The 70,514-nt window shown below is 31.9% G+C and overlaps 9 protein-coding genes across 13 annotated transcripts; 8 read left to right on the forward strand and 1 right to left on the reverse strand.

Annotated features, from left to right (window-relative positions):
- Nucleotides 1-574: 574 nt before the first annotated feature.
- Nucleotides 575-2,402, forward strand: LOC108479905 (IRK-interacting protein-like). Its single transcript, XM_017782755.2, has 2 exons — nt 575-838; nt 944-2,402. The coding sequence occupies exons 1-2, from the start codon at nt 746-748 to the stop codon at nt 2,291-2,293; spliced, it is 1,443 nt and encodes a 480-aa protein (XP_017638244.1). The 5' UTR covers nt 575-745; the 3' UTR covers nt 2,294-2,402.
- A 24,241-nt stretch (nt 2,403-26,643) lies between these two features.
- LOC108479410 (SNARE-interacting protein KEULE-like) lies at nt 26,644-34,889 on the forward strand. The gene is made up of 21 exons (XM_017781986.2): nt 26,644-26,927; nt 28,290-28,348; nt 28,473-28,554; nt 28,700-28,778; nt 29,244-29,294; nt 29,402-29,498; nt 29,647-29,679; nt 30,200-30,325; nt 30,398-30,586; nt 30,677-30,760; nt 30,848-30,946; nt 31,249-31,325; nt 31,733-31,829; nt 32,406-32,531; nt 32,611-32,706; nt 33,166-33,285; nt 33,398-33,475; nt 33,808-33,998; nt 34,153-34,243; nt 34,348-34,437; nt 34,526-34,889. Exons 1-21 carry the CDS (start codon nt 26,855-26,857, stop codon nt 34,577-34,579), a joined length of 1,992 nt encoding a protein of 663 aa, XP_017637475.1. The 5' UTR covers nt 26,644-26,854; the 3' UTR covers nt 34,580-34,889.
- A 499-nt stretch (nt 34,890-35,388) lies between these two features.
- On the reverse strand, nt 35,389-38,488 carry LOC108479411 (methylsterol monooxygenase 1-1-like). Its single transcript, XM_017781987.2, has 5 exons — nt 37,900-38,488; nt 37,424-37,746; nt 36,389-36,536; nt 36,257-36,289; nt 35,389-35,803 (listed from the first exon to the last, which is right to left on the reverse strand). The coding sequence occupies exons 1-5, from the start codon at nt 38,227-38,229 to the stop codon at nt 35,723-35,725; spliced, it is 915 nt and encodes a 304-aa protein (XP_017637476.1). The 5' UTR covers nt 38,230-38,488; the 3' UTR covers nt 35,389-35,722.
- A 2,489-nt stretch (nt 38,489-40,977) lies between these two features.
- Nucleotides 40,978-42,702, forward strand: LOC108477344 (UPF0161 protein At3g09310). Of its 3 annotated transcripts, none has more exons than XR_001870248.2 (6): nt 40,978-41,213; nt 41,313-41,372; nt 41,455-41,595; nt 41,688-41,900; nt 42,231-42,294; nt 42,415-42,702. XR_001870248.2 is itself a non-coding variant. In XM_017779856.2 (4 exons), exons 1-4 carry the CDS (start codon nt 41,027-41,029, stop codon nt 41,744-41,746), a joined length of 447 nt encoding a protein of 148 aa, XP_017635345.1. In that variant the 5' UTR covers nt 40,978-41,026; the 3' UTR covers nt 41,747-42,702. The 3 variants fall into 3 exon arrangements, 1 of the variants encoding a protein (XP_017635345.1); XR_001870249.2 differs by having other exon boundaries at nt 41,688-41,871; XM_017779856.2 differs by having other exon boundaries at nt 41,688-42,702.
- A 5,581-nt stretch (nt 42,703-48,283) lies between these two features.
- LOC108478415 (uncharacterized protein At4g22758) lies at nt 48,284-49,878 on the forward strand. The gene is made up of 3 exons (XM_017780870.2): nt 48,284-48,870; nt 49,067-49,280; nt 49,373-49,878. Exons 1-3 carry the CDS (start codon nt 48,541-48,543, stop codon nt 49,594-49,596), a joined length of 768 nt encoding a protein of 255 aa, XP_017636359.1. The 5' UTR covers nt 48,284-48,540; the 3' UTR covers nt 49,597-49,878.
- Nucleotides 49,879-51,275: 1,397 nt separating this feature from the next.
- On the forward strand, nt 51,276-52,601 carry LOC108478716 (uncharacterized protein At4g22758-like). The gene is made up of 2 exons (XM_017781190.2): nt 51,276-51,921; nt 52,303-52,601. Exons 1-2 carry the CDS (start codon nt 51,525-51,527, stop codon nt 52,461-52,463), a joined length of 558 nt encoding a protein of 185 aa, XP_017636679.1. The 5' UTR covers nt 51,276-51,524; the 3' UTR covers nt 52,464-52,601.
- An 815-nt stretch (nt 52,602-53,416) lies between these two features.
- Nucleotides 53,417-58,280, forward strand: LOC108478249 (protein cornichon homolog 4-like). Its single transcript, XM_017780689.2, has 4 exons — nt 53,417-53,797; nt 54,325-54,506; nt 57,835-57,957; nt 58,052-58,280. Exons 1-4 carry the CDS (start codon nt 53,726-53,728, stop codon nt 58,086-58,088), a joined length of 414 nt encoding a protein of 137 aa, XP_017636178.1. The 5' UTR covers nt 53,417-53,725; the 3' UTR covers nt 58,089-58,280.
- A 3,960-nt stretch (nt 58,281-62,240) lies between these two features.
- Nucleotides 62,241-64,205, forward strand: LOC108477341 (general transcription and DNA repair factor IIH subunit TFB5). 3 transcript variants are annotated; one of them, XM_017779853.2, is made up of 3 exons: nt 62,241-62,389; nt 63,191-63,252; nt 63,811-64,205. In XM_017779853.2, exons 2-3 carry the CDS (start codon nt 63,218-63,220, stop codon nt 63,986-63,988), a joined length of 213 nt encoding a protein of 70 aa, XP_017635342.1. In that variant the 5' UTR covers nt 62,241-62,389; nt 63,191-63,217; the 3' UTR covers nt 63,989-64,205. The 3 variants fall into 3 exon arrangements, with proteins under 3 accessions (XP_017635342.1, XP_017635340.1, XP_017635341.1); XM_017779851.2 differs by having other exon boundaries at nt 62,244-62,389; nt 63,188-63,252; XM_017779852.2 differs by having other exon boundaries at nt 62,267-62,389; nt 63,196-63,252.
- A 2,434-nt stretch (nt 64,206-66,639) lies between these two features.
- On the forward strand, nt 66,640-69,483 carry LOC108477248 (ATP-dependent Clp protease proteolytic subunit-related protein 2, chloroplastic). The gene is made up of 9 exons (XM_017779741.2): nt 66,640-66,782; nt 66,881-66,924; nt 67,023-67,095; nt 67,566-67,686; nt 67,977-68,114; nt 68,221-68,337; nt 68,703-68,771; nt 68,855-68,950; nt 69,202-69,483. Exons 1-9 carry the CDS (start codon nt 66,739-66,741, stop codon nt 69,337-69,339), a joined length of 840 nt encoding a protein of 279 aa, XP_017635230.1. The 5' UTR covers nt 66,640-66,738; the 3' UTR covers nt 69,340-69,483.
- Nucleotides 69,484-70,514: the final 1,031 nt, after the last annotated feature.

Raw genomic sequence — 70,514 nt, forward strand, 5'->3', positions numbered from 1 at the left:
TTATACAAGTTATGTAGTACATGGTAATTTTAGGATGTTTCTTCCTTTAGTTTCTGTAGCAGACGTAATAAAATTTAAAATGAGTTGATGAAGTTAGTACAAAAACTGTCCATTCAACCCAAAGTGACATAACTTTAAATATAAAATTTACCTTTAATTAATTTTTATTGAAAGTTAATTAAAAAATAAATAAGTTAATGTAAACTTGGATGCTTGACGTACAGATAACGTGAGGATCAACTAATTAATTCGTTGGCTCTGACACTGACACAAGTACCTCTACATAAATGCTAAAGCTAAAGCACTACTACCAAATATTTACTCTACAATAATACTCTATTTTCTCTCAATAAAAATGGTCATAGTTTATATGCTTTAGGTCAAATTTAAATATTTTAATTAATTAAAATCAAAATAAGACAAAAATAGAAAATAATAGAAGGGAATAAATACGATATTGATCTTGGAGTTTGGCTATAGGTATAGGGTGTTTGGATCCGTTGTAGTTGGCTGCATGGGACCACGCCTCCTGACTTGCTTTTATTACGAGAATTCTATCGTTCCTGGCAATCAAGCTTTTAAGGTAATTGATAAATGGTTAAATGTAGTTTTAGGTTATAAACTAAGGTCATCCTTACGGATTTTATCTGTACTTATTTGGATTGTAGCTTTCATGGATATTATAATCAGTAACAACCAAATAAAAGAGACTGAAACATGAGATGACAAACCCAAAAGAAAAACCATGGCTCCTTCTTCTTCTTCTCCTTCATCTTCTTGTTCTGCTTCTTCCTCTAAATCTCCTCCTCCACCTCATCAGTCCCCTTTTTTCACTCCAGTAAGTTCCTTTTTTCATTTTCTTATCATTATTTGGGTATTTTCTTAAAGGTTCCTCGTTTTGGCTGATGAAATAGTTTGATTTTCTTTTTGGTTTGTGGAACAGATTCAAGAATGTGAAAGGGAGGGACAAGAAGATGGCACTACCCCAAACGTAAGCAGGGACAAAGCGGTGGCCCCAAAGCACTTCGCAACACCCCTTCATGCTAAAACCACTGCAAAATCCAACGCCAGGAAACGTCACGAGTCTGCTGAAAATGGTGGTGATGGTGAAGATGGCTCTGTTTCTTGCAACAAGTGCAGGCCTCACTCCAGGGAGAAGATCTCCGTGGTTCCTTTAGACAACAACAATGGAGTTAACAAGCATTCCTTTTCCATGGCAAGTCCTAATGGGATATTCAAGTCCATTTTCCATTCTTTAACAAGGAGGAGTCCCAAATCAACTGATGTGTTTACATCCAGAGAAGAGCAGTGGAGAATTGCTGTCGCTGAACTCACACACAAACTTATTCAAGCTACAAGAAAGAGAGATGAAGCACTGCTAGAAGCTTCGAGGTTGAAGCACTCCATGGCTGAGCTTGAGAAGAAGCTTGACAAGCTTGAAGTTGACTGTCATAATTTGAAGTCAGGTCTGGGTGAATGTAACAGCAACTCTCCTTATAGAATGGGTAAAGCTCATCATCCTCGTCAAGATAGGGTCATTAGAGCTAATGAAAAAGTGATTCAACAATTCTTGATCTCTGTCTCTGAAGCTAGGTCTTCCATCAGACTTTTAAGTAGATCACTCAGCATGCAATTAAGGCACACGGGTAGCAAAGTTTGTGAGAGGATATCTCTGCTATTGCAACCTTATGATATAAAGGTTTCCCACTCAAAGAACCCCAAAAGCCTTCTTTATCTCGAAGCTTTGTTGAGCAATGCTTTCTTCGAAGATTTCGAATCCGTTGGGTTTCGGAAGAATGCTGTGAACCACATATTGAACCCCATCGATCGTTGTGAAGCCAAATACGGGTCTTTCAATAACTTACAAGGTTTAACATGGGAGGAGGTCCTGAATAAAGGGACGAGATATTTCAGCGAGGAGTTCAGCAAGTTTTGTGACAGGAAAATGAGTGAAATCGTGGCTATGTTGGGATGGATGAGAGCTTGGCCGGAGCCATTGTTGCAAGCCTTTTTTGTTGCGTCAAAGAGTGTGTGGTTGGTGCACCTTTTGGCCAACTCGGTGCACCCTGGCTTACCAATCTTCAGGGTGGATAAAGGGGTAAGGTTTGATTCACTATACATGGAGGACATGGGTGGTGAAAGAGCCATGAAACTGGTTCCGAGCATGGTTCGGATCATGATCACACCAGGGTTCTATGTCTATGGCAACGTAATCAAATGCAAGGTTATTTGCAGGTACCACAACAACCTGGATACTAGTTTAATCAATAAGGGCTTAACCCCATCCCCTTAGTGTTGTGAATTTACTTTTGCACTTTGTAATATTTTGGTGCTAATTATGTTAATGTGATAGCATAAATTATCTCATGATATGAAAAAGAAAGAGCAAAGTTGAAAACCAATGGCACATGTGGATTGGATGAGGCTTTTGGATCTTCCACTGTTTGTTTGTTTGTTTAATAGTATCAGTTAATGGTCAGTTTATTGTCCAATTCCAAATTCCCTTCTCTCCATGGAAATCGGGATATGGGTACTGCCAAATTTCCAGCCAGAACTGTGTCTGGTTATTTCAAGATATATTGTTTTAAGAAAATTTCCATTCCCAAAATTATTAACTATTTAAGGTGGAGGTAAGGTTAGGACAAAGAGTTGAGGACCACTCAACACAATGTTCGAAAGGCATTGTCTCTAGTGATGCAGAGAGCAAGAGGTGAAAGAGTTGATTATTCCCTATTTGAAACATCCTTTGTTTATTTTCTATCTGGCTGTGATTTGGGTTCTGTTGTTTGTCTATATTCCATGGTCAAAAGCAATTTAGAATTATATCTTAATAGGGTGAACAGTGAGCTTAAGTTATATAATCCATTTACCTCTTCTCTTGTCCTTTGATTTTGTTTTTCTTTTAAGTTTTTTTCTTTGAAAAAAAAAACAACTCTACTTATAATTAAGCTCCTCCATATCTAAGAATACAATTTAAATTACATTGACAATCGATATTAAAGTCTATCTACAATATTTATTATGATAATTCTAGTTTTATTGGAGTGTTTTATCATGCTACTAAAGCTTCAATTAGATGAGTTTTTTCACATGTTCTACAAATCAGATCAATTCAAGGCAATCAAATGAATCCCTTTTAATCACTTGACCTCTATCATACGTTCTATGTGAATTTATCACGAGTTTTGATCTGCAGCTTGTGACATTAGGCATAAAACCAATATTAGAGTTGAAACCTCATAAATCATTTACCATTAGACCAATAACATTGTGGTAATTTAGGACAATTCTACATAAAAGGATATAAGCTAAAGTACAAAAAAAGCCTTTCAAAAATAATTTGAAAATCAATTGGGTCCCTAATTAAAAATTGTAATCAATTGGATCCTTCGAATTGTTATTTCTGTTAAAGCCCTTGATGGACCGTAAAGTGCTAACGTGGCGGTTAACATAGCAGCTACCATGGGAAAATGTTGATGTGGAGAGCTTAATTGATTTTTAAGGATTATATGAAGTTTCTCAATAAATTATATATTTTAAAATATTAAAATATTTTAGAAATTATAGAAAATTATATAAAAATAACTAAAATGAAAAACGAAAATATAAATTTTTTACTTAAAAGCTATAAAAATATTATAAAATTTGGAAAATTATAGAAAATCTATCAAAATTATTAAAAATCATAAATTTTAAAAATATAAAAATATTAAATTTTATAAAACATTATTTATATGTTATGAAATAATGATAAAAAATTAGAAATGATAGAAAATTATATAAAATAATTAAAATGATAAAAAATCTATAAAATTTATAAAAGTTATAAAAACTTTTGAAAGTATAAAAGTTGTAAAAATTTTAAAAATATATAAGGAAATTATATATATTTTTTATTTTGAAGGTTTTCAATTAGATTTTAATGGAAGAGCTTGAAGTGTGATGGTAATTAGACTTGGATGGGGTGTTGAGCAAAGGACTTGAAAAATAATGGATTGAGTGTTTGGTGGTTTAAGATGAGTGATGAGTAATGATTTTAATTGATAAGGATGATTTATGGTATGATGTAGGGCATCAAAAAATTTAAAATTTATTAGAAAGTACTAAAATATTATAATTTTTTATAAAATTATAATAAAATACAAGTTATAAAAATTATTAAATGTTATAAAAAATTAAAATTATTGCTCTTTTTATAAATTTTATTATTTTTGAATTCTTTTATATAATCCCTAAAAATCAATTAAGCACTTCTAAAATAATTTAAAAAATAAATTAAGCCCTCGTACCAATTAAACCTTTTACATCATCCATTTTCCACATTAGGTGTCATATCAACACTTAACAATTCATCAAGGTCTTAATAGAAATGACAATTTGGAGGGCTCAATTGATTGTTATTTTTAGATTAAGGGTCCAATTAATTTCCTTTTTCAACTAAAAGCTTAATTGATTTTTGAATTATTTTCCGAAAGACTTTTTTAGAGAGACTTTTTTAGTACTTGAGCTGAAGAAATAATAACATTAAAAATGCATTGTTGGGGCCTCCTTGACCTTGAGAGGCTTATACGATAGAGCTTCTATAACATAAGCACTCTATTAGCTAGTATGAAAACGAATGCGGCGCATTCATGTTCCGTGGGATTACCAGTGAAAAATATGGGCCTGTTTAGGGTATCGAAAGCACTACATTCTTCTTCTTCTTCGATTTTCAAAGGGGCATGCCACTCGTCGACATTAAAATTTAGCATTTTCATTATTGCTATAAAATAAAATGGAGTTTGTATCATATAGTTGTAAGTTTAAGGTTCTTATCAATAATTAAAAAAATAGATTAAGCCCATCAATTGCATTACTTGAATCGAAAACTGAACATAATATATTAATTTGAGAAGCTTGAGTCAAATTGTGTGTGATTATGTATGAATTATTTACAAATTATGAAGAGAGGATTAAAATAGCAAAACTATTACGAAGTACATAGCCTCATAGTAGAAACTACTAATGCATCATCAAGTAACACAGTCGTCATACTGCATGGAGGATGTTACAGCAAGTATAAACCCTAATATTGGATATTAGCCACCAATGGTGGAATTCCCATGGTCATGTCTACATATCAGCCACCAATGATGGAACTCCCATGCTCATGTCCACATTATTAATCATGTGAACCTCAACCTTACCATCTCTTGCTTAAGTCCATACTGCCATGCTAATCGTAACCCATCTATGAAGTATAGAACAGATTCCAACGCCTCTCTAGCATCCTATGATCCATGCGCCATTCCTCATACGGATAATTCCAGTAGCAAATGCTAACCGAGCCATCACAAGTCAATTTTACACAGCCCTCTGATTGGGGAGTCCAACTGATGCGCTGCCGCAGCTTGCAACACCCAGGAGCATGCTCCGTCTCAGCCGATTGTTTTATAGATTGCGCTCACCCCTTCAATAGTGAACAATGATATCCATCCCTGAAGCACACTCCCTTGTTGGAAACACCACTACATTATTTTGTATTAAAGATCATATAATCAACTCAAATACTATGTTTTCGTTAATTATTAACTAATATTTTAATATTTAACTAGAATACACCTCGTCTTTCTTCAAAAATAAATTAAAATTTTGAATATAATATTATATTAATCATAGTCAATCGAGTTTTAGTTTAATTAGCATTATTATTGTAATTTGAAATATGTGAGTTTGAAGTTTGAATATGCTTAACTGCGTATTATCTCCACTTTAAGGATTGAGAGATATCAAATATATATATATATATATATATGATAAGTGTTATGATGTAAATTTTAAGTTAGTGAATTTAAAATTAAAATTAAAGTTAAAAGTTAAATTGTTATGAAAGATTATAAGAAATATGACATAATTTAAGACATAATAAAATAATGTAAAATGGTCAAAACACATGTTCGTGGTGTCATACATGATAAAAATATCATGTGTTAAAATCTATATAAAACAAATATAAAAATTTGTTTAAATTTATAGTACTTTGAAAACAAAAGAGTAATGAAAATATAATACAGATATATTTTTCTTTTTTTCAAATTGAATCCATATAATAAATTATATAAAATATTATATAAATTAATACATAACATGAAAAAATAATATCTCTAAATTAAATAATTATGACAAACCATATAAAAGATATTACAAAATGAAAGTAATATAAACATGACGCATGCTAAAATATACGTACAATTAAATTTTAATATGTGAAAATGATATATATTAAAAAACACAAACACCACATTGTTGTGCTAAATATGGATGAATTGGGACATAGTATATACAATTGAAAATAATTAAAACAAATAATATGAACACGGTACCAAATTTATGAATGCATTAAAAATACATAAAATTAATTAATAACATAGAAAACTTCAAAAGTAAAAATAAAATAAAATGAATGCGTAGATACAATTAATAAGGTTTAAAAGTTAGATAAGTAATTGTATTATTATCATTCATAACTACTTCTAACCTTTAAATTAGAGGATAATGTGCTTCAGTACACTCAAATCCACGTCCTCTTGTACTGACAATACTGTTGTCAGTCGAATTAAAATTTAGTCGGCACGAGATTACAACCTTTTAAATTGTCTTTTGTTACTCTCTTCGTATATCAAGTAAAGTAGACATAGGCACACCAAGCAAGCTTAATGATAAGTGTAAGAAGAAGTACCTCTTTCTAAATCATATTAGAAAAAGTGCATTCAAGAAACAAATGACTTTTACTTTCTGTTTCCCTCTCACACAGCTTGCATCTTCAACATCAGTTCCTCTTTTTAAGTAACCTGTCTTTCGTTGGCAATCTATCCAGTGCTTTGGTATATGCAAAGGAAATCAGACCAATTTGTGCCAGACCGCCCTATCCTTTTGAACACGTATTTTAGAAACTGAAATTAATAAATTCTGAATTGGAGCAGTTCACTTTGAAGTTTCAGGATTTTCCTCCAAACCCAACTCATATTGGGTCTAGGAACCATCTACCAAAAATGAACATCCTTCAGAGCATAACTCCTCAACCAAGCAATCTAGATTGAACCCTCACCAGTAAACACCTGACGAATTAACTTCAATCTACATGCTTTATTCCAGCTCTCCAAGTCTTTCATACCCAAACCATCTTATGCTTTTCAGAAGAAAATACGACTTCAACTAATTTGAACCCCCTTAGAAGCCACATCCTGTCACACACACACACACACACACAAAAAAAAAATATTAGAATTAAGTGACCCGAATCCTTATTTAAATAAAATACAGTGGTAAAATAAAATAAAAGAAGAATTCATATAGAATTACACTTATTTTATTTTATTTTAGAATAAGGTTTTTTAAACCTTATTAAATTCTATCTATTTGATATTGATTAGAATAAGGTGTTTCAGTCTTACTAGAATATTGCTTCACAAGCCTATAAATAGACATAGTCTATTCCTCTTGTAATAATTCGAATTCAACATAGTGAATCTTCTCCTCCTCTGCCTGTGGTTTTTTCCCGAAAGGGTTTCCACGTAAAAATTTGTGTGTTTTTTATTTTATTTTATTTTATTTTCACAAACTGATATCCGAGCTTTTGAGTTGTTCATCTTGATCACGGTAATGGCGTTTTTGAAGTATGAAATTCTTCTGTTGGATCGTAACACCAGATTTGCATTGTGGCAGATTAAGATGCAAGCAGTTCTTGCGCAGATGAATCTGGAGGACGCCCTGCTAGGAATAGATAAGATGCCTTCAACATTAACAGATGAAGAGAAGAAGCGTAAGGCTCGAAAGGCATTAACACAATTACATCTACATTTTTCCAATGAAAATTTGCAGGATGTGATGAAAGAGAAGACCACCACTGCATTATGGAAGAGGCTAGAACAAATATGTATGTCGAAAACTATAACAAACAAGTTGCATATGAAGCAGCGTCTTTATGCTCATCGTTTGGAGGAAGGTGCGACTGTACACGAACACTTAACAGTGTTTAAAGAAATTCTCTCAAACTTGGAGGCCATGGAGGTTCAATATGATAAGGAAGATCTAGGGTTGATTCTACTTTGTTCGTTGCCCCCGTCTTATTCAACCTTTAGAGACACGATTTTATATAGTCGCGAGTCTCTCACAGTTGATGAGGTTTATGATTCTTTGACCTCGTATGATAAGATGAAGCATCTTGTGGTTAAACCCGACTCTTAGGGAAAGTGTTTCATTGTTTGTGAGAGACAAGATCGGAATATTGATGATGATCGTGGAAGGACACAGGAACGGAATCCTCGCGGTAAATCTAAAGGTAGATCAAAGTCTTCAAACAGAGGTAAAACTTGTAACTTTTGTAAGAAGAAAGGGCACATTAAATCTGAGTGCTATAAGCTACAGAACAAGATTAAAAGGGAGGCTGCGAATCAAATGGGAAAACAACCAGAAAATTTTGGTGAAGCTGATGTTGTAGAAGACTACAGCGATGGTGAACTTCTAGTCGCTTCAGTCAACAATTCTAAAATGAGCGAGGAGTGGATACTTGATTCAGGCTGCAGCTTCCACATGAGTCCCAATCGAGATTGGTTTACAGCTTACAAAACAGCATCTGAATGTGTTGTTTTGATGGGAAATAATGCTTCGTGTAAAATCACAGGTGTTGGAACAATTAAAGTTAAGATGTTTGATAGAGTTGTCAGAACACTTAGTGACGTACGACATGTTCCAGAATTGAAAAGAAATTTAATTTCGTTGAGTAATTTTAATTCAAAAGGGTACAGATACACAGCTGAAAGTGGGGTTTTAAAGATTTCCAAAGGTTCCCTTGTTGTGATGAAAGGGCAGAGAAAGACTGCCAAGTTAGATGTTTTGCAGGGTCTACTGTTACTGGTGATACAGTTGTCGCTTCCTCTTCCTTGTCAGATGATGATATTACTAAACTTTGGCATATGCGCCTAGGGCATATGAGCGAGAATGGCATGGCAGAATTGAGTAAAAGAGGACTTCTTGATGGGCAAGAAATTTGCAAACTGAATTTCTGTGAGCATTGTGTTTTTGGGAAGCAAAAGAGAGTTCGATTTACCAGAGGAATCCATAACACAAAAGGAACATTAGAGTATATTCATTCTGATCTATGGGGGCCATCCAAAGTGCCTTCGAGAGGTGGAGCTAATTATATGCTAATATTTATTAATGATTTTTCTAGAAAAGTTTGGGCGTTCTTTTTGAAGAAGATGTAACGCCCCTAACCCGAATCCGTCACCGGAATAGAGTTACGGAGCATTACCAGAGTTACCGATTCATTTATCAGATATTTCATTAATCCGATATCTTTTCTTTTCCACGTTCAAGTCTCGTATTCAAGTCATCCGGATCTTTATAAAGAAATTTGATCATCGTTTTCATTTATTTCATGTTATAATACATTCAACTAATGCTCTAAACAAAATTATCATTTTACCCCTATACTTTTAATTAATGACGATTTCATCCTTAGGTTAAAATAAAATAAAATTATTGCAATTTAATCCTTATTTCCAGCCGTTATTCTCACACAAATTGATAACAACCTATGAATTCTATAAAATGCAAGAATTTTCCATAATTTCAACACTTTTCAATTTAATCCTTAAAACATGTTTTTCCCTGATCTTGAGCTAAATTAATAATTTCATTCAATTTTGTAATTTAAATAATAAAATAATCCATTTCATGCAAATTGGTCATTTCTAACATTTTTTTACAAAATTGCCCATAAAATTTTACTTTTATTCAATTTAGTCCATGAGCCTAAAACATACAAATTAGCCATGCTAGCTGAATATTCATACATATTTTCCTCCTCCTCCTCTCCATTCCACATCCTTAATTTATATAACATGCAACAAGTAACATTATCAATAATTTCACTATTTACTTATGTATATTCAAAACTGTCCATTTGCGTCATAGTCACTAAATTATTTATATCTTAAGCTACAGAACTCGAAATTAAGATCCGCTAATTTTCCCTAAAACTATACTTACTTATCTTATTACCATAAAATTTTCAGAATTTTTTGTTTAGCCAATAAGTATAGTTTATTCTTTAAAGTTGCCCCTATTCTGCTGCTTGACAGTTCCGACCCTTCTTCACTAAGAATTAATTATCTCATCGTACGAGATTCGGATGATGTTCTTGCTTATTTCTATTGAAAATAGACTCTTTAAGGATTTTAAACATATAAATTTAATCCCTTAATTATTTTTCTCCAATTTTTGATGATTTTCCAAAGTCAGAACAGGGGAACCCGAAATCATTCTAACATTATCTCACAAAACTTATTATATCTCATGATTTACAATTCCATTACTTACACCGTTTCTTCTATAAGAAACTAGACTCAATAAGCTTTAATTTCATATTTTATTCATCCTCTAATTAGATTTCTACAATTTTGGGATATTTTTCAAAGTTAGACTATTGCTGCTGTCCAAAACTGTTTTAGTGCAAAATGTTGATTTTCATTTTGCCCCAAATTTCTGATTCATACAATTCAGGTCCTTACTTAATTAACTCCTCAATTAAACTAATTTTCTCAATTAATACTTTTCCTAGACATTATAAGTTATTTCATAACTATTGAAATTCAGAATTTCCACATAAAACTCTAACTTCAAACTCTTTTACAATTTAGGTCCCAAACATTCACTTTCTATTCAATTCTTTCAATAAAATCAGCATATAAACAATTTAAAGCTCTAATTATATGTCAAATCATCATATACTTCCAGCACATATTCATAGAAACTTTCAATTTCTTTCATAGAATCAAGAACTAATGAATTCAACAAATGGACCTAGTTGTAAAAGTCACAAAAACACAAAAATTTCAAGAAATAATCAAGAACACAAAAATTTCAAGAAATAATCAAGAATTGAACTTACTTGCAGTAAAAATATGAAAAACCAGCTTAAGGGAACTCTTCCATGGTGTTTTTGCTGATGAGAATGCAGAAAAATAAAGAGAAATCTAGATAATTCCACTTTAGTCCTAGCTTTATTAAGTAAATTTTGTAATTTTCCAATTTTACCCTTATTTTCTTGGTGATTTCATGCTCTTTCTGTCCAGCCCAAATAGACCTTGGGTCTATTTACCTTTTAAACCCTCTTTTTTTTATCATTTAAGCTATTTAATCATTTTTCACAATTTTGCATTTGATACAATTTAGTCCTTTTTGTTCAATTAGCTATCAGTACTTTAAAATTTCTTGACGAAACTTTAATACTAAATTATTAACACTCCATAAATATTTATAAAAATATTTATGGCTCGATTTAAAATTCTCGAGGTCTCGATACCTCGTTTTCAATTCTAATTATTTTAATATATATATTTTGTACATTTCACTATTTCAAATTTTTTCCTAACTTCACATTTAACTTATACTCACTAAATTAATAATATTTCCTACTCATTTTTCGGATTTAGTGATCTCGAATCACTGTTTCAACACCACTGAAAATTAGGCTGTTACAGCAGAAAAGCGATGTGTTTTTCGCATTTAAGTCTTGGAAAATTATGATTGAAAAACAGACAGGAAAACAAATAAAATACCTCCACATAGACAATGGTTTAGAGTTCTGTTCTGATGAGTTTAATAGATTGTGCAAGTTAGAAGCGATTGTGAGACACTTGACAGTTCACCATACTCCACAGTAAAATGGCATTGCAGAACAAATGGACAGAACAATCATGGAGAAGGTTCGATGTATGTTGTCAAATGCCAACTTACCAAAGTGGTTTTGGGCCGAAGCAGCCTCTACTACATGTTTTTTAATCAACTGATCCCCATCCGTTGACATTGAGAAAAAGACTCCACAAAAGGTATGGTATGGTAATCCTGCTAATTATTCTGATTTAAAGATCTTTGGGTGTCCACGTATGCTTATGTTGATAATTAAAAATTGGAACCGAGATTAATTAAATGTGTTTTTCTTGGTTATAAAACTGGTGTAAAAGGGTATAAGTTATGGTATCCTGAAAATAGAAAAGTTGTGATTAGCAGAGATGTTGTTTTTGATGAAATTGCTATGCTACCTAACTTATCTCTTAAAGACTCTTCCAATAAAGAAAATCAAAAGCAGGTGGAGCATCAGATTAATACAGATTTGACTTCTTAAGCCAGTACAAAAATTAAGAATAGAGTTGCTTCTTCACCATAATACTCTATCAGCAAAAACAGAACTAGAAGAGAAATTAAACTTCCAAAGAAGTATGCCGAGGCTGATCTAGTTACTTATGCTTTAAATGTAGCTGAAGATATCGATGTGAATCAAGAGCTATCTAATTATTTTGAGGCGGTTAACTGTAAAGATTTAGAAAAATGGATGTTTGCTATGCAAGAGGAGATGGAATCACTCCACAAAAACAGAACATGAGATTTTGTGAAACTTCCTAAAGGTAAAAAGGTTGTTCGTTGTAAATGGGCGTTTAAAAATAAAGAAGGGACTGTAGGAGTTGAAGAACCCAGATATAAAGCAAGGCTTGTTGTAAAGGGTTACAGTCAAATTCCAGGAGTGGATTTCACAGATGTGTTCTCCCTAGTTGTTAAGCATAGTTCGATTTGAGCTTTGCTTGGTATTGTGGCCGTGCATGATTTGGAGCTTGAGCAGTTAGATGTAAAAACTGTATTTTTGCATGGACAACTTGATGAGGATATTTACATGCAACAACCAGAGGGTTTTACAGTATTAGAAAAAGAGGACTATGTTTGCTTGCTGAAAAAGTCCTTTTACGGTTTGAAACAGTCACCAAGACAGTGGTACAAGAGGTTTGATTCCTTTATGACTTCTCATGATTTCAAAAGAAGTAATTTTGACAGTTGTGTTTACTTTAAAAAAAGCAGTGATGGTTCTTTTGTGTATCTACTTCTTTATGTTGATAACATGTTGATAGCAGCAAAAGATAAATGAGAGATAAGAAAGGTCAAAGCCTAACTAAGTGAAGAATTTGAGATGAAAGATTTAGGACCAACAAAGAAGATACTCGGTATGGAGATTCTCAGAGATAGAAAAGCAAGTAAATTGTACCTAAGTTAGAAGGAGTAAATTGAGAAAGTTCTTTACAAGTTCAATATGCAAAGTGCTAAACCTGTTAGTACTCCTTTAGCAGCCCATTTTAGACTTTCATCGGCTTTGTCTCCACAATCAGATGATAAGATTGAGTACATGTCACATGTTTCATACTCTAGTACAGTGGGATCTCTCATGTATGCTATGGTTTGTTCACGTCCAGATTTATCATATGCAGTCAGTGCAGTTAGCAGATACATGGCGAATCTCAGCAAAGAACACTGAAAAACAGTTCAGTGGATTTTAAGATACTTACGAGGTATTACTCATGTTTGCTTACAGTTTGGAAGAACTAGAGATAGAGTCATTGGGTATGTTGATGCTGATTTTCCTGGAGACCTTGATAGAAGAAGATCTTTCACAGGTTATGTCTTTACAATATGAGGTTGTGCAATCAGTTGGAAAGCCACTTTACAAACTACAGTCGCTTTATCTGTAACGACCCGAATTTTACCGTTACCGAAAAAGTGTATTTTCGGGTCTCCGTTTCTAAAAAATAGATTCGTAAATATTTAAAAGTAAAATGAGTGGTTAATTAGAGTTTAATTAAGTGAATTTAATTTAATTAAGAGTAATTAAGAAAAAGGACTAAATTGAATAAGGGGTAAAAGTTGAATTATAGATTAAAAGAAAATAAAAAGGACTAAAAGGAAATTATACAAAAGTATAAATTGAGGCGTTTACCATAAAGAAAATCTAAGATTTTTTTATGTTTAGTATATTATTATATTATTATATTATTATATTATTATATTATTATATAATAAAGATACTTTATGTTTTAATTATATTATATTATATTATATTATATTATATATATAAACTAAAAAGCAAATGAAAGGAAATAGAAGCAGAATGAAACGAAAGCAGAGAGCGGGGAGAAAAGAAAGAAAGAAGGGAGAAAAGGGAAAATTGAAGGTTTGAAGCTTTAAGCTCTAATAGAAATCTCGGCTAAGAAAGGACAAGACAAAGTCAACGGGAGTTAGCTCGAAAATTACGGTTTGTATTTCTATAATCCGAACGTAGTTATTATTTGTTATATTTATATACATATGGCAATTGTTAGTGTTAGAATTATGATGTTTTACAATTGGAATGGATTGATTTTGGTATGCGATGAATTTATTGAATTTATATTGATTGAATTATATAATATATATGATTTATGTAGAAATTTGAATATTGAATGAATATTATATTGAAAAATATATTGATTGGAAATATGAGGAAATTGATATGAATATATGAGATTGTGATAATTGAATATTTGATATTGAAAAGTGAATTGAATTGTATTGAATTATGAATTAATGTGAATAATTGAAATATATTGTTGAATTGAATGAAATTGTATGAATTGTGAAAATGGGTGAATATATGTGATTATCGAATGGTATATTGATGAAAGAATTATTAAATTGAGAAAGTGAATGAAATACCCTATTAACTAGTCGGGTGAGTCGGATATAATTGGCATGCCATAGGATCCGGAAGTGTACGGATTTGCCGGCTTTATCGATCGTGCACTTTATGTGTCGTATTTCGTGCACCTCGTGTGTCGTATTAGGCACCTCGTGTGTCGTTTTAGGCACTTTATGTGTCGATATCTTGATCGGTACTATGTACCGTTTTAGGCACAATGTGCCGTCTTGGTGTGTTTAGGTTGAATCGTGTATCCGTCAAAGTCCGGGTTTGTTAATAGGGGTAAATAAGTGAAAGATAAATCGAATAAATTTGATTGATCAAGCTATTGAAATGAAACGAGAAATTGAATTGAGAATTGAAAATTTAGATATGAATTGAAAATATGAACCAAAGGTTCATGAAATGATTGAGTTCGAATTGATGATATACGATGCCACTTGATGAATTGAAATGTGATTTGAGATATATGAATCGTATGTATATACTTGAAAGCTACGAGGATAGTAAGTTGATATGATATAAATGAAATTGATGATTATTGAAATGAATTAAAATGGAATATGATTGATAAGTGTATAGTTGAATATAGTTTAATGATATTGAATTGTGAGTAAATTAAGGAAAGCTATATCGAGTAGTAAGTGAAAGAATGGAGTAAATAATAATGGATTTAGTTAAGAATTGAACAATTATGTTATTGTATTTATTATATGATTTGTATAAAATTTATATGGTAAGTAGTTGAAATTTATCTATGAATAAATAATTGCATAATTGTAATTGTTATTATGATCTTAAGTATTTGTTATATTATTAAATGTTCGGATTTTAGAAATACCACCGAGTATACCATACTCGTGTATGCTTTGTTTCCGCATGAGTTAAGTAAAGATAGTACGTTGAATCAAGCATCCCGTGACGATCCCGAATTCATTAAGGTAAAGTATGTTGAGTATTGATAGTGGCATGTACCCAGGATGTTTAAGGAGAGTCATTTAGGTTGTAGAAGTATTGATGAAATGAGTAAATTATGGTTGGCAACCGGTATGTAGTATGAATTTTGAAATTTATTGTTCATATTGGACCGCGAGGGCCCATTAAAGGATGACATCTTAAAACTAGGATGTGTGTGAATATTTATTTTAATTAATGATCGAAATTGGACTGTACTGACTGGTAATGTCTCGTAACCCTGTTCCGGTGACGGTATAGGGTTAGGGGACGTTACATTATCTACCACTAAAGCTGAGTGCATGGCGATTACTAATGCTTGTAAAGAAGCTATTTGGTTGAAGGGACTCTTTAGTGAACTCAATAAAGACCTTCAAATCAGCACAGTATTTTGTGACAGTCAGAGTGCCATCTTTCTTACAAAAGATCAAATGTTTCATGAGAGAACAAAACACATTGATGTTCGGTATCATTTTGTTCGTGATATTATTGCTCGTGCTGATATTATTGTGAGCAAAATTAGTACTCATGAAAATCCTGCAGATATGATAACTAAGTCACTTCCTATAACCAAGTTTGAGCATTGCTTAGACTTAGTTGGTGTTTGTTGTTGACATTAAACCCCTTAAGGGGTTTTATGGAAGAAGTGGAGAACTTGTTCGTTGAGAGTTCGTGATGAAGAACTTGTTCATTGAGAATTCGTGTAAAGGTGGAGATTGTTAGAATTAAGTGACCCGAATCCTTATTTAAATAAAATACAGTGGTAAAATAAAATAAAAGAAGAATCTATATAGAATTACACTTCTTTCATTTTATTTTAGAATAAGGTTTTTGAAACCTTATTAAATTCTATCTGTTTGATATTGATTAGAATAATGTGTTTCAGTCTTACTAGAATATGGCTTCACAAGCCTATAAATAGACATAGTCTATTCCTCTTGTAATAATTTGAATTCAACATAGTGAATTTTCTTCTCCTCTGCCCGTGGTTTTTTCCCAAAAGGATTTTCACGTAAAATTTTTTGTTTATTTTATTTTATTTTATTTTCAAAAAAAAAAACTCATCCCAAGCTGATTATGTTGGAACGCCGGTACCTCCATGGCACAGTGGGAAAAAAATATTCCGATGATCCAAATCATAGATCCATGTGCGAGGAACAAATAGGAGTGAAAAAGGTTTCGAAATTACTGAAACTTCAATCTGAGTAGACAGTGAGGCCTTGGCAATGAGAATACTGTTTTGCTTTCGAATCCAAGCTGCAATCTTTATGATCCCGACCTCTACGTAATCCACCTAGTTGACAATGAACGGAAGAAATCCCCAAAACTATTTTCAGAGATATTTTTCTTGACGGCTGCTAGACCTAGTAGTAAAGCTTCGAGTTTGTATATATATTTACTTTTTAGGGTTTTTCTCCCTTTCTATATATAACTCCCCTTTTAATTGGTATGTATATAACTTATTCTTAATTTATTAAATTTCAATCCGAGCATAATAATCATAATTAAAATAAATAAATATAATAATGTTTTAACCGAAAATTATAATTATATTAATTATAAAGATTTTGGTAAACTATATTTATTTAAATTTATATCTGAACCAAATTCATATATTAATAGAATTATGTTCTCTTTATGTGTACAACATCCTTGTACATATAATATGTTCGATATTTGATTGCCCAATTAAATTTATGTGACAACCAAACACAATACCAACTATGTTTTATTCCGTTTATTTCAACCATAGGGTGTGACCCTGTAGGTTCTTGTAATGTTAGTAGTAATACTAGAACGATTTTAATGTTACAAACAATGAGTGCCATCTAGCAATGCATCATTGCTACCTAAGTTACAAGAAGTCATGATTCGACATAACCTTTTGTGATTAACCTTTCATGCATTAATTCTTAGTCCTTTATCTCTAGAATGGACACAAGTCATGGAATAGTCACACTTGCACAGTCCATCCCATGTTTCTTGATACCTTGAGTAGACTATGATACACAAATAAGTATGACATCTCATATAAACTTATTTAAGCATGGCCATGCATTTCTAGTCTCACTCAATCAAGTGGCCTAAGATATTACTCCTATTATGTGGGAGAGACTTATCCTATATTGATCAATCATATCCCTCTACGTAGATTGTGGTATATCCAGCATCAGCCTTTATAAAATAACCAATTACGGTGTACGTTTAACTATATCAAAATATACAACTCACGATGTTGGGATAATGATAATCTCAAGTCTGAGGATCATATACATATTAATCACTATGAGTAATGTTGTGACAATTACATAATAATCCAAGAAACATACTCTGTAACACCCCTCTCCCATATCCGACGCTAGGACAGGGTTCGTGGTGCTACCTGACTTGAACTCAACCAACTGTATAAAACTGGGCCGTGAAATCTCAGACAATTTAAAAACTTCTCTTTAAACAATTAATCAGTCTCATTTACGGGCTCACGAGGCCCAAAACATACATCTGGGGCGGTTCAGAACCCAATCGAGAACTAATAAAGAACTTAGAAAATTTTATGCATCAAGGCTCTACACGTCCGTGTGGGTATAGAACACACAACCGTGTGTGAGGGACACGCCCATGTCCCGATCCCGTGTCTGAAAACCTGGGCATTCTACCAAAACCACAAAGCCCAAGCACACACCCTTACCCTATAACCGTGTTCTTCACACGGCCAAGACACACGGCCGTGTCTTTTACCCGTGTACCACTAGCATGCATACTGACTTTATGACACGGCATTGGCACACACCCTTGTGGCTTGCCCGTGTACTAAAATGACTTTAAAGTTTTAAGTATAGGGGACACACAACCATAACACACACTCATGGGCATGAGCCGTGTGTGAGACACATGCCTATGTGTATTACCCGTGTGGACAAACTAGGCTATTTCTCAAGCCATTTTGTCACCCATTTTGCACAACCTAAGTAAGACCATGTCAATATACAATTTTCATCATAATAGACACCCATTTCATTCATAGACAGAACATTATATGCATTTATCAAAATGAATAATAGCCATTATTCCAGACTTGGTACAAAGTGAATGGCCTTTGACTTAAGCCAAAAATACATGAATAATTCTCTTAATAATACAACTTCCTAGTCTAGCTCTATATATGCCATAATAAAAAAATATAAATCCAACTATACCGAGTATTATGGCTGATAGTGTGATCAATATCTCTGACTTCAAGGGATCCTCGAGCAAAATGGCAATACTGGAAGAAAATGGAAAGGAAAGAGAGTAAGCATAAAGCTTAGTAAGTTGCATATAAATATATATATACAACAACAACTTAACCATTTATCAATTATGCTCATAGCTCAAAGGTAAGTATAAACTGGACTTACTCATTACCATCAACTCAAATCATATTTTCTAATTAAGCTCATTGCTCATGCATACCAAATAGGTACCTATAACACTTACAACATCATCATACTTTATTTATTAAACCTCTTTCTTAACTCTTAAAGTTGAACCTTTTTGGAATACTACCGGATATTCTATAAGCCTCAAACATGGGTGAAGTTTCTGTTGCCATATCCCAAACATGGTCTTACGCTGGCTATCTCCATCGAGGCCGATGCCATGTCCCAGACATGGTCTTACACTAGCTTTCGTGTATACGTGTCGATGCATGTCCCAGACATGTCTTACACTAGCATGAAACTTAGCCGATGTATGTCCCAGATACGTCTTACACTGGCTATCATCATCGAGGCCGATGCATGTCCTAGACATGTCTTACACTGGCACTCATCTCTACGCCGATGCCATGTCCCAGACATGGTCTTACACTGGCTATCTTAATGTGGCTGATGCATGCCCCGAACATGTCTTACACTAGCCCTTGTCTTAATGCCGATGCCATGTCCCAAACATGGTCTTATATTGGCTCTCACATAACCCAATGTCATGGCATGAATATCCGGTTTGTTTCTTGGGGTTCTTACTGGATCTTTCGACTTTCTCAATCATAAATACATGTACTGAGTTCCAATTCTAGAAATTTATGCCATATCAAATCAATAACAATCGAATACATGCATTAATAATATAGTTATATTATTTACATACAACTTACCTCGGTTTACAAAAAAGTTCTTAACTAGACGGCTTATTTGGATTGCTTGATTTTGCCCCGGTCTAGGCTCGATTTTAGCAAATCTTGATCTATAATAATATGCATCCTTAGGCCTTGGCAAAATGACCATTTTATCCCTATGCCCGAAAATTAATTTTTATCGAATTTATTTATATTTCAAGCCTAGATAAACTCTTTTTTACTACTAGAGCAATCCCAAATTCTCACTATTTCACACACTAACCACCTATTTTGCAACTTATGCAAAATAATCCCTTTAAGTGTTTTCATGCTATCACCTTTCACAAAAGTTGTTTATAACACAACTAGGACTCATATTCTTCGATAAAAACTCAGCATATATCACAAATAAATCCATGGAAAAATCCTAAACTCTTGACTATTTTGTAAGATATCACTCTCATTTGAAAGCTCATGCTTCAAGGGTCTCAAAAATGTGAAAATCTTGAAAAAAAAACTCATTAAATCACTTATGAGTGCTTCAAGTTGCTGCAGATTTTTGAGCTTTCAAACCTCTCCTATGGCTGGTAAAAATCAGTAGAGAAGAAGAAAATAAAAAAGAAATGGCCTTTTTTTTGTTTAATATAAAACTAGTCAAAATTGATGACCTAATCCTCACCTAACTTTGACCTTCTTCTCCAATTTGTCTCCCCATAGCCGGCCAAGCCATTGTACAAAGGTCTAATTGCCCTTTTAGGACCTCCAATTTAAGTTCTCTATCTATCTAACACATTTGGGTACTAAAATGCAACTTTTGCCTTTATGCGATTTAGTCCTTTTTCGCAATCGAGCTTGAAAACTGTAGCGACGTAAAAAAATTACTTTTGGTCGCTAATTGAGGCGATTTATTGAAAATTTAAAAATCGACTTTCGATTTTATTAAAAAGGGAGTCGCCACCGATTTTTTTTCCTAGGTGTGATCGGACACCTAATAAATCCTTTTTTTTTAAAGGAAAATTTATTTTTTAAACACAAAGAAGACCGAGCTTAGGTCTACGTCAAAAGCCAGAGAAAAAATAAGGTTCGGGAGTCGGTTACGCACGGGAAAGGTATTAGCACCCCCGCGATGCCCAAAATTGGTATCTCATTAAACATGCGTTGTCTTGAATTTCAAAATTGCGAGTTCAATATAACATTTAATCGTGATCCGATTAAAATACGAGAAATTTCAAGTTTTTTTGGTTTCTTTTGAGAAGGATATTCACCCAACATAGCGATGAAATCGACGACTTAATGTTAAATCGGTGCGTTGCCTTACTTGTTGAAATTAATTTAAAAACATGAATGAAAATATTTCTAGATAAAAAAAATAAAAGTAAAAGAAAACTAATATTGATGTTGAAATATGATATGAACTAATATGCTAAATTCAAACAGACAAATAATAATAAAAATTTAAGAATATCTGAAGCAAATAATATATATAACATCAACATGTATATGCGATAATAATAGTATAAAACAATAATGCATATGGTATTAAACATGATAATAATAGTAATAATGCAAATATGAAATAGTAGGGAACATACATATATAAAACATATAATACTATATTAAAATATATACAATATATATTGAAAACAGTAATAATATAAAAAATCACTAATAATAATGATATATAAATATATATATATATACGTATTAAAATATATACGTGATAATAGGAATAAAATGTGTATACATAGTATTAAAAATATGTACATAATATATGTTAAAAATACATATATAATATAATTATTAAAATATATATATAAGATAATATGTAAAAAATATAATATAGTATTCAAATATATACATGATATATATAAAATATAATATTAAAAATATATATATACGTAATATATATATAAAAAATGTATTCATAATATATACATATTAGAAATAATAATGTTAAAAACACCTATTAATAATATTACATAAATATATATTAAAGATATATACATATATAATAAAACATATACCAATAATAATAACAAGGATAACATAAAATATATATATGAAATAGTATAAAAATATATAACTAATAATATTAAAAAATATACATGATATATATAAAAGCATATAAAATACACATATATATTAGAAATGATAATAATGTTAAAAATAATTATTAATAATATTACATAAATATATACATATATATATTAAAGATAAATACATAATAATATTAAAAGTATGTACATAATATATATACATAATATATTAAAGATATATACATAATATAATAAAACATATGAATAATAGGATAAAAAATATATACATAATATATAAAAATATAATATTTAAAAAATAATATACATAATATAAGAGTATTTAAAATAATAAATAAAAAATAATGAAGAAATGAATAAAAATAATAAACATAATAATATAGTAAAAATTAATCTATTTATAATAAGTACTTAAAACATCTATATGTATATATTATAATAATGATAAAAATATAATAATAGTGAAAATAATAAATATAATAATAAATATAATAATAGAAACGATAATTCTATATAAAAAGTATATATATACATATATAATAAAATATAGACTAATATTAATAATGAATATAATATTATAATACTAATAATAACAATATGAAATTAAAGTAACTAAAAATAATACCATATATAAATATATATACGTATGCATGTATAATGAAAACATACACTAATATATATAAAAAAATAATATTGATAATATTAATAATATTAGAAATAATAATAATATTTAATAAAGAAACAAAAATAAATAAGAAAGGACTAAAATTGAACTAATAACAAAGTTTTGGGGCAAATTTAAACGAAAATAAAGGAAATGACTAAATTGCACGCAAAACAAATAAGAGGACTAGATCGGCAATAAACCATTCATTTAAAACTCACAAAGAAGAGAGGGACCAAAATGAAACAAAACAAAATTTCGGTAAAATTAAAAATACAAAAAAATTGAATTATAAAGCTATAAAAAAGCGGAAGGGCTAAAAGTGCAATTAGCCCTTCCGTCAAAAACACGCGGATCCTAAGCGGGTATGGGTCGGGTTCGACCTGGTCACATCAAAAAACGTCGTTTTGGGAGGCTATAAAAAGGCCAATTTTTTTTAAAAATTCATTTGCAGCAGCAGAAAGAAAAAAAAAAAGAGAGAGGGGAGGGTGAGAGTGGAGATTTTCAGCCGTATGGCCGGTCACCGTCCGGTCTTCGGACCGTCGCCGGCCCCGGCGTCGGCCACCGTGGAAAAGGTAAATTTTTTTTATTTTTTTTGTATTATGTTTTTTATATATTTACAATGTAAATATGCATGCAAATCAATAGATAAAAAATAAAAAAAATAAAAGAAAACCAAAATCACCTTGGGTATTTGCCTCTTGATTTTTTGATTTCTGATTTTGGATCGTTTTTTTGTTGTTTGGATGATATTCTCTTGATCTTTGTGATGTTTGAATCACGATTTATGAATATTTGTTGTTGTATTTTGAAACTGTTTATCTTTTTCTATTAATGTTTTAAAAAAAGCCCCTTTCAATCGTTTTTTTCATTCGGCTTTTATAGCCTATTTACAAGCTATTTTTTTTTGTATTTCTACTTTCTGTCCTTTCATTTTAATGGTTGCAGGTGCAGAGGCGGTGGAGGTGACCCGAGTTGGTGGCCGGTGCTGCAGTGGGTAGGTGGTGGCAGAGGCAAGTGGGGAGGCTAGGGTTAGGGTTTAGTTGAGAAAAGTTTAGGTTGTGGGCTAGGGTTTTTTATTTATTTATTTTGGATTTGGGTAGTTGGGCTTCTAAATTGGGTTTGGATTGTATTGGGTTGTTGGGTTAATTTAGATGGGTATTTGGGGTTGGGATGTAATGGGCTAATGGGTATTGGGTTTGTTTTGGGTAGATTTGGTCTGGGCCAAAATTGGCATGTAACAAAAACATTAAAATTAACTCCTCAAAATTTTTCATGTACTAATATAATCGTACTATAACCTCGTAAAAATAATAATAAAAAAATTTCTATCTTCGAATTTGTAGTCCCGAGACCACTGTTCCGATTAGGCCCTAAATCGGGTTGTTATATACTCATAGCGAGTCAGTCCAATATGTTGTTCTCTAACACACATATTCATGCATTGATTCTGACACTCTATATCAATGACAACTCTTTATCATCAATCAACTACATGTTAGTCTTAATGCATTATTGTTGTCATAGTCAACAATAATACTTGACTAAGGACCTTTTAAGAATAATCATATTATTCTCAGGACATTATTATAAAACAGTTTATTTATACACACAGAAAAGAAACTGAAATAATAATGGCAACGCCTTATATTAATAAACATGGTAAATCAAGTATGTTATTACAACTATCTCATGATTGATATTTAGGCATACTCTTACAGATTTATCTTCCTCGAATCTGATTTAGGCAAAATGAAGCGGTTACTCCAAAATTTTTGAATATTAAAAATAACATACTGAATAATTTGCATTCGTCTAGCATAGCTATGAAAACCAACAAACCAATTCGAGATTCTGTTCCTAACTCTTTCAATCAAGGCTGCACAATCTTACACTGCCACATTCCTAGTAACTAAGGGAAGACCTAAGCAACGACCAGGAAGCTTACTCTCTTTAAAACCTGTAACGGATATGATCTCATCTATAATACCAATGGCAATACCAAAAGCAAAACACTCTTGGCAGAATTAAGTAGAAGACCTAAAATCAAGTAAAATGTACTTAAAACACTCCAAATACCAACAACGGATTCAAGAGTTCCTCTAGAAAAAAAATGAGGTCAACAAAACACAGATGAGTCAATTTAATCTCGTGGCATTTAAGTTGAAACTAAAAAACTCCATTAGCATCAACAACATCAAGAAACTTAGAAATAATATTCATGGACAACACAAACATATAGGGAGATAAAAGATCACCCTACCCGATGCCTCTTTTGCCTTTAGAGAAACTATTCATCCCACCATTAATGGAAATATAATACCTAGGAGTAGTAAGGAAAACTTTAATCCACTGAATAAACAAAGTAAGAAAATCCATAGCTTTCAACACCCCAATAATCAACTCCTAGCTGAGAAACACCTTTTGTAAATAAATTTTCAACGCACATCTAGAAGATAATGAACATATATATTGTATCCTTTAACTAACTACTATGCCATAAGAATATTATCTGAAATGCTCCTTTTTTTTACAAAGGCACTTTGGCTTGGAGAAATCATAGTAAGAAGTTACTTTGTAAGTCTCATCACCGTGATTTTAGTGAAACATTTATACATCTTCGAACAACATGAAATGGATGTACAATGTTTCACATGATCAGGGCTAGCAGTCTTAGGAACCAAGACTGTAGAGGACGAATAAGGTAAAGTATGTTAATACAACCACAAATAAATTTATAAGAATTAAATAGGACACACAACAAGAAATAATGTGTGAAAAGGAATAAATAAAAGGATACAAGAATTTACGTGATTCGATTTTAAAAACTACTTCTATGGGCAAAGATGACAATAAATGTCACTATAAGAAGAAGATAAAGATTTTAAGTGTTTTGATACTCAAAACACAATTTTAAAAGTTTACAACTCACACTCTAGAAAAATACCCCAGAACTATTATACAATTGCTCTCAAATTAGCTACTCACTAGTTAATTCACTCTCAAAATAGACTTGTCTGATGACTTAAAACTAAGGCCAATTTATACTAATTTGCATGGTATTCAAGTTAATAGCCATTTAATATGGCTTGACAATTGGAACGTCAAATTTCTTTGCAGCCTTTCGTGCACCAATTTGGTGCATGAAAATCTTGATTTTTTGGGGTTTAAAAGCTTGTGAATGCGATCGAACTTCTGACATGGTTTCAGTGTTCTAAATTGGAGCATATAATTGTTGACTTTGGCTTGGAAATTAAACCCACATATAACAAGGACAATGGTCGTCGAGTTAAAAGCAGGAAAAAGTTCGAACATTATAAAGAAAAATACGAAACAACATCAACTAGATCAGCCCCAACCACACTCCAAACAACTTTGAGAAAAAGCAAAGTAAACCCATCTGGACCTGGAAATTTATCATTCCTATGTTCAAACATTGAATCCTTAATTTCATCAGCCGTGACCACTCTCTCACCAAATCCTCTTTAGCATCAGCAGTAAAAGAAAACTGAAGTAACTCTTGCAGCATTTGAATTGAAACCCCTTTAAGACTGTTATCAGCCACAACTATAAGCCCTTCATAGAACTTAACAATCTCATCTGGAATTTGTTCATAAGATTCAAGATGATTGCCATCGTCATCCACCAAAACTCTACTTGATTGCTTTTTTTGTTTAACAACAACCATAAAGTGAAAAAACTTCGTGTTTTGATCTCTTTTGCATAACCATTAAGCACTAGCTCTTTGCTTATAGAAAGCCTCTCTCTGCCTCTTCCAAATCTTGAAGATCAGCCCTTAATCTACTCGCTCAACATTCCAGAACTTACATTGGATGATAAATAGACTAACTAAAGATCCTCTATTTCCTTCCTTCTCATTGTCACCCTAGACTGATTATTCACAATAATTGAGCTCAAAACCTCCTCCTAACAATATCATCATTATAATCATGAACTTTTCACTTAAAAAATATTTACTCTTATTTAATTAAATATTACAATAATAATTATGTGAATCAAATTAAAATTTGAAGAGTATGAGTTTAAACACATTTAAAAAATAATTGACAAATTATTTTGTTAGTGTAAAAAAGGACAAACGAAACGGACCTTTTCCCAAACCGAGAATATTGTAAAACTCAAGGAAACGAGGAAACTTCCCAACAGGAAATACAATTACGATCCTCGTCATTTTGTCAACAAAGACAAGCGATCGATGTCAAAAAAGTAATTTCATATCCACGTAGACCCCCGGTCCATTACCTTTCCTAGTCCCAAACGGGATCGCCAAATAAATATATTTTTGCCGTTTTTTAAATAAAGAAAAATAAAATCCCATAACATCAACTTGCCTTTTTCCGCTTTTAACTTGTTTAATAAAAATAATCATAATTAACTTCGATTTGGCAAAAGGGAAAAATAGCTCCATTCCCTTCCCCTCTTTTGTTTGGTTCCCATCACCTTTTCTCCTCTGATTACTCTACGATCTCCTTCTCCCCGGTTCTCCATTTTAACGGATCGGTCCATCGGAGATTTCAGAAACGATGTCGTATTCGGATTCTGATTCTTCCTCCGCCTCTGGCGACTACAAGAATTTCAGGCAAATCAGCCGTGAAAGTTAGTCTTTCTTCATCTCTTTGCTTAAAGTTTCTTTTTCAATCCAATTTAAAGTTCTAATATCAATATTCTGTAATCGTTCTGCTTAATCTATCTCGTTTGACAATTGTTCGTACTAGTTTGACTTAGTCATAAAATTTCAACTGCATATTCTTCGGGATTAATTTGTCAGTTAAGTTGATTCCCAAGGACTAATTCCGTAGCTAATGTTTTCCAGATTTGACTGAGAATAAGCTTTTTAGGAAGTCCTCTTATTTTCATAAAAAAAAGTTAATTGAAAATTAGAAGGAAAATTTGGAAAAAAGAAGGGGGGGTAAGATATCGTGATTTTTTTCGTAACTAAAATGCGTAACTGTAATTTTCTTGATTTTCTGTATTAAACATGGATAAAAAATGTCGAATGACCTGGACATCGAACAATGCTAACTAAAACCTAAATTTAGCGACGTGAACTGTGCTACATGCTGGCACTATTAGCATTTTCTTTCCTTTTTTCTTTTTAATACAATACCTGCTTCTACCATACCCCCAGCCCTTTTGTCATAGGAAAATATGTGCTTAAGTGCACTCGAACCGGTGATCTGGTTGTTGCAGTGGTAACGATTCTGATTTCCAACCGAGCGAAAGACTTAATCGGCAGCAATTTTCCTATTTTTTGTTGCTGAGAACCATTTTAATCATTAATCATCATCTTTCTGGAGATTAGAAGAGAGACTTTTTGTATGAGCTATGGTTGCTTATACTGTATAAGGAGTATCCCACTGACTTTCTGCTACAAAATTATGCATAATATGAAGAAAAGAATAAGTTAAAGGTAGCCTTTGGGAACTTGAATTTCAAAAGTACTGTAAATTGAGGGTTAATGCACATACAAATGTAATATTCAGGATTATTTCTCAAATTTATGGATTTGTTGTACGCCTATTTAGTAGTGAATTTGAAATTCCCTGAGTAATTTCTGAATTTGACAAATTCATGCTTTTTATACTTTCCAAATATACATTAGATTGGAATCCAACTAATTTATTCATAAGGTATGCATTTCAATATAGCCAATGAAATGCAAATCCATATTTTCAAATTCATGTTTGACCAGTATAGTCGAGGCATATGTGTGCTAAAAGTGAGGTGTCCAACAGTTAGAAATGCCACTGCCCCTAGGCAAGTCTTTTATTGACTAGCGAAAGTTTTCTGCCTGGGCTTCATCTAGTGTTTACTGTTCCTTTTCTTTCAAGGTTATTATATTATTTGGACTTTGTTTTATTTTTTATTGCTCTTTTCATGCATTCTCTAAGCATGATCTTATTCCTGACTAGTTTTGCGCTTGATTTAATGTTTTATACATAATTGATGCATGTAAAGGATTATTACATGAAATGCTTCGTTCTGCAAAAGTGAAAGATTCAAAATCTACTTGGAAGGTATGCTAATCATCTTGTTATTCTTTTTGGTCATTTATTGGCTGGCTCTTTTTATTGCTATTGTTTTATTAGTTGCAAGAAATGCCATTTTTATATCTCTTGTTTTTCAATCCCTTCTAAGTAGGTGTTGATCATGGATAAAGTTACGGTTAAGATAATGTCTTACTCTTGCAAAATGGCTGACATCACAGCAGAAGGAGTTTCACGTAAGCCGTGTTTCTTTTTTATCATTTTGTAACTGTTGCATAACAATTGGTCTCTCAGGGTGTAGAATTGAGCTGAATCTTAAATCTTGAAGCCTGAAGGATCATTTTCTCCAGCTACTTTAATGATTCTAGTCTTGTTGTGCAGTGGTAGAAGACATATACAGGCGTAGGCAGCCATTGCCATCGATGGATGCTATATACTTCATTCAACCAACCAAAGAGAAGTAATGTATCTTACTTTTACTATTAAGTCTTTAACTAGTGTATTTTCCATTTTGGACTGGGTTTTATGTGCAGATCATATTTTAATCCATTTACTTCCTACACTTATTTAATTTTATATTTACAGGGGCATAACAAGTAGTCCATTTTCCAACAGTTGCAAACCATATTGAGCATCTTTCCTGTGTTATGTCTACATTCATAGTCTTGACTACCTATATCTTAGATGAATTCTTAATAAACTTCCAATATCAGAAGCTAACCTTGCTATATTTTCTAATTAGAAGTCTCCCCCTATTTAAAGATGCTTGCATGGATGTATGCCTTTTGCAAGATGAAGTTCTGTTAATCAGTTTTAAGAGAGCCATTTATGCGAGACTTATATTCCATAGTGTAACATAATCCTATTACTCCTTAATCCATGTGTGTTTTCTCACCCTTATTTCTGCCCTTGTTTAATTTTGCAGTGTTATTATGTTCTTATCAGACATGTCTGGAAGGACACCCTTATATAAGAAGTATGTGCAAGACTTACTAAATAAATGTCCTTATATTCATGGTTATGTATCCTGAATTTTGAGTACATTAAGTTTCTGATGAACTTTTACGTTGGCATGTGGAAAAGGGCATTTGTTTACTTCAGTTCACCTGTTCCAAGAGAATTGGTTGCACACATCAAGAAGGATTCAAGTGTCTTGCCTCGCATTGGTGCATTGAGTGAGGTTAGGTTTTTGTTTTTCAGATTGGCCATTGCTTGAAGCATCGATTGCAAACTCGTCACATTGTTTTGTCTCCCCCCACCCCCGCCCCCCTTCCATTGATTACTGAGCTGTCAGTAGGTGCTCATTGTTTTTTGGCTGGCATATGCAGATGAACTTGGAGTACTTTGCAATAGATAGCCAGGTATTTTTTTGATCTCTAAGTTGAATACCATACAACAGACACAGGTTGTCAGAATTAATGTTGCACAAATTCAATTGAAATAGTGTTATTTTTTTTAGCTTATATGAGGAATTACGTGGTGTCTTCATATCATTTTGAGAATCAATGAATTTCGGTTTGCTTTGAGCTTGCATAAAAATTTCAAGGTCACATTTTGAGATGCAAATTTTGGTTAAAATTAACAATATGAAAAGCCTCTGTGGTTTAAGCTTGAAAAACTTCAGTTGAGGAATAAGTATTATATTTATATGCTTTTATATAACCGCTGACATGTCATATCTTAGGGAAGGAGATTGTTTTCTAAAACAACCTCAATTTTTAAGCAATGTCTTTCATGGCAAACTTATACACTATATTTATAACTCTCTAGTCAAGCTTATATGATCAAACTTTGTCTAGCTAGTTGTTTCTCCTAATGATGTTAGATTGGTAATGGCTTGTCACATTGTTATCAACTTAACTTTGTTTTTCTTCACTACAGGGTTTCATCACTGATAATGTGAAGGCGCTAGAGGACCTTTTTGGTGATGAGGAAAATACTCGCAAGGTTGATGCATGTTTGAATGTGATGGCTACCCGCATTGCTACAGTTTTTGCTTCATTAAGGGTATATGCAACGGTTTTTGAATCTTGATTCTCAAATGCACGGAATATTTTCTGAGACGTGTTTATTTTTCAGGAGTTTCCTTTTGTTCGTTACCGGTCTGCCAAGTCTCTTGATCCAATGACCATGACTACTTTTCGTGATCTAATTCCCACCAAGCTTGCAGCTGGAATCTGGAATTGTCTTGTGAAATATAAATCAATTCCTAACTTCCCTCAGAAAGAAACATGCGAGTTGCTCATCCTTGATAGATCTATAGATCAGGTTTTCATATTAATATTGGTTGCAAATAATGACATCTACATTGTATATTTGTCCAGTTTTCTTATAACAAATGGTTTATTTCATATCTAGATTGCTCCTGTCATACATGAGTGGACTTATGATGCCATGTGCCATGATTTATTGAATATGGAGGGGAATAAATATGTGCATGAGGTATGCTCCATCAGATTCAATGTGTGTTCTTAAATTCACCGGGAATTTTCTTTTGGTTTCTGTATACTAAGCAAGTGTACTGTTCAGGTTCCAAGCAAAATAGGAGGCCCTCCTGAGAAAAAGGAGGTTCTTTTGGAGGAGCATGATCCAATATGGCTTGAGCTTCGCCATGCACATATAGCAGATGTATGTATGGTGCTTCTGTACCTTCTACACATGACCTACATTTAACCTTTCATTTCACTCAAGTACCAATATTGGATATTTTTCAGAGAAATCAAATTGGCTTTTCAAAAACAAAAAACAAAAAGTAATAAAATACATCTCAAATTAGAGGTGCATATAAGATCTTGCCTCCCACTTATAAGGAAAAGCTTGAATAAAACTGAACGCATCTGTGTATGGACCATATCCTTGTCCAAAACCCCTGAGTCCGATTGACATAGCGTTTCATGTTAAATGCTGATTGACCCTTGGTTTATTGTTAGGCTAGTGAAAGGTTGCATGAGAAGATGACCACTTTCATATCAAAGAATAAAGCTGCACAGCTTCAACATGGTTCAAGGTTTGTGTAAATGTTGGTTTTACTTTGTTTTATTCTAAAGAATGAAGTTCTAGGGATGTTGTTTCACCTTGCACTTTCTGATTGTTTCATCATGTTGTGATCCATTTGATAGAAAATTCTTTCAATTGATTTTGAGTCTTTATTTTATGGTCCTATATTCGTTATTTGATATTTTGATTATTGAAGCTTGATAGTTTTCAGCTCAATGATTTGTCTACCTGGTCATAGTCATTTGCAAAGATTTCACAACAAATTTCTAATACTGAAATGCAACTTCTGACAAATTGAGTTAAATATTCTGTGTCTGATGAAGCTATAACATTTTCTACTAACTGATCCTATTTGAAAATTTTAGCTATGACATGACTCTTGTTTCACCTTGAAATTCAAACGTATTTATATTATAGAGATGGCGGTGAAATTTCAACAAGGGAACTACAGAAAATGGTTCAAGCATTGCCCCAATACAGTGAACAAATTGACAAGCTCTCCCTTCATGTAGAGGTTAGTTTCTTGTCCATTTGAAATCATGGAACTATTTGCCCCTGATTTCTGAATTGGTTAGCAATGAGAAGCTATCTTTCTTACCAGCCATTTCTTACCTACCTTTTTTGAGTTCTTTGAACATATTCTTTGTCACTCTTTCATTTGAATTGCTAGATATTACTTCTTGATTCGTAATTAGCTCTGTAGCATCTCTTTTTTCTTTTATCCTATATTTCGTTAGTCAATATCCAAATTTTATTAAAGCTTTCTATGTGAAACAAATAATTCACATATTTGGATGAGTCATGGGAGTCTTCACTTTTATCTGCTTAGACATGTGTTTCCAGATTGATACCATCTCATTTCGGAAATGAATACGCACTTAACTTATTAGTTGTACCTTCTTTTCATGTCAAGAACAACCAATATTTGCCTAAAAAGGATGATTGTTAATGCTTTCAAGCTTCATTTGTTGCCTGACCAATTTCAGATGTATGAATCAGGATATCTTATAACTGAAAGAGAATGTACCTTATTATCAAAGACATATTGTAGGATCCATGGTTTCATGCTGGTTTGGTTTTATATTTGCAGATTGCTGGAAAAATAAACCGAATCATCAGGGAGCAAGGGCTTCGAGAACTTGGGCAACTGGAGCAAGATCTTGCTTTTGGTGATGCAGGAATGAAAGATGTAATTAAATTTCTCTCTACTAATGAGGTAAGAACTTTCAAAAGTGTAAATGGATGTATTCTACTTTGTTAATGTTACTAAAAAATAGAAATATCACTTTTTGCAGGTAGCATCTCGCGAAAATAAGTTGCGCTTATTGATGATTCTAGCTGCCATTTACCCTGAGAAGTTTGAGGGTGAAAAGGGTCTTAATTTAATGAAGGTTGCTTTTATTTTCACTATTTTTGTTTTTTCTGTTTCATCCCTGCCCTTCCCTCGTCCTTTCCTATATCCTTTTCATACAGTGTTTGGTAGGAATGACAGAAGGAAAGGAGGATGAAAGGGAAAGCTACTCTTTTATTTCCATCATTTCCTTTAAATTAGGAAGGAAATAGTCAAATAGGTGACAGGATGTAAATGAGTAGATTTAGACCCTTTCTTTTTCTTGTAATTTCAGACCTTCCAAATGTGAAAGATACTCTTTCCAAATTTGGACCTCTATTTTCCATTATTCTTACCAAACTCAATGAAGGAAAAATAACGTTTCTTCCTCTCTTTTTTTCTCTTTCCTCACCTTTTCCCCTTCCCTCCATTCTTTCCTTCCTACCATAGTATGGACGAGGTCAATTGTTAACAGATAGCTGATTATAGTTATCAACCAAATGCTTTAACTTTTTGTCAGTTAGCAAGACTACCACTTGAGGATATGACTGCTGTGAATAACATGGCATTGCTTGCACCTCCATCAGAAGCCAAAAAAAGTTCAGGAAGTGCTTTCTCTTTGAAATTTGATATGCATAAGGTAAACTTTTGGTTGTTCAATTTCTGCTTATGGTGGTCGATTTGGTGTTGCTATTTACTTGTAAATATGGGTTCTTTTCTTCTTTCATGGTCCTTTGCTTGTGAATTGCCAGAAGAAGCATGCAACTAGGAAAGACCGCAGTGGTGGGCAAGAAACATGGCAATTATCTCGCTTTTACCCTATAATAGAGGTGAGACAGAAACACTTCTGTGGCATGCTTTTCCAATGTATTTAGTTTTGTACTATGTCCAGATTGCAAAATGCTATTTAATTAATGAGTGCTTCTCAACTTAACCCAATAAATTTGTCTAAGGCGGTGTATTATATTTCATGCGTTTCTAAATCTTTCAACGAGAGTATTTTTTGCATTGTCTTGTTATATAATTGATTCCTACAGGCTAGATCTTTCAACAACTTGTCCAAAAAGAAAATAAAAAAATGATCTTGCAATTTTCCATCTGACACTTTAGGAGTTCATGGCAGAACAGCCGGTAACACATGGATTTGTTTGTCCTTTTTCAGGAGCTTGTTGAAAAGCTTGGCAAAGGAGAACTATCAAAGGATGATTATCCTTGCATGAATGATCCTAGTCCAACTTCCCATGGCACATCTCACACTGCATCTGTACATGAAGCTCCAGTTGCTCATTCCATGAGATCAAGGAGGACACCAACATGGGCTCGGCCTCGTGGCTCCGATGATGGGTATTCGAGGTCCTGACCATGTCAATTACCTTTATACTCATTATCACTTTTTTCCCCACTGCTGTATCTGCCAGTCAGGACCGGCAACCATTTCCTTAATGCTATTGCTTTCCTATTTCTATGTGATCTTTATTTTAATGTTTTTTTTCCTACCTTATCTCAGTGATTCGGTACTAAGACATGCATCGAGTGATTTCAAGAAGTTCGGCAAACGCATTTTTGTGTTTATAGTTGGTGGAGCTACGAGATCTGAGGTATGAAAAAAATTCAGATGTCCTTCCCAAAGACAATGTGATTATATTGTTAAAATGATTGAGCATTTCTGATACTATTTTATCTCCTAAATGTCCATGTACAGCTAAGAGTCTGCCACAAGCTCACGGGAAAGTTGAATAGGGAAGTTATTTTAGGCTCAACCAGTCTTGATGATCCTCCACAGTTTATCACGGTATTGAATTTCGAACGCCAAAATTATTCTCATTTCTACTTGGCAGATATTCTTGGCCCACTAACTTTTTATTTGTCATGATATTCAGAAAATGAAGCTGCTGACAGCACACGAACTGTCTTTGGATGATCTACAAATATAAAAGCTGGAGTAGGAAACTAGGAATGTGCTTCTTTACTCCATCCTGATTTGATTTGTAATCATAGAGTGTGTCATGCCATTTCATTCTTACCCATTTTTTAACACTATAATGAAAAATGCCTGCCCCTTCTTGATTGTTCATTGCGACTTGCCTGTCTGGCGTTCGTTGTCATTAGCGTCGGAGCTTCATTCTGGGTTGTCTATTGTAATTGATGCACAGTAAGAAGTAACCAAGAAATTCGCCTGTATAAATATTACTGTTGTAATTGATAGAAATAACCCTACTGAATTTTGGAAACACAAAAACATAATTGAAGCCTCACCCATTTTGTTTACCGAAAGCCCAAATTATCTGGATTTATCAGTCCGTCCAGGATGGTATATCCCTCCGAATAATAGGATTCCTACACCCTATTTTTTCCATTTCCAGTTCAATAGACATTTCTTAAAGATGGTTTTCAGTTCTAATTTAAATTCATCTCTAAGAATATGTAGACAAGGGCAAATGGACAAATGGATCATTTAAGAATCTGCCGATAACCCAATTCTGGTTGAAGCAACTAAAATTAGATCTAAAAGGATGAAACTGAATGGAAGAGATGAAGATTGTGGAAAATGTGGGTCAAAATTAAGAGCTAGTGGGGCTGAAATTTAAAGCTCAGCGGATGAGTTTTGCATGCATTGAAATTGTAGGTGCATCTGGCCGTCAAATACAAAAAGAGGCCCGTGGGGTGTGCATACCAAAAATTTTCTTTTCAACTTGACATCAAATATGGATAAAGAATATGGCAAAGTCGAGAAGATGACCAGTGATCAACAAATGGAGGTACTATACTTAACCCTTTAAATAATTTTGGGGCACAACTCAAAATACACACCATGATTCTGATTTATAGTTTCTTAGCTTAGACAAAAGGTTGTAAACACAGGACAGACTTTAAAACCTAGACAATGAGAACTGATATATATTCGTCAAGCTACACCAGAAATCACATTTCAAAATGGCTGTGTTACTCTTCATCTGAATCACTTAAGAAATGTACACTAACAATGATGTCAAGTTGAAATCAGATTTCCATGAGTCATCACGTGCAAGAGGTATGCTGAAGAAGCTGCTCCAGCAAGTTGCTCTGTTGATGAGCGTCTATTCTGATTTAAGATCTTGGGTAGGAACATAGAATGAAGCCCCATTCTGAGCACCATTAGCTTTAGATTGCTCTTTCAACTGAATCATGCCAACAATGAAATACTTAGAAGAAGAAATGAAACAAAACTCTCATTCTGGAAATCATGATGTGTGATTACATTACAATAACTAAGGAAAAGAACCCAAGGTCATGCGTTCAAAATGGACTCTAGGTGAAGTATATAGTAAGCATGAAAAATAATTTTTGATGATTGAACTGGATGATGCTTGTCTTTCAATCAAGCTCTATGAGTAACCATCAAATGCTTAAGAGTAAACTATTTTTAACTTTTATCCATATCGTCCACCAATGATATATTAGTATCCTTAGAAGCAAGTTAGAAATAGCTCGGTTTAAACCAATCAACCCATTCACATCCTATTACAGTATATTTTGTAGATAATCATGATGTCCCATTTGCTAAACCAAAGTTGAAATGATGGCTTTTGGCAAGTAGCAAAGGATACAAACAAAAGAAGTGAGCAACTTACCTTCCTTAGGACCTTCTTATGGTATCGATAGCCCTAATCACACAAGAAAGAAATTTGTTACCAAATTAAACTATCAGCTGATAGCACTAAATCAAAGAGAAAAAAAAAAGTAACCATGCATTGCTTGATTACCTTGTCAGTGCCATAGATATAATCACAATAAGTAAAAACTGAAGCAAAGTTGCTCTGGCTTTGTTCTCCAACATAATGATGGTAATCATGGTAATCAGCACCACCATAAAATGGGATAAACCTTGTGGGTGCCCAGGGGAAATCATATCTGCATTACACAATTTATAACTAAGCTAGGCTTCCAAGCATGAAAGTCATATGTTAATTCTTTCATCTCTATGCTTCTTTCATCACTCAAAACCACTTGCAGCAATTATTCTTAAGGAAGCTTTATGAGATAATATATTAACAAAGGGCCAATTTTGTACACTCCTTAACCAGAAAAGAAAGCATACATAAAACTACAGTAGCATATTTTTCAAGATGTTGTTCCTTCAAAACCTGCCCTTTATGACAGCAAGAGTCAACTTATACACAAGAAAAGATGAAAAGGAAAATATTTGCAAGTTCTCTCACTACAGATTTTGCCTCCATAATAGACCCAAAACCAATTTATATCAGATTTAGTAATTAGTCAGATTCAGACATCAATGGTAGAGTTATATGTAAGTAATTTTCTACTATATGAGCATAGTAGGATATCAATACCAGTAGTTTGTGCTTTAGTTATTAACTAAAATAGCTTCCTTGCAGAAACTCTTAAAAGAGCTGCTATATGACTATATCAATAGTAACCATGGATATCTTGGCAACCCAGTTAACTCAAAAAAGTGCGTAAAATGACTACACTTCACCAGAACAGAGCGGTCATTGGGGTGGCCGGAAATAAATTTTGAATTATAGCTTTCATTTTGAACAAATATAAGGACATTATGGCATCTTTTTCATAATTTTAGCTAAAACTGCATTCCACATCTTAACTGGTTCAGAAGTAAACCCTGCTAACTATTTCAATGTACAAAAAAGATTGTAGGTAAAAAGTAAAGTTGACAAGAGAAGACATGATCCTAGCATGCATCAAGCAAAGGTAAAATCAAAAGAGCAATGACTAAATTGGAAAAGTAAAATCAAAGAGGTTTAGCGGAGAAAGCATACCCACTGTGTGTCTCTATTGCTTCGATTTGCCGTAAAGCTATCCACAGCCAAAATGTGATCATATGTCCCGGAGCAATTGCAGGCCCAAGAAAAGATGGAATCCCAAGGATCAAAATTTCCAGCCAATGAGCATATGGTGCAGCAAACCCAATTGGAGCAGCGTATTCATGGTGAACCCGGTGAATGTTCTCATAGCCCCATTTACAATGTAGGAACCTGTGAATCCAATAATTGGTATAATCTTCTATCATGAAATATACCGTCAACTGTGACAAAATCTCCCACACTGACGGCAATGGCAACCCTGTTTGAATCCCAATCATCTGCCAAGGACACACATACAATCTCAACTAAAATGCAAATCCCAAGAGAAAAAACAAATTTTCAACTATTAACAAATCATATTGCCAAAATCTCCAGCTTTCACAAAAATTGGAGCTGAAACGAAAATCCCAAAAATTGGAGGACCATTTTACCTTGACTGAAGGATAAGACACTAACTGTAAAGGACCCACGACAAGAACGAACATCCGCATTACATCTTTATAACACTTGAACATCTCAGAGAACGACAAGCTAACTTTGGGCTGAATCTTGTACTTATGGAATCCCAAAGATTTCATCATCTCCACAAAAACCAGCGGCAAAGGCACCAAAGAGAATATCAGAAACAAAAACAGAATGTTGTGGCAGTAAAGATAGTAATCCGATTTTTTAGCCGAGTAATTGAACCACAATGTCTCTGCCATCGTCAGGTTGCGTCCGAGGAATGTAACAGCCTCCTCGATTGTATTAAACGGCAACATTTTTTTATGCGTAGCGGCGGTGGCGGTGGCGGCAGCGACTGCTGGTGGTGGAGGGTTTATTGCAGTCAGAAGATGCTGGAATCGACTGTACCTTGCATGACTTAAATAGTAAATTATATGAAACTGCGGCTCATAATAAAGTGGTAATTATTATTATTTTCTTGGTCGTTCGTTTGTTTCCACTAGGAAGGAACCAAAATATATACTGCTGTTTTAGTTTTTTTTTTCTTTTAGTTAAAGTTGCTATGGTTTTTTTCTTGAATTTTGCCTATATCTTCAGTAATTTTGTTAATATTAGTTAAATTTATTTTAAGTAATTTATGATCTTTTTAATTAATTTAGGATGTGTTTGATAAAAGTAAATATTAATTAAATTCCAATAATTTTTAAACTATATATTAAATAAAATATTAAAATAATTATTAAACATATTTAAAATATTAAATATACAAAATTTTCAATGATAAAACATATCTTAAAAGGTGATATTATTAGAAAAACCTTAAAAAATTCTTTTTTCTTCAAGTCTTTCGCTTATTTTTTGTTTTGCCTAGCGGCGGTGATGTTAGCCTCTGAGTTAGTTATTGCTTACCTTTCCTCCCTCCTATCAACTCTTTCTTTCTTTCCTTTTTTCTTTTTTATTCTCATTCATTTCACGTGTCTATTTTGTGGATATCTTTATTGTCTTCACAAGTTATAATAGGTAGATAATAGCGTTTGTTGTTTGTCGATTTGGACATGTTTTTGTCTTTAAATTTTATATGTTTATTTATTTATTTTTTCATTATTTAAAAAATTTTAGTTTCAGAAATTTTTACATTTTCTAAAACATTTTTAGTCTTATTTATACATATAACTTTCTAATTTGTTGAATACTCCACTCTTTAATATATACATATATGGTATAATTTTATCTACTGCGAATCAACTAATAGATAACATGTTATTAATATCTTTTAGTTAAATTAACTTTATTTTATCTTAAATGATGTGAAATTATATTAATTCACTAATAATATACAAAATTCTCAATGAATCATATATTAACTCATATATATTTATTATATTTCAGCCCTTTTGACAAAAGAAATAATAATATTTTAGTAATTATAGATACTTAAGTGTAGCAGGTTAAATTCTACTAATTAGACTTATAGCGCACACGTGATTTGGGTAAAAATTTAATTAATAAATACATTTATTAAAAATTCACATAAAATTAATTAATACTTTTTATAATCATAAAATTAATTATTTATCACCCATGCTGTTCTGGATTAAATTTTTATTATAAATATTTTTATTTATTATAAAATAAATAAAATTCCTGATAAATATATAATTTAATTTATATACAAGTAGATATTTTAATATTTTTATAACAAAATTAATGCATTATTGATTGATAACATCAATGTAGTAAAACACTTAAAACAAATATCTAATACAATTAAAGATTTTACAAAATAAAAATAAAAATAAAAAGCAAACATACGTTATATTAAGAAAAGTTAAAAAGTATGACATAAAAATAAAATAAGTGGTTCATTTTCCTTTATTTCAGTTGATAGTTATTTTAAAAATAAAAGTAAAATGTATTTTTTTAATTGTAATATGAGTTTGATCTTCATGTAATACATCTCGATCGATCAATACCACTTAACTCGCAATATTAAGCTTGGTTAAAATTTTATTTCATTGATTTAAAGTATGTTGTATGTTGACAGAATGCGATTTTTTTTTTCAAAAAAAATATTCATCAGAATAATTCGTGAAATTTAAAATAATAATAAAATTTGTGGCCAAGAATTTCTCAAGAAACTAGATGTGTATGTATGAAATTGATGGGGGTATGATCCACAATTTTCAACTAGTTCTAGGTTAGAACTGAATCTTGTCCTCTTGTTCGGCCACGTGACCCGCCAGTTGGATACTGACCCTTAATGCGCTCTGCCTTGGACAAGGTACACGTGATTCTTTTCCCTTAGGAACTTTTAAATTTAATAATTTAATCACATAAGCCTATCTATCTATACCTATACCTATATAAACAAAGATCCCATAGGATCTTACATGCCGACACCGGGCAGGGGTTTAGAGATAGTGGTACATGGCTTAGCTATATCTGATGGGTTATGGGCTTAGAGTAAATTTTGGCGAGAAAAATTAGAAAACAAGGTAAACTACATCATCATTATTCACTAAATTATATATAATTTTTCGTTTTATTCATTTAATTAAAATTTATAATTTAGTCATTAAATTATTCAAAAAATTTATTTAAATCACTAAATTATTAAAATTGATGTTATATGACTTTTTATGTACATATTATCTCTACCAATCAAAAGTTCTCTTTCAACTTTACTTTTACAATTTAATTTTTTTATGAAACAATTTTATACATCATAAAACTATAAATCATAACTCAAACAATGTTTTCTCTAATCTTCGACACCAATCATTAAATCGACTTAGATTAAAAATATATTCTTTTACTCGTCGATGATTACTGATTCACTATACTAATTAGATACTGATGATGGACTTGGAATTATGTTTTTAATTTATAAAAATTATAATAACTTATTTTTGTGTATTTACTTTTTGAAATTGTATTAACAATAATTTTTTTTTCATAAGTTCCTGTACCTCACTCGGATGAATACTAGGTTGTATTTGTTGTTCAACATGGGGAACAAGTCTATTTAGTGTGAAACGATGCCGTTAGATTAGGAAAATGAAAACTATCTAACAATACTAATACACACAAAGAAATGAAGTTACAGAAACAGTCATGGCGGTTCTTAACTCTCTTAACTACCAATGCCCCTTCATTCCCTTATTAACTAAACCCAAAAACCCTAATTTCAATTCTCTCAAGTTTAACCCACATCAAGCTTCCAGGTTTTGTTTTCCCCGCCGTCGCTGCGTTCTCGTTAATGGCACGCTCCAAAATTCTCACCAAAACACTCCAGAAGAAGGTCCCTTTTTTACTCTCTCTGTCTTTCTCTCCCAATACCAAGTCGATTAAAAGTTTCAATTCATTATTTAACTAATTAGGTTTTCTTTATCCAATTCAGATGATGAAGTTGATAATTTAGGGGTTAAAGCTGCTTTATCCATGCTCAAATTCTACAAAAGTAAGTCTATTTTTCTTTCTTTCAACAAAGAAAAAAACTGAATTGTTCTTGCTGAATTAAACTGAGTAGTAAATTGAAACAGGGGAAATATCGCCTGTAATACCAAAGAGTTGCCGGTTTGTTCCCTCGTGTAGTGAGTACTCAATGGAAGCATACAAGAAATATGGGGTTGTAAAGGGCACAGTTTTGACAGCTTGGCGTCTTTGCCGTTGCAATCCGCTTGGTAATTTAACTTTTTTTCCTTTAAAAAAGAACAGAGAGAAAGATTTATAGTATTGATAATTGGGTCTAATTGAAAATTTGTGGTGATTTTAGGTGGGTCAGGATTTGATCCTCCAAGGTGGTTTGATGAGGAAAAACCCACAGAAGAATGAGAGATTTGGTTTTGTATTTCTCTAGTTATCCACATCAACATCTATGCTTAATCGTTGAATTCTTGTTGGAACTTAAATGAGAACAGCAGCAGTGCAGCTGTGTTTTCAAAATCTAGTTTAGAGAGGTCACCCTGCTCTAGTTTATATTAATACAGTAATCAATCGCCACCCTAGCTTGCTACTGATTTTTCATCATGAGTCCATTTCACGCTATTTCTTTCACTTTGACTCACTCACTTTTTCAAATTCTTCATTGTTTCACATTTCACACTTTCATTTCCTACCAATCCATTGCGTAAAATAGCTTAGAATATAATATTTCGAATATAATTAAGCATATTATATTTGAATATATATATATATATATGAAATAATTGAGCATATTAAAATATTAATTTATTGATGAACAAAATTAACATTGATACTAGAATGTATATATATTTTCTTTTTCCTTTTCATTTCTTTTTACTAATTTCTATTTTAGGTTTGGTGGATATGTTGCCCGCTTGGTTTCCTCCTCGAGGAAAGCTCTTCGGTGTGGTCTTTTGGTATGTCTTCGTCAAATCTCGTTTCCGGCCTCTCTTGACCATTGCTTGTTGGCCCTTTTCCCCCTTTGGGGAATTTAGGGATTTATTTTGTTATTGCACCTTTTGGTACTTGTTTTGTAGATTAAGCTGTTTTGGTGCCCTTCTTTGGGTTTCTTGCGAGTACTGCTGGCCCCAATTTACATACAGGAGCTACGATGAATCTTCGCATCAAGGGGACCGTAGTTCACACTAATGATTAGTGCTCTCTTAAACGAGCATTCATCCATCCTGTGCTATTGCACTAGAGGTTGTGGCATGTCAACAATCATTCACTGCCTGGCTAGATTTTCTGTCAGCTTGGCATGGTAACTTCTGAAATGACATACATGCTATTAGGGTTGAGAAAAAAAAATTGATTAAATTGAGAAATTGAGTCCAACCATCAATTCAATTTGCATCACATTACATCAATTCGATTCGGTTTTGTTTTATTCCTTTGGACATCGAAAAATCCAAAAAAAGGTTTATTTTTTTAAAAGCCCAATATTTTTGAACATATGAGTTCAATATGTAAACTCATTTAAAACTTAAAATAAAGTCCATTGCTTCTAAATTTTAAATATAGTTTATATTATGCTTTTATATATTCTATAATTAAATAAAAATAAATCCTAAATCTAATTTTAGTGTGTCAGTCTCTCATGAATTTATTGCTCAGTTATTATTGTTGTTAAAACTTTCAAGAATTCAAGTGTATATATATATATTTTTACTTATTATGTACCATATTATTTCATTATTTTGTTGTTAAAACTTTTAATTTTTAGTTATCATTATTAACATTTCCAAGTTGGGTGTTTTTTATATCATTACACGTTAAGAATTATAAAATATAAATAATTTAATATTTGACTATGTTTAGTGAAAATGATTAAATCAAGGTTTAATTATATTTTTAATAATCATTTATAATTATAGATTTTACAAATTATTTTTAGATAAATATATTATTTGAGATTTTATATATAATTAAAATTTTTAAAATTATCAAATAGTGTCTAAGAAACATAAAATAAAAATAATTTTTATCTAATTACAGTTGAAAAGTTTAAATTTAAAAATAATTTTATCTAAATAAAATTTAAAACTCAAAATTCAAAAATAATTTGAAAACTCGAATCGAACTGAACCGATTTAGTACAATTCAGTAATAATTGGTTTCTTATGTTTATCGGTTTGATTTTATTCAAAAATAAAAATTAAATTAAACATTCCGAATCCAGTAAAAAACCAAACTGAATCGATATCATCTCTATCTAATTGTCTCCGAACCGTTTTTAAGGTTATGCGCCTCGACTCCTTTTCGTTTTCCGGCCGAATGAGGTATTATTGTTTTTAATAAAAAAAAAATTGTTATGAGAAAAAGGAGGGTTCCCATTTGTCGTTTTATATAATTGCATATAAATGATGAGTCACGAGTCGTGATTAGTCTTTAGTTCAAGTAGAAAATATATTATTGGGGAAAAACCCAATGAAGAAGCAATAGCATGCGAAACGAACATACTATTGATGAATACTATTAATCCTCACGATTTTTTACCCTCGAACTCAAAGCATAGCACATGATTTTTCCAGGATCATGATTAGGAATGTATAATTTATCCATGGCTTCACAGTAAATGATAGGTTATGTTATATAAATCATATAAAACCAGATGGGAGTAATATTGATATTTTAAGAGATCTCAAGATTAAAATAAATTTTTCATAAAAATTTGGAAATCACTTTATTCTTTTCCATTTAAATTTATTGATTTCAAATTTAATTACTATGACTTTAAATATTGTATTAACTATGGTTTTTTTAGTTTTCCTCTACTCTCGTAAGGAATCTTTCTTTGCGAGACGTTCAAAGGAGTGCAATGAAGAAAGGATGTTGATGACACCCCTTTCAAGTACTTCGGGCGTCAATAGTTCTGATGTCCTAGTGTCCTACTATAGCTTCATCTTTCCTCCATTGTGCAGAATGGTAGTTCTATTTTCCCTTGAGTCTGGACTATGTTAATATCTTGAGGATTGTCTTTGGCTTCGAGAAGATTATTCTTCTTCCTTTCTCAGTTTCTCTTTATCCCTCCAAACTCTTTCTTGAGCATATTCTTGAAATTAAGCCTAAAAAAAATCATTCTAGACTTATAACTCTTGATACTATTGAATTGTAGGTCGAGAATCCTTTTCTGCCCTTAGATCTTAGCAATATTCTTCATATTGACAATTTGCGAAATGGGTGAAAGAAAATGGATGAATACATCCATTTTTCCACTACTGAAATTGTGAATAAGAGGTATGATAAACCTCTATCTCATCGTTTTGGTCTTGATGTCTAGATCCAACCTGGTGTTGATCATAGGAGGCATCTCTGTTTTCTTGTCCATGGTGATAGCTTTTTGAGGGTAGAGACATAACTTTTCATTTGCTTCCCACATATTTCGTGCTTATTTTTATAACAATCAAGTTATATAAGGCGTTAGGGTAGGCAATGATGGTGGTTCACATTGTAATGGAGTAAAGAACCACCAAGTATGGTGATTTTTTGAGTTGTGAAGGATTTTGAGTAGTGGAGGTTGTAAAATTAATCTTATGTATTTTTTTTTTTTTTTTTGGTTTTGGTGTTGAGAAGAGGTATTTATAGAAAACGATTGGCTTGACCAGAGCCTTAGCCATCAAGTACTTTGCTTCATAGGTGCAGAGGGTAAAATGGTGTATATATTAAGTAATGTGGTGTTTTGGCAATGCTTAGACCATCTTCTTAACTAGGCTTGGCTTCATGGAGTTTTTCTTGTCTAAGCATCAGGTGATTCAACGAAGAGTAATATGAGTAACGCATAACAAATATCAACTTTGCCTTTCTTTTTATTAATTTGTATCATATGAAAAAGAAAAGTAATGCTTTTTACAAGACAAATGTGATGATAAAAATGGTTCGGAAGAATTTGTTGTTACAATTGTAGCAATGAAAATGGAGTATTTAATATTGAAGGTAATCCCACTAAAATTATCTAAAAGATATTTTCATTTTATAATATATTATATAATTTATATCATTAAAAATAAATATTTATATTATAATATAAATATTAAAGAATATGTTAATTTATTTATACTAAGAAATTTGATAAAATAATATATAACTATTAAATATTAAATAAAAAGGTTTATATGTTTTGAACTCCATGTGTTGGCTTAATGGTTAAGAGTGTCCACCGTTCCAGATGTGGCCTAGGTTTGAGTCCCGCTAGTTGTGTTTGTTTTTCGGGTTTTGCCCTATTAATATGATTAAAAAAAAAAAGACTAATGTCAACTAAGTTAAAAGCACAACATATAAGGAGCTATTTTGTGTAGAAAAAGGCAAAAAAGCCTCTCTCTTTTTTATATTTTTTTAACGCTTTCAAATCCAATGGGTTATAGATAGTATTTGAATTCTCAATCAAATATGCTTTCAGTACCAAACAAACATAAAAATGGTCAAATTTTAAAAAGTAAAATAATCTAAAAAAAGAAGAAGAAAAAGATGGAGTGCTTATAAAAGATGAGTTTTGGGAGGCCAAAATGGAAGATTCCCATGTTTTAAGGGTTAAGAAACGAATCAAACATTCGGGGTAAGCAAATATTTAATTAATGAAATTTGTTTGGACTTCATTGTTGCGTTTTCTGCTTTCAAGTCTTCTTTGGACATATTCCCCAAACCCAATATTTTAACCTCTTTATTCCTTTCTTTGTTTAGGCCAGCCACATCTATAGATCTACCCTCGTTTCCTAGCTTTTCCAATAACTTAATTTATTAAAGTTAAAAAGATTAAAAAATAAGTCGATTAAATTCTAGTTTGATTAATATTAATATTATTGTTAATACAGGAGGACGTGAATTCTAATGTATTGAAGACATTATCCTCTTATTTAAGAGTTAAAGAAGAGCTATATATAGTTCTAAATATTATATAAAAATAATGAGATATTATACGAATTTATAATTAGATTAATGTTAAAAAAAAGAAGAAATCAAAAGTGAACAAATATGTGTTGATTGTAAATGCCATGTGTCATGATTGTGAAGAATCTCGTATTGAAAATAAAGTTATAAAAATATTATTAAAAATAATAATTACATCATCATCTGATTTTTAATAAATTACACATAAAATAAAATAAAATTATATATCTTTACACTTCAAAAAATATATATGAATGTAGGACTTGGAAAATGGTTATGAAAGAATTTTAATCAGGACATTTAATAAGATATTAAGTGATGTAATACAGTTAATAGAAATAAATATAATTAAATGAAGCAAGTGGAAATGGCAGTGCAAGAAGTCAATGGCCATGGCATTTCATTGGTTTATGGAATAGTTATCCTTTTTCCAACAATAATAAATTATTTCCTTTTCAACAAAAACTCATTTGTCAATCACTACAAGAATCTAAGCTTTTTAATTTACTACAAGATTTGGGAAACTATAATTTGATATTTTTGTGATTTTTTATAAATTTATTTTTAAATTTCTTGTATGACACTTAGATTACATGAGTTTAAATTTTATTATTTTTCATTTCTCTTTCAATATTATATTAATAATAATAAATACATAAATTATGGCACACTCTAAGGATGAAAATAAATATATAAAAATTTATAAAAAATTGACGTAAAACTGAAATTGTAAGATTAGTTCGTTTGGTTCAAATTTATTTATAGGTATGTATTTTAAGATTTTAAGTTGGTGTCACCATCAAATGGGTCACAAGCTCGGTAGGAGAATTATGAACATGTTATTTCGTAATTAAAATAAAATATATTATTTGAGAGTTTTTATTTTTTTATTTAATAAATAAAAATATAAGTATAGTGAAATTTAAACACAAACTAATTGCATTAATAAAACTTTTAATTTACCAATCACTAAAATTTTATTTTTATATTTTATATATTATAATTTTATTATACACGTTTTATTACTTCTATCATTTGTGTATCTTCTATAATTATTATTTAATCTCTTTACTAAGTTGGTGTCACTTTCAATCGGATCACCAACTTGATTAGAAAAATTACGATACGCCTTTCGTAATTAAAATAAGCTATATTATTTAAATGTATTTCAGTTTTTATTTAACAAATAACCAATAAAAAATATGCATATAGTGAGATATTAACCCAAATTAAATGCATTATTAAAATTTTTAATTCACCGTTCAACTAAAGTTTTACTTTAATATTTTTTATAAATTTTAATTTTATTATAGACACTCGCCAATTAAGTCTTTGTTCAATTGGCATAGGTATTATTGTCAATATAGAAATACGTGGATTTAAGTGCACTGAAACTTATTATCCTTCTATTTATGGGATGTGGAGGAACTATGAGTAATTTTAAAAATTATAACAAAAAGAGAAATATTATTTAAATCGGATTGGATTAACAAATTAGATTAAGATTCAATTGAAAAATTAATTATTTTTAACCTAACTGATTGAACTGATCAAACCGACAAATCAATAATGTAACCGATTTAACCACGGATCCGATTTAGAAAACGTTAGGATTTCTACTAAATTTAAAAGGAAAATGGAATAAGTAATAATTTCGGCGATGACGTGCTGGCGGTGGACTAGACCTGAAAGTGGTCCCTACCTCACAGCAAATTGGCTAATGCTAAAGGCGAAAAGGTGCAATGTAATATTTATGGTCAAATTTCATTATTAATCTTTTAGTCGAAATTTTGAAGTTTTGAAATTTAACCTTAATTTTAGTGGTAGTCGATAGATTCAGTTAATTAAATTTTACTATTTTAAAAATATTATACAACTAACATATTACTATATGTATAATAAAAGTTAATTTATTATTTTTACAATAAGATCACATCATTTTAGTTAATAAATTTAATTTTTAGTGTTTTAACTTAAAATTAAAATGTAAAATTCAAAAAAACATAAAAATTAAAAATATCAAATTGAAAAGTATAGACTAAATTACTCGGGATCCAAGACAAGAGAGGAAACAACCTGAAAAAACCAACGCCAAACCCAACTAGACTTAGAATCCAATACCCTAACTCCCCCACACTCCCACGCAAACTGCCAGTAACAACCCTATTCCAACTGCCATTCCCTCTTTCCTTAAATCCTTGTGTTTCTCAATAGACAAATCTTAAAAACCAACAAAAGACACAAAAAACAAAGAAACCCCGATCGGCCCTCTTCATTTTATGTCCGAAAAGAGTCTCCGACGACGGCTTCCTAGATGCCGACGACCACGAATTCCGCACCCATCGCCGACTCCAAGGCTACGGACGCCTCCCCCACATCGCCGATCGTTGAGAAGGTCGTCCAAGTACGACAGGATTCTCAAGCGATGTGCTTCTGAACCATGTCTTTGGAGCAGTATCGGTGAAGATCAGCCAAGTAGGAGTAGTTTCGTGGGATCTGAAGCTGAAAGGGCGCCTTTCTTTAGGCCCCATACTTGTACTGACGTCTTCGCATCTTCCCCTTCTTTGCTGGGTTTTTGCTCTCCTTCTTCTCCAAAGCAAGGTTTCGAGGTATGTTCACTGGTCTAACTTGTTGCCGTCTGTTTTTACACTGCTTTTGTTGAAATTCGCAGTATATATTTTAATAAAGTCATTCATGTTAGTAACCCAGAGTTGATTAATCAATTGGGGGTTGAAATCCAATAGTAACTGAAGTGTTGATTATAGTACTAGTGTAGAAACTGAAGTGTTGAATTGTTTTGTTAAGTTTGGGAGGCAAGGCTACAACAAAGACGCTAAGGTTGTAATCAATGTATCAGTTGAAGGAAGTCCAGGACCAGTCCGGACCATGGTCAAATTGGGGTCTAGCGTCGAAGACACCATAAAGCTTGTCGTACACAAGTATGTTGAAGAAGGGAGAACCCCTAAACTTGATTGCAATTCAGGATTGGAATTGCATCATTCTTATTTTAGCCTTCAAAGTAAGCAGCCAGCCTCATGGGGTTTTTGTTTTTTGTTTTTAACATTTTGATGCCCATTTTGATTGCTGATGACTGTTAATTGGGTTGAATAGGTTTGGATAAATCACAGTTAATTGGGGATGCTGGAAGCAGAAGCTTCTATCTTAGAAAGAATAGCAGTGGGCATAGTAGCAATGGTGCATCTACTTCTTTTGTTGATCCAGGAAGACCCAACCCTCCTCCTGCATTTTTGGTTACGGGTTTCATTGCTCGAAAGCTCAGCAAAATCGTAAGAAGAACGCGTCGGCTCTGGCATGCCTTGGTTTGCTTGAAATGATGAAGATAACCTGCAGGAATTCCTGGATCATATATATACCATTATTAGAGTAAGACAACCTATTATATAATGCTGCTCGGAAAAACAACCTTAATCATATACTAGCTTATTCTCATAGTTTTTTTTTTTTTTTTGCTTTCTCCCATTCTTTTTAATTGGGATTGGCTTTATATTATTTACCCTCATTTTGTATGATTGTTTGTATCTTGTAAATTGTATATTACATTCTGAGTTATCAATTTACTTGAAGCACATGATTTGTTGCTACTTTTAACAGTTTAATATCCTCTATTGCTTTGTTTTCACATTTCAAAACAATGAAACGTCTCAAAGCTCATGTCTTTGAATCATCAATCCATTGGAAATAAAAAAGAAATTAGCTTTATCGCAATCCATTGGAACAGAAGAATAGTAATACACCACGGCTCAAAAATAAAGCAGGTTGATATAAACTAGAAATATCCTCTGCTTCTTTTCAATTAAAATGTTACACGTATGAGAAAGCGTGTTCTGCTGATGATAAAAAAGGAAGAAGCATTTTTGTCATATTCGCCGGAAAAAGCTCAAAATTTTGGTCGGTTCGATGATCTGCAGAGTTATGTTGGGTTTTCGTTTTGATGCTCGGGTTGGGTTAGGTTCGATGATCGGCTCAAAATTTTTCTCATTACTAAACTCCCAAATCGGGAGGATTCATACGAAGAAAACAACCCCTAAACACCCTTTTCCTTATGCATTAAGCCACCAGAGTAAATGCCATACCCAAAGCGAAACAAAAAATTAAAGAAAAATCTGAAATTTTAACAAAACATAGAAAAAAAAAGAAAACACAAAAATGGACCTAAAGACATCAGCTTAGTCAAAACACGATCCTCCTGTAATACCCCAAGATCCAAACACCAGAGGAAGCCATACTTGTATTAACTTTTACCCAACCTAACTCTCGATGATTATCTGTTACTACTACTTGGATTGAACTTGAAGAAAGACCCGTCAGCTAAAAATGTAAAATTCAAATCCTTGAGATAAAAAAAAAAAAAAAAGAGTTTGTGTTTTAAGTTAGGCCCATTTATACATCTAGTGCACCATGTCAATTGCCAAGACATGTTGATGTTAAAAAAACCAGTAACTGTCTGTCAGCCGCCCTCTCTGGTATTTAAATTAAAAAAAATGGTCCGTCAGCAAAAAAATGAGGTTGCTAGTTGCTGCGAGTTTCAGAAACTGGACAGAGCCCATTAATTTGGTCTGCCCCCCAAAGTGATAATTCCATATTGAAACGATTCAATTTACTCTGCATATAAAATTCATTATTACCATCCCAAACCTAATTCAATGGAACATTCTATTTTTGGCATGTACATTAATCTTTTCACAATTTTATTACATGCCAAGCCTATTCACGTGATACATGTACTAAAACATAAATCGTATGGTTCATGAACCTATTAACCATATAATTAATTGGTAACTATCAAATAAACATGGAAAAAAAATCATGGTTTCGATTGCTTACCATATATGAGAGTTCACTATAAAGAACAAATAGTTCAAATGTTTACAATAGCCATTTCTAATACAAATATTTACTTAATTAAATAAATTCAAACTAATCACCTAATTAGTAATTAGAATTTAAAAATCAATATAGGAATGAGTAATTGATTTGATTTAAGCCGGAGAAAAAGAGCATTAACATCCCATCAATCCCATAGCCATTTTCCCTAATAGAGCCACTTAAAATCTACTTCTAGGAGACGTACGTACAGTCCAAGAGGGTGAACAATTTCCTGGAAATTTCGCGCTTCCTATTTGCTTTTATTTACAAAAATCCAAAAACCCTTGAAAACAATCATAACGTAACGTAACTTCAATATTTTCCAGCAAATAAAAAGGAAAACCATCAGTTTCTTCTATCATTTAATATCAGCACCATGATTCCTCGTGCTCCAGGTAGCCGGAGACTTAGCTCCATCAGGGTTCTTTCAACCTCCGAGAGAACACAACAAACATTCCCACCAGAACATCATTCCGACATCGTTCAACGGAGAGGAGGCCTTGTCGCAGTCCCGGCAAGGTTGACAACCTCCTCGTCTTCCAGGTTTCCGGTTGTCAACGACGGAATATCCCAAAGGCTGACGAAGTTGCTGCTGAATGTGAATATAGAGAGCAGCTTGGGGCCAGTCCATGTGATTATGCCATCAGATAATACAGTGAATGATTTAATCAAAGCTGCTATAGAAATTTACATCAAGGAGAAGAGAAGGCCATTGTTAGAGGAAACTGATCCTAAGCTTTTTCAGCTTCATTATTCGCAGTTCTGCCTGGAAAGTAAGTAAATTCTTTATTCTTCTTTTTCTCTTTTCCAGTCTTCGTCAAATATTTCTGGTCTATATTATTATTGTAATTGTAAATTAATAACCATATATTTTTCTTTTGTTCGAAATAGCATATCATTTAGTTGATGGTAATTACCTTTTTTATAATTAAACTGAATTGAATGTGAAAAAACCAAACGCTATATAAAAAAAATTAATAAACAAGTACAATTAGCTTTCTAATTCTATTAATTATACTATTATTTGAGCGGACTTTCTCTATATTAAAAAAAAAAAAAAGCAGCAGCATAGACCAATTGTTGAATAAAATATTCGAGTTTTTAAGTATTAGTAATTAATTTGTGATTTATGTGATATTATATGAAATGGGCAGGTTTAAGAGCAGGGGAGAAGCTGATCAACTTGGGATCGAGGAATTTCTTTTTGTGTTTGAAGAAGCGGCCATCTTCCTCGGACACTTTCTTATCGGCAAAGGCAAAGTTGGCATCGGAGACTCTGTTTTCTCTGACAAAACTCGGGGAGTTGTTGCTCTAAAACTTTCCTCTTTTCCATTGTAAATCTAGCAAGAAAACGGGTATAGCATTGAAAGCACAACGGGTTTAAACTAAATTTTTTAATCCCAATAGTTAATCAAATCATTAGTTGGATCGAATTGATTAAAAGATTATTAAAGAGTATTTTATTTAGTTTTTTAGTTGGTTTAATAAGTCTATATCGATTCCCAATTCAATTAATTTAAAACTATTATTCGAATTGATTGATTCTCAATTCAACTAATTTTCAAGTTCAAATAACTTTACTTTTAACGAAATTAAAGAATTTAGTAACTGTAATGTAATGAATTGATAACATTAGTGCTCATATTGTAATTTTAAAATTTAATGATCAAAACATAATTAATTATTGTACATCATTTATTTTAAATTTGTGTCTTTAATATGTATACACATGTGATATAATTTTTAATATTTGTGAAGATAAAGATGAACAAATTAACTTAGCTCAAACAAACAAATATAGATATACATTATTTTAAATAAACAAAAGGAGATGAAGTGGGTTTAGAGGAATAGAAAACTTGTGCATTTAAACACAAATTTTTAACTGACATCTATGTCGAGTTTGATACTAAACCATCTTAGATACTTTATTTTGGAATGATTCGTAAGTATTTATATGTCCAACAAATTGTACGACGTCGATGTGAAAGTATAGGAGTAATCTAGAGGAAAAATGGTAAAATATCTCATAGATTTCTATATTCTTCATAGATTTAGAGTTCAGTTTTTATATTTTTATTTTTAAGAATTTGATAGTATTTTTTTGTAATAATATAATAAAAATATAATATTTTAATAATAAAATAATTTTAACAGTTTTAACTGTTGGACTTAAATTTTGAAATCTAAAAATAGATAAACTAAATTCTTAAAATTAAGTATAAAGATTAAATTTTAAATTTATGAAAAATATAGGGACTTATATCCCATTTTAACCGATAAATATATAGTCCAAAGTGTCGAACGGTAAAAATTAACAAGCCTTTCGAGTGGTAGAGTCAAACAGTACTTTCGAGGCTACTTTTGGTCGGATCTTTCAGGCGTTTAAGAACTCAGAGCACCAAAAGCAAGCCAAACCAACGCTGTTCGTCCGGCACAGTCGAACCCTGGTTTCGCTTCTGCTGCCCTCCGGGCTTTAATCCTCTTACATCGAAACAGAAATCCCAAGCGATAAATAAGACAAAAAATAAGAAGAAGAAGAAGAATAGATAGGAAGAGAGGGAGATAAAGGAAGGCATGGGAGATCTCTTCATATGGCTTATTTCTTTCTTCATCCTAATTGCCCTTCTTGTTCTCATTGTTTATCAGGTCAGTTCCCTCATTAACCCTAGACTCCATGTTTATTATTTTTTCTGGGTCTGCTTGTAATTTTGCTTTTATCCCTTATATTTGGTTCAAATTATACGATGCTTTGCTATTGGCTTGTTAGATTTTGATTATTTTATTGGTTCTTCCATTTAGTTGCTGGAAAACCACATAATTATTGCTAGAAATTGCGTCTGTGTTGAGGAAAGGAGAGAAAAAATAGTTATCTTGGAGTGCATTTGTCTGGGTTTGTTAAATTTTGCTGCAAAAAAGGGTGAATTATGAATTATCAGAGAAAAATCTTAGGTTTGAAGTCCTAACTCCTGCTATATATTATCCCACAATTTGATTTTAAGGAACTAGGTGATGGGTTTTTTTATGGGATTTGAAACATGAAAGAACTAAAGAAGTTTGGCAACAGATATCTCTTTGGTGTCTAGCTAATTACTGATGTTATTATTTTGTCTGAAGGTTGTTCTGGTTATATGAGAACAATAAAGAGGTTTAACAGCATGAACATTTTGCTGCAGCTCATGTGCTTGGCTGATTTAGAGTTTGATTACATCAATCCTTACGACTCTTCATCACGGATAAACAAAGTGGTCCTGCCGGAATTTATCCTCCAAGGGTTTTTATGTGTATTCTATCTCCTAACGGGACATTGGGTCATGGCGCTCTTATGTGGTCCATATTTATACTACAATGTGAGACTGTAAGTTCTTCCCTCATCTTCTTATTCTACCTTTTATTATTTCCCTAGTCTGTTTTGAGGAAAAGTTCAAATGGTAGTTTCTCTAGCTTTAATTCACTGTTAATTTCAAATTACTTCGTTATGGCTCCCTTGTTTGTTTAGATTGCAATGCTATGTCCTGTATGATTAAGCCCCCGTCTGGTTATCCGGTCTATATTGTTCCATGATCTTGTTTGTTGTGGGCTTTGTGTTCTTAAGACTTGTAATTTCTAACTTGTGCAACGACATGAATAGGTATTAGGTAGCATTGGAGCTTCATGAAAATGGAAACTTTGTTATATGTGTAACGTCCCCCTACCCGAGACCGTTGCCGGAGTCAAGCAGGAGACATTACAAAACTTATCATAGCACTTAAACAGCCAGTAGTAAACTATCCATCTGCGCCACGGTCGCTAAAAATCATATCTCGAGTTACTTAAACTCAAATCCAATTCGTAAATTTTCCTGAAACTAGACTCATATATCTACTTATTAATTTTTTCTAGAATTTTTGGTCGGCCAATTAGTACAGTTTATTAGAAGAAGTCTCCCTGTTTTGGGTTCGCTACTCGACCCTTGTGCACTACTGAATCAAATTTCTTCCTTTACGAAATCCAATGACTATGCCATTTGTTTCAATTAAAAATAGACTCAATAAGGAATCCATACAAATAAAGTTTGAGTCCTAATTCTTAATACACAATTTATGGTGAATTTCTAAAGTCGAACAGGGAATCCAGAAATTGTTCTAACCCTATTTCACCAAAACGTAAATATCTCATAAAACACAACTCTTTTACCTATTTTGTTTCTTCCATATAAAAATAGATTCATTAAGCTTCAATTACATATTTTATTCATCATCTAATTCACTTTATACTATTTTTGGTATATTTTCAAAGTTGGACTATATTCATCGTCCAAATCTGTTTTAGTATAAAATGTTGATAACTAAGTTTATAACATCTTCATTTCTTCTCTCTACAACATTTACCAACAATTCCTCTTATTACTCTTCACCGACATATCAAAACATACCATACTTAAGGTTTTGGTAACATTTACAAAACATACCAAAATATCACTTAACAACTTAGATACTTTCAAAATGACCAAAAGACATCCTAGGTACAATGCCATTTTCCAAAAGATAGAAACTTCACCAATTTGAGTTCGGGATCGGCGTATATGTTGAGTCCTTATACTTTCAGATTTAGCTCATGACGAAACAAACGTGACGTTGAGAATACTCTCTGGTATTTCTATAAACAATAGCTTAATCAACTTTAAAACATGGTAATTCAAACACATTATTGCTATTATTCAATATCAATCAAGACTTTAATAACCTTTACTTTATTTACCCTTATTAACATAACTCGGACACTAACGGATACACGGATCCAAGCCCACACTCCGGGATAAGCACATAGTGCTTCATCGAACAAATCCGAACTTTAACAAGAGTCGACACATAGTGTCTCATCGACTCAATGTCGGAATATCCCAATACTTCCAATTTCTATGACATGTCAACTATATCCGACTAGCCCGATAATCGTTAATAGGGTATTCAAAATCACATTCATTTCAATATGGTAAAAATACTTACCTCATTCACATTTTCATACAATATAAATATCAAATATAGCAATAACGATTAAGCTCGGTTTATAGAAATACAAATCACTATTTATCGAATTTAATCGATATCTTCGTTCACTTTCTCTTTTCCTTCTTTGATGATGTATCCGTGCTACGTTTGCTACTAACAATCATACAATTAAAATCATCAATATACTAATTCATAAAACACATTTTCACTTTCTATCAAACTTTTACAAAAATTCCAATTTCGTCCTTTTTCCATTACTAATCTTTTTTCTTTAACTTAAGCTTCATATTCTCTTTTAATCAACTCATTAACAATTTCTAACTCATAAAATTCATTATAAAACATAAATTTTGAGCTCTATTCAACTTAATCCCTATTTAAGTCTAACTTAGAATTCTTTTAATAAATCACTCAATTTTCACTTCTAACTTCAATTCCTATCAATTTAACCCATAAAATCTCAATTTATTCAACTAAATCAATATCTAAAAATTTTCTATTTTCTTCATTTTAACCTCATACATGTAGAACTTTGAATTAGGCATCCATAAACATAAAAATCATAAGAAAATGAGCTAAAACAACTTACCAATCAAGCTTTAGGGCCTTAATCCTCAAATTTCCCTTTTCTATTTCTTTCTTTCTTTCTTTTTTTCTCACGTTTGCTCTCTGTAACTTTTTCTATGTTTCTTTACTCATTATTCTTTATTCATTATACTATATTATATTATTATTAACATATAATAAATATAAAATTAACATGTGTAATAGCTATAACATAAAATATCTTATAGCTATTACGCATATATACCAACTATTACACATGTTATATCATACATTCACACACATGGCACTTAGGGTCTAATTGCTAGATTAGTCCCTTTTACTAATCTTTAATCTATAATTAAACTTTTATATCGTATGCAATTTAGTCATTATTCTAAATTCAAGCTACTTAACTTAATCAAACATTAAATAACCATTCAACTATAATTCATAAATATTTCTAATAAATATTCATGAATAAATTTCACGGAAACAGTACTTAAGACTCAATTTTCGATACCGTAACTTTCGGTTCATTACAATATGTCTATACTTTGCCTGCATCATGAACGTCCTTGTTGCGAATTTGAGTATTGATTGTTTGCTCTATTGACCTCTCACCCTCTCTTAGGTTAAATACTCATGCTATAAGCACTAAGTATAAAGAAATGTGTGATTTACCTGATGAGGTGTCATATATATGGGGCTATGGACAACGTTATATCAATAAATAGAAACAATAGAATGCTTTATGGATCTTCACGAGGGAGAAAGGAATCGGACGAGAGTGGACTGATTGGCAGGCATATTAATGACTTTAATTTGGTAACAAACAAATTCCATTGGTCCCAAGCAATATTCTTTGTCCCTTTTGTCAAGTTTATTGGATTTGAGAATTACATTAAGCTAAAAGTTAGCTTTCTTTTGCCCCTTCAATAGATTGCATGCAAGAATCTGGGATCTTGCGGGATTGTAGTTATTTCTATGCTCTAAATGAAATTTCCTTTTGCGATACTGATCATGGATCAGAGCGTCGAGACTCTTAGAGCTTATCAAACATACTCTGTGGAGAAAAGCCAGTATATTGCTATTAGGTTCCATGATTTGTTGAGTGCTTTTGAAAATGTATATGCTTTCTGTTGTCCTCAGTTACACACAGAACAAGCACCTGGTAGACGTTACGGAGATATTTAACATGCTTCCCAGGGAGAAGAAGCAGCGCCTTTTTAAGCTTGGCTATCTTGTCCTTCTCCTCTTTTTCTCCTTATTCTGGTAATTTGTTGTTTTCAACAATACACAGGTTTCTCATGTTACTTTTTATTCTTAGTAGCTGCTAACATGGGAACTTTTTATATGCATATGATAGGATGATCTGGTCTACATTAGAAGATATGGACGATTAATCGGAGACAACAGCTTTCTTAACTTAAAGCATTTGGTGCATTGGACATTCACACTCTTTTTTCTTAATCATATTTCAACTTCTGTCTGTTGTAAACTGATATAGCATAAATTTCAAGGCTGTATGATTTGTGAGAATTTCAGTTTATTTTAGTTATATATATATAAATATTCAGGCATCTGTTATTTGTTTAGCCTTGTGCTTGGATTTTGCTCAAGCAATGAGCTATCTCAATTTATGCTATTTGAATCGATTGAGTTACAAATTGATAAAAATCGAAAATTGAGACAAAAATTAACAGTTGAACAAGCTTAATATTTTTTCTTTTATGAATTTTTAATTATTTATTTAATTATTGTTTGTCCAGTAGTCAAATCGATCAAACTAGTTGAACTGAGAACAAGTGGTCTGATTTGTTCAATCATTGGTTTAGTTATTAAAACACTGAATATCTTTAAGATTATATCATATCATCATTTGAAATTTTATATAAATTTTTAATTTTAAATGATGATGTGGTATTATGAAATTTTATAAAATGTACAAATATCAAGTGAGCTTAGTTATTAAATTTAAAGGCAAAAATTATATTACTTCTATATTTAATTATGTTTATCAATTAAAAATATGTTAAATTATTTTACGATTTAATTTGTGTTTTTATTTTGAAATTGGTATTTGTAAAACAAATGCTAGTTACTTCTCGCGACGATTTTAAGTAATTGGGTTATGATTTTTAATATGGATAATATTTATTCTATAAAATAATAAAAAAGCTTATAGATTTGTAAAAGTTAAAATGGAATTATCAATTTTTTTTGGGAAGTTATTTTTTAAAATAACTTTTACTATAAGAATATTATTTTTATAAAATACCGGCAAAAGGTTTATAGATCTTTAAAACAAGAATAGCCATTTTAAAAAAATGCATTGTATTACAATTTAAAATAAAAAATTAGAATGAATTTAAAAATTTAATATTACTATATATATAAAATTATTCCTTAATTATTGTATTGTAAATAAATTTGAAGACAACAGATTATTTTATTATTATAATTATTGATACGTGGATGCATGTGGTAATTTGTATTCCACATATAGCATTAGTCAATTTTCAACTAATAGCACTTTTGAGTTAATTACATTTTAAAATTCAATAATAATAAAAAAGAGTTAATTTTGTAAGAGTTGGATATGGAGTCAAACACTTTCTCTTGTTTTCTCTATTTATTATATATATGTTATGTTTTACATTCCTTTCAGTCGTGTTTCTCCCTTTCTCTGTGTTTTGGTTTTTACAAGTTTTGTAGTTAACGACAGCTAATATGACGGAAGCAGGTGGTGTTGCATGTGGCCGCGGAGGAGCTGGTGGCCGCGGACAGGGATGGTTTAAATAAAGGAAATGAGTTAGCTTCGAAAGGGGATAAGGTGGCAGTCCAAATTTTTTGTATTAACCAGGCGAGGCAGTGCATTTGTTTTATTTCATCGAAATAAAAAAAAAATGGTACAATATTGGATCTAAATAGTTGATGGTGCAGGTCGAAAATTTTATGGACTTATGGAACAACAATGATGAATTCCGTAAAGAATATGTTAGACGCAATGAAAGGAGCACACTTTAGACACTGACATTAGATGGCCGCGTACTTGGTTCCCGTGAAGTGCCATATCTAATTCCTCGAGCAGTAAATGGAAGAGCGGTCACGGATCATACGGTTTCCGGCTTAACTTCGAAAGATCATCGAACGCAAGGGGAAGTGGAAGTGGCAAAAGCTGAAAAAGTACCCGTAAGCCGTAACAAAGGTTGTGGAGCAAAAGAAGCCTATGAAATCTGCTCCTCCAGAAAGTGTTTCAACAATTGTTTTTAACGGGAATAAAATCGAGGAGGCGGGAGAAGAGAAGCCGAAGAGAACAAAGGAGGAAGAACAAGCGGACAGGAAGTGGTTAAATTAAGGGATCAACGTCGGTTAAAGGAGATAGCTAAAGCTAAGGAAGCACTAAAGAGGAAGAGGCGAAAGGCAGAGAAGGCCCAAACTCGGGAGGCCGACCGAGCCGCGAAAGAAGCTGAAAAGAAAGAAAAGGCGCTCTCCTAAAATGATGCATAGTTAATATTCTGTTTAGTCACTTAGTCCTAAAGTAACAACATTTTTCAGTTGTACTTGCTGATCAAGCAACCTTCTCCTTGCCGAGAAAAGAGGGCGAAGAAGAAGGAAAACTGAAAGGCTGCCACAGCAAACTAGTGACACAGGCGTCTTTTGCTCCCTTAATTTAGCCGTGGTAACTATGAAAAGGCCTTGGAAGGTATCAAAGTTCCTGAAGCAAACCAAAGTAACATCTATTCCCCTGCTCTTCGAAATCGGGACAGAAGAAAGATGCAACCATGGATGTGGGTCATTTTAACTTCTTTTTGGTTGTTTTTGTTTTGCTAAATAAACAATGGGTGAAATCACCAACTACACATTCTACTATCACACAAATCAAGATGTGAAAGTGGTGGACAGCAAGACGTGGAGTCATTCAACAGTTTCAACATAAAAATATAATAGTTCTTTTTTCATATTAAAACTTTTTATGATATGGGTTTAGAAGCAAGCAGTCAGGAATGTGGCATGGTTCTAGTGTTAAAACCAACAATTCCATGACAAAAATCATGTCTAAAACATATCTGGTATTGTCTATTACATAGGATAAAAAAAACACCATGATGACTTAAATATATGATTATTATGACACCATGTGTTAAAACACCTTTTTGCAACTTAAGAACAAGCAGTAAACTACCAACTTAAAAGTCTTAAACTCAGCAACATAGGCTAAGGATCGGGATATGTTTCAGCTGGTTTAATTTAGCAGCAACCAGCAATGGTATGAAAATTTTGTTACATCACACAAGAAACGAGTATATTCTAATACTACTTTTTATTTTATGCCTAGTCCAGTGGTCTATTTTATTGTTATGCCTCCAAACTCTAACCTAGGGAAAGCATGAAAACCATTAAAAGAACTCACCCCAGGACTTTTTCGTAGAAAATGGTTGATAATTAGAGTGCGCCCCAATCTATGATGCATTAGAATTAGACACTAGCTAAATCTTTATGGGTAAATTTTCTTATATTTTGTTTAAAATTATATTTTTATCACTTAATTTTTAAAAGTTACATAATAGTCCTTAAAGTTATCAATTTGTTACATTTTTTTTATCAAAGTTGCACCTTAATTTAAAGGGTTAATAGCTGAACGTAACACATGTTGGATATCCTCTTTCAATATTTGTTTCATATTCTGTAGTGGGTCATCAAGAACAATCAACTTATTCATCTTACCTCCAAGGGCGAAGCCAGGGGGCTGGCACGGACCCTGGCCCCTCCTAAATTGTAAAATTATTTTTTAGGCCTTTAAATTTTTTTAAAAGTTTTAAATTAGTAAAGATAAAATTATACTTTGACCCCCTAAAATTATAAAAATTCAATTTAATATTTTACAAATTATAAAGATATAAACTATAAAAAATTTAAATTTCATTTCCCTAAAAAATTTTTCTAGCTTCGCCCCTGCCTACCTTCTGCCTCCTTAGCTAAGCAATTACTATCTCTCGAAATATATCGACATTTCATCTCTTATAGAATCATTCATGAATTATTCTAACTTCAACTATATTACTAACAGCTGCTAATCCATTGCGCAAGGTATCAATTAGCAGAGTATTATCACTTTCAATCTCTACTTTTCGAAAACCACATGATCAGACTAATTTCAATCCTTCCAACATTACCAGTGCCTCGTTCTGAAAAATGTCTGACATCTCTGTCACTATTTCGAAACCCACCATCCAGCTTCCAATTGGACCTCTTACTACTCCACTAATAACCACCCTCAATGTAATCATCCACATCGATCCATCCATATTAATTTTGACCCATGCAGTACATGGTGCTTGCCAATGTTCCTTCATCATGGACGTGCAAGCCCATTTATCAATATGATCCTTGATTTTTCACGACTTCATCCATACCTCTGCTTTAACAATGAGATAAAAAAAAAAAAAAAAAACCTAGCTAATGACATAAGAAAGTAGCCCATTTGTCATAATTACTTGCATAATAAATATAAATATATTGATATATTCAAAAATTGAAATATTAAAACAATAACTTTACGTTCCCCTAATAATAATTCAAATAATAATTATAGCAAAATTAATATAAAAACCACCACTCTGTCTCAACATCGTCTTTCTCTTCCTCTCCTCCTCCCGTCTCTGACCAAAGCCCCCCCTTGCCGACCAGGAAATTAAATAAGGTAATGTTTGAAAACCTAATTTATCTGCTCTTTGCTTCTGCATCACTGCCATATTTGATTCTCTGTCTTAAATACTACTTCTTTTTTTTTACCTCCGTCTCCTCCATTCCTTTTTTTACAAGGTATTGCTTTAGCCGAAATAGCGGACCGTTCTCGCCGCTATTTTCCGTTACACTGCCGATTTTCAGCCGTGATCGACCGCTATTGATGTGAAATTTGTTCACACCGCTATTGGGGTCTTTAGCGTTAGCGGACGGCGCCGCTTCCGCTATTTGGAATCCTTTCCTACTAGTAAAAACTAGATGTTTTTAAGTAGGAAGTTTGAAGAAGCTTTTAATCTTTTATGTGAAATGGCAGCTAGGATTGTGCCCAACCACACATGCCATATCATAGATTTGGAATTTGCAACTTCAGTTTTGTGCAAACAGCTCTTCTGGATTCGTGAACTAAGCTAGGTGATATGATAACACAAAATGGGTTTAGGATTTTTTATTAGATGCCTGAGAAATGTGGTCTCATGGAATTTGATTTTATATGGGTATTTGAAAACTGGGAATTTAGCTTAGGAGAGGCTGAGAGTGTTCTTGATGAGATTATATTATCTTGGAATGCAATTTTATCATGGTATCCCAAATATAGGGAATATGGATCAGATACTTCATTTTAATCCCCAATAATTCTGAAATGAAATTCATCATGTATGATGCATCTAAGTAGATGCCTTTCCTTTTCTATTTTAACTAACTTGCATCCATTTGTCTTTCCACTTACTAAGTACTGGTCTGTGTGGCTGTTTAGCAGTTCAGATTTTAAGGTTTCTGCTTCATCATGGTCAACGCGACTAAAGGGCTGTTCGTTTCTTGGTAAGATGGATATTTAATGCTATACGAGTATATTTTGATGTTCAATGTTCAATTGTTGCTTCTTTATCTCTTTCTCCTCTATTTCTATTTGTTGGTTGGGTCAAGCGTAATCCAGTTTTAAATGGAAACATCAGCTTCATTTTGAAGCTCTAACATCCATCGGAGAACTATAAGAACCATGCTTTCTAAAGCCTTGATTTAGTTCTTGGAATCGTATGATTAATTGGAGCTTCTAAATGGGAGATTAAAACCATCCTGTCTAAAGATATTAGTGTGGTGATTCTATTGTTTGCATGGCATTTGGCATTTGATTAGAATTCATTGATGTCACAGTCGAAGCAACCCGATCGCTTGTCTGTTTAAATGTTTAAAATAGTTGCATACAAATGTCATTTATTTGCATCGTGTTTATGTTATTTTTTCCCATCATAGTCGTGTTTAAGGTATTAATATTTGCTCATATAAATTTTGACAAGCTTGTGTATTCGAAGTTTATCAGGTTATTAGTTCCCCTTCTGCATTATAGCTGAAAGATTCCTGTTCCATTATATTTTGCAGTGACATTCCCATGGCACAGTTTATCGTGAATTTGAATGCATCGCTGCCAGCTGCACATAAGTTTATAATACATGTGCTGGATAGCACGCACTTTTTCGTGCAACCTGATGTCGCCGGAATGATACGAAGTGCCATATCCGAGTTCAGAGACCAGAATTCATACGAGAAGCCAACTTGATTCTTGAACTCAATAACCTTTCTTTAATGGAGCTCATATATGAAAAACCAATAAAGAACAACAAAGAAATTCTAGTGCATGAATATGTGCAATTGCTGGCTTCCTATTTTCATTTTGACTTCAGACCCTGATATAATTGAGGGCTATATTTGGATTTGGATTTGGATTTTGTATTTATTTATATGTTTGGCTATCATTCCAAAGACTTGTTCGAGTATATCATTATCCTTATGCTGAAATATTAGATGATTGTTAACAGGAGTTATTGCAACTACTAACATGTAAGAGGATACTAAATTGGTTCCAAGCAATTTTTTCTTTGAAACTCTATAAAGTTAATTAGTGTATCGTGTTATGATTGTGTTTAAAGTAAACTTGATCGCAGATCTGATGGCATGCTCTGTCGCAAGATTAGGCTTGGTTGGGTAACCATTTTTGAACTTTGGGTCTGTTCGGTTAGATCTGAATTTAAATTAAATAATAAAAATTATTTTTTAAAATTAATTTTAAATATATATAAATATTAATATGAAATTAAAAAATTAAATATTTTACTGTTTTAAAAAATAAATTTATAATATTTTATATTAAATTAATATAATTTTGGCTCTGAATTTGATAAATATGTACATTTTGATATTTGAATTTAAAAATATAAAATTTAATGATTTGACACTTTAAAAGTATATAAATTATATTATCATTTTATATTTATAACAATTTGTTATATAAATCACACACATATATATATTATTATAAGGTCTTAGGGTTTCAAATGACATGGCAACTTAAATTTTTATATGTAGCATATTTATCCTATCGAAGATGACAACACAATTTATTTGTAAAGTTTTAAAACAATTGGTACCATAAATATGCTTTAAAATACCATTAATTTTTTAACAAAATTTTTTACTATACTATTTTAAAAATCCAAATAATTTTTAAATAAAAGTTAGAGTGTAAATTTACCATCATACTATAGATAAATATTAAAATTCGCCAATATACTTTGTTTTTATTAATATTTGCCATTATTTTTTTATTTTAAATGAATAAATTTAACACTCAATTTTTATGTTATTAAATTTTACCATTAAACTTTAAATTTTATTAATTTTACCACCAATTATCATTTTTAATTAAATTCGTCAGCTCAATATTAAAAATAATAATAATAAAACTTCTTTCAAATATTTTACTTCAATATTTAATAATAAGTTAATTTATAAAATATAAAAATAAAAATTAGCTTAGATTTTTAAATTAATGAAATAAATATTTGAAAATTAGTATATATAAAGTAAATTTATTTTTATAAAATAATTGTTTTATTAATATTGAAGGTTAAATATTAAGATAAAATACAAAAAAGAAATTTATTAAATTATTTGCAATTTATTTTAAAGTAAAATTGATTAGAGAATTTCAATCAAGTATTAAACGTGGAGACAAAATTCAATCAAATAAACGTAAAAGAGGAAAGTCTCAAAATAGTCACTTTTGTTTACGTCATGTTACATTTTAGTTACTTATGTTTGAAATGTTACACTTTAGTCACTTACGTTAACGTGTTGTAACATTTTAGTCACTGATTAGTTACTTATGTTTGAAATGTTACACTTTAGTCACTTACGTTAACGTGTTGTAACATTTTAGTCACTGAGCCATTAATAGTCGTTAATAGTGTAACAGTAAGTTGACGTGACATGTTAAATCATCATTTCAAACAAAAATTTTAGGTTAAATTATACAATTAATCTCTATTTTTTTTGAGTAATTTAATTTTTTTTCCTTTATGTTCTTTTGACTTTCCTTTTTTTTTCTTTTTTTTTTTCATTCTCTTCTACTTCTCCCTCTGTTTTTCTCCATTCTCCATCTCATTTAATGTAATTTTTTTTTATGTTTTCTATTACTTAAAACTAAATGGGAAGAAGAAAAGAAAAAAAAAACTTAGATTGTTCAAAAAAATAAAAATATAGGGATAAGTTTTAACAAATAGAAAACATAGAAAAATTAAGTCAAAAGAGATGAAGAAAGGAGGAAAACAAAAGAAAAAGCAGAAGAGAATGAAAAAAAAAAGAAAAAGGAAGGCAAAAAGAATATAAAAGAAAAAAATTAAATTGCTCAAAACGAAAAAATATAGGGACCAATTATATAATTTAGCCTAAAATTTTTTGTTTGAAATGATAATTTAACGTGTCACACTAGCTTACCATTACACTGTTAATAACAATTAACGACTCAGTGACTAAAATGTTACAACACATTAACGGAAGTAACTAAAACGTAATATTTCAAACATAAGTGACTAAAATATAATCTAAGATAAACAAAAGTGACTATTTTGATAGTTTACCAACATATAAAATGTAAACTTTTTATATAGAGTTAAAGTATAATGGTAAATTTATCTTTAATTTATAAGTACAATCATAAATATCATTTAAAATTAAATATAGTGATAATTTTTAATTTCACTTAAAAGAGAGAAAATTTTACACATAAAAATATACTTTTAAAATTAATGATATATATATTTTAAAAATTACAATATATTTTATTAATACATGCAATTAATCCGTGGTATATTTTGTTAGTAGAAGAATATTGTGTAAAGAATGGAGCAAAAACTCTATAATAGTAACGGCACCACCAGATCCTTGCTATATCATCAACCCTCCCTCCCTCAATCTTCTATTTCTTCTTCCTAATAAAACGCTCTTCGGATTCTTCAAACCCCCAAAACAATGGCAATCTCACTTAATACAAATCTTCATCAGCCGTCTCTGAGGTTATATTTCTTTTACTGTATAATACAGACTTGGTGTATTTCTATACGTATATATATGACGTGGGTATTTTCTATTTTCTTCGTTTATTGTTTTGCAGTTGTGGGACTAAGGTTTACTCTGGTTTGAAGCTTCAATCTCCCTGTATGTTTGCTTTCTTCACTCTGGAGTAACACAATTCCTTTTTTCATATACCCTAAATTTTGAACTTTTTTTTTGGGCTAATTGTTACTATTTTGAAGGTTTGTTTGCAACTGGTAGACCAAACTTGACTGCGGACTTCTATACCAGAGTTAATAAGAGTCTCCAATGCGGGTAACCAGTCTCTACTTTTAACTTCTTCTTATTTTTATTAATCGTGTATAATGGCTTGTAATTGGAGATTTGTTCTTATTTATTATGGGACTCTCTAGGGCAACTTTGCAGTTCATAAATTTGAATTTTGGATTTTTACAGTTTGCTTCTTGTAAGTAAAAGTGATATTTGAATTTTGTTTCTGGTTCCAAGGAAACGAAAAAAATTGCATCTTTTAGTGTTTATAATTAATATGTTTGATTTAAAGCTTGCTCCTTTAAGCATATCTGGCATGTGTGATGGCTACTTTGTAGCTGTATGCCTGCCTTGTTCTGATTTTTTACCATGGTTAGTGTTGTATTCTAGTTCCTTATTTTATTTCATGGAAATGGAGCGCTTTATCTAATGTAGTCTCAACTGTATAGTACGCGGCAACGTTATATTCAAGTTTCAAATTAGTTCTTCAAATATCTGCATTTCTTTGTCTGCAGAACGCGAAGCTGCAAAGCAACAAGGTCACGAGTAGGGATGATGCCAATAGGAACTCCAAGAGTTCCCTATAGAGTTCCAGGTGAAGGAACTTGGCAATGGGTTGATTTGTGGAATGCACTAGTGAGTAAATTTAGCTAATTCTAATTATAAATCGGAGAACTTAGTTTATGGATGCTGTTCAGAGTCTTGTTATGCTGTAGATGATTCGAACGTACCCTTATAATCCTTTGCTGTTTTACTGTTATATGGATATCTTTCAGTTGGAAAAGTGGTTTGATAATCTGTTTCAGAATCTGTCCTAGATTTTCATTGTTGCCTGAATCTGTTGTTTTCATGTGCTCTCAAATAAGCTTTGAATTCTATTATGTGCCTTCTAGAGGCTAATGAAAAACTTTGGAATTTGGATGCAGTATCGAGAGCGCGTTATCTTCATTGGACAACATATAGATGAGGAATTTAGCAACCAAATATTGGCAACGATGTTATACCTTGATAGTATTGATGATAATAAAAGGCTTTATTTTTACATTAATGGCCCTGGCGGGGATGTAAGTTTCTTTTGATTTTTTTAAATGCTTTTGCTGATGTATATATTTAAATTTCTATTTTCTTATCTTTGGTCACTATCTGATATGGACTGGGCGTTGTTTACAGCTTACCCCAAGCTTGGCTATCTATGATACCATGAAAAGCTTGAAGAGTCCTGTCGGCACCCACTGTGTAGGCTATGCCTACAATCTAGCAGGCTTCCTGCTTGCAGCTGGGGAAAAGGTATCACTTCCATCTAAACCTGTAAACTTTGTGGTGTTACTTTTGCGAGTGTAGGCTGTGAATTCTTGTGGCATGATGCATGAAGTTATCCCTCAAAAGTTTTAAAAGTTTTAGACTTTTTTAGCTGTGCTGACCAAATAGTGATTCTTGAATTTTCTTTTATTTTGGTATGGATATAATAATAGCAACAGAAAAAAGCTATCGCCCCTGACCTGATTGGGATTTTGTAATCCATGATCTGTGCATCAAAGCTGTTTCTAGAGCCTACTGTGAAATTTTCTTTTAACGTCTTATGTGAGGCATCTGTTATTTGAAGCTGAAATGGGAAATATGATATAATTGTTTCTTGTTTCCTGTACATGAAGGGTAATCGCTTTGCAATGCCTCTTTCAAGAGTTGCTCTACAGTCTCCAGCTGGTGCTGCTCGTGGTCAGGTATGGCTGCATGCTATTGTGATGAATTATAATAAATTTTTTCGTTGTTATCATTTTGATGATCATAAAATTAATGTCAACAGGCTGATGATATCCGTAATGAAGCCAATGAGCTTCTCAGAATCAGAGATTACCTTTTCACCGAGCTAGCTAAGAATACAGGCCAGCCTGTTGAGAAGGTGATGTTAACAGCTCAATCTCTGAAGTGATTACAATAATGTTCTTCCCTTTTTTTTGGTTTGATTCATTTCAGCATTGCTAGCATCCTTTTTTAACTCCGGGTTCTAAACACAATCACCTAAAATCTCCCTTTTCGAGCTTTCATTCGCTCTCTCGGCTAAAGTTCATTTGTTCTTCTGTTACTTTTCTTGTTCATATGTTCATTATTTTACCTGTTGAAACAGAACTAACAATGAATGTGGACATGCAGGTCAACAAGGATTTAAGTAGGATGAAACGCTTCAATGCTCAAGAAGCTCTTGAATATGGGCTTATTGATCGTATAGTCAGACCACCTCGTATCAAGGCCGATGCACCTCGTAGGGATGCAGGAACAGGCCTTGGTTAGTGTTTATTATTTCCCATAACAAAATGGCTTGATATAGCTGTAATAATATTATGTTTCTCAAATTTATGTGCACGTTTTTGCATAAAGTGTTATATTTGAATGCTTTGAAGTTAATTGATCCTAATGAAGTTTTCCCCAAAGAAAGAGCCAGTCAAGCTCCATTAGGTATTGATAATGGGTCATTTTTTCTCTCATCAGTGCTGCTTTTAATTTCATACTTGGGTCCAATTTAATACCAATTTACAACACAAGTTCAAAATGGGTTGGGTTTATTGTTAGTGCCCAATTCCCCAGAAGTTACAAAGAACCCAACAGAAAAGATACTTCAGTTTTGGGGTCTAATCATGATTTTAGTCTCCACCTTAATTCCTCTATTTTAATTTTGCATACTTTGATTTCTAGGTTAAATTCTGCTATTAGATGAAAGTTTTAAAATTTCAGTCCTTATCAAATGATAATTATTAAATTTATTAAGTTTTGTTATTTTAAAATTTTGAGGCGACAAATATATCAATATTTGTGATATCATGTCAATTTACTATTTATATATTACTAGAAAAGTTTAGTTAACGGATTAATGATTGTCATTTGCATATTAAAATTTTAAAATTTAAAAAGTATAAGGATTTAAAATAATCTAATTTTATTATATGGATTAAATATAAAACCATATGTAGAGTGTAGGTTTAGTAATAACCAACCAAATAAATTTAATTGTTATTATTTAAGTTAAGATTAAAATTTCAAAATTAATGAAACAAAGGACTAAAATTGACTATTTGAAAAGTACAAGATTAAAATTGATTAAAATAAAGAATAGGATTAAACTCACTACTTTAGTAAAGTATAAAAATTAATAATAAAATTTAACCATATTTATATAATGTTAGGTTTTAATTGATAACATTGTTAAAAATAAAATTAACCTGTAAATTTATTACTTCTTGAATATGGTTAATTGAAATTTAAGGGGATGTGTTTGAATGATAACAAGGAAAACAAAAAAACTTTAGCTCATCATATTAATAGGAAAATATAATTTTGTGTCATAATATTAATTAGGAGTGACTAACAATATTATAAAAATAGAATTAAATTATGTTAATTTAGGGAATTAAGTTTCAAATTTTAGTTTTGATACTTCTTTCCGGTTAATGTAATTCTAGTATTTGTCT

The sequence above is a fragment of the Gossypium arboreum genome, chromosome 12 (genome assembly GCF_025698485.1).
Source record: "Gossypium arboreum isolate Shixiya-1 chromosome 12, ASM2569848v2, whole genome shotgun sequence".
NCBI classification, from domain to species: Eukaryota; Viridiplantae; Streptophyta; class Magnoliopsida; order Malvales; family Malvaceae; genus Gossypium; species Gossypium arboreum.

Excerpts from the sequence above, each read along its gene's own strand:
- LOC108479905 (XM_017782755.2), top strand. The coding sequence starts at position 746 with ATGGCTCCTTCTTCTTCTTCTCCTTCATCTTCTTGTTCTGCTTCTTCC. Across the intron at positions 839-943 it reads AGTCCCCTTTTTTCACTCCA|ATTCAAGAATGTGAAAGGGA; the intron begins GTAAGTTCCTTT and ends TTTGTGGAACAG.
- LOC108479410 (XM_017781986.2), top strand. The coding sequence starts at position 26,855 with ATGTCGTATTCGGATTCTGATTCTTCCTCCGCCTCTGGCGACTACAAG. Across the intron at positions 26,928-28,289 it reads CAGGCAAATCAGCCGTGAAA|GATTATTACATGAAATGCTT; the intron begins GTTAGTCTTTCT and ends ATGCATGTAAAG. Across the intron at positions 34,244-34,347 it reads GTGGAGCTACGAGATCTGAG|CTAAGAGTCTGCCACAAGCT; the intron begins GTATGAAAAAAA and ends GTCCATGTACAG.
- LOC108479411 (XM_017781987.2), bottom strand. The coding sequence starts at position 38,229 with ATGTTGCCGTTTAATACAATCGAGGAGGCTGTTACATTCCTCGGACGC. Across the intron at positions 37,747-37,899 it reads TGTCTTATCCTTCAGTCAAG|ATGATTGGGATTCAAACAGG; the intron begins GTAAAATGGTCC and ends TGTCCTTGGCAG. Across the intron at positions 36,290-36,388 it reads ATATCTATGGCACTGACAAG|GGCTATCGATACCATAAGAA; the intron begins GTAATCAAGCAA and ends TTGTGTGATTAG.
- LOC108477344 (XM_017779856.2), top strand. The coding sequence starts at position 41,027 with ATGGCGGTTCTTAACTCTCTTAACTACCAATGCCCCTTCATTCCCTTA. Across the intron at positions 41,214-41,312 it reads CCAAAACACTCCAGAAGAAG|ATGATGAAGTTGATAATTTA; the intron begins GTCCCTTTTTTA and ends TATCCAATTCAG. Across the intron at positions 41,596-41,687 it reads TTGCCGTTGCAATCCGCTTG|GTGGGTCAGGATTTGATCCT; the intron begins GTAATTTAACTT and ends TGGTGATTTTAG.
- LOC108478415 (XM_017780870.2), top strand. The coding sequence starts at position 48,541 with ATGTCCGAAAAGAGTCTCCGACGACGGCTTCCTAGATGCCGACGACCA. Across the intron at positions 48,871-49,066 it reads CTCCAAAGCAAGGTTTCGAG|TTTGGGAGGCAAGGCTACAA; the intron begins GTATGTTCACTG and ends TGTTTTGTTAAG. Across the intron at positions 49,281-49,372 it reads TTCTTATTTTAGCCTTCAAA|GTTTGGATAAATCACAGTTA; the intron begins GTAAGCAGCCAG and ends TGGGTTGAATAG.
- LOC108478716 (XM_017781190.2), top strand. The coding sequence starts at position 51,525 with ATGATTCCTCGTGCTCCAGGTAGCCGGAGACTTAGCTCCATCAGGGTT. Across the intron at positions 51,922-52,302 it reads TTCGCAGTTCTGCCTGGAAA|GTTTAAGAGCAGGGGAGAAG; the intron begins GTAAGTAAATTC and ends TGAAATGGGCAG.
- LOC108478249 (XM_017780689.2), top strand. The coding sequence starts at position 53,726 with ATGGGAGATCTCTTCATATGGCTTATTTCTTTCTTCATCCTAATTGCC. Across the intron at positions 53,798-54,324 it reads TTGTTCTCATTGTTTATCAG|CTCATGTGCTTGGCTGATTT; the intron begins GTCAGTTCCCTC and ends ATTTTGCTGCAG. Across the intron at positions 57,958-58,051 it reads CTCTTTTTCTCCTTATTCTG|GATGATCTGGTCTACATTAG; the intron begins GTAATTTGTTGT and ends TGCATATGATAG.
- LOC108477341 (XM_017779853.2), top strand. The coding sequence starts at position 63,218 with ATGGTCAACGCGACTAAAGGGCTGTTCGTTTCTTG. Across the intron at positions 63,253-63,810 it reads AAAGGGCTGTTCGTTTCTTG|TGACATTCCCATGGCACAGT; the intron begins GTAAGATGGATA and ends TATATTTTGCAG.
- LOC108477248 (XM_017779741.2), top strand. The coding sequence starts at position 66,739 with ATGGCAATCTCACTTAATACAAATCTTCATCAGCCGTCTCTGAG. Across the intron at positions 66,783-66,880 it reads CTTCATCAGCCGTCTCTGAG|TTGTGGGACTAAGGTTTACT; the intron begins GTTATATTTCTT and ends ATTGTTTTGCAG. Across the intron at positions 68,951-69,201 it reads CAGGCCAGCCTGTTGAGAAG|GTCAACAAGGATTTAAGTAG; the intron begins GTGATGTTAACA and ends GTGGACATGCAG.